Source organism: Tenrec ecaudatus, chromosome 16 (genome assembly GCF_050624435.1).
Source record: "Tenrec ecaudatus isolate mTenEca1 chromosome 16, mTenEca1.hap1, whole genome shotgun sequence".
Lineage (NCBI taxonomy): Eukaryota > Metazoa > Chordata > Mammalia > Afrosoricida > Tenrecidae > Tenrec > Tenrec ecaudatus.
The window spans coordinates 79,644,691-79,716,779 of record NC_134545.1 but is presented as its reverse complement, the minus strand read 5'-3'; the positions used below and the strand labels follow the sequence as shown (position 1 = coordinate 79,716,779).

Here is a 72,089-nt window from a genome sequence, read left to right as displayed (position 1 = left end):
ATCAGGGAAATTGTGTGAAGTGAGAATCCGATGTGGGGATTAGCAGATAAGCAGGAATAAGAATAGTATAATACTTTAAAGAGGACTAAGGGTCAAGAAGGAAGTAAAACTAAGACTTATGCTATTACTCTCAGATATTTACTGAAAAAACAGAGGGTAGCAATAAAGAATTAAAAGATGCAAGATTTTCTACAAGTGGTGAAAAGGTATAATCCATGCTTCCCAGAGGAAGGAACTTCAGATCTAGGAACGTGGGAGGAAGTAGGCACACACTTAAAGAAAGCACACAGAGATAGGGAGAATATCCCCGCGGAGACATGGTCTCCGTGGGCTCAAGTTAAGATGGTCTTAGAACCTTTGCAGGAGGAAGAGAAAGAAGATTGTCAGTCTTGTGTGAGCTTTCCAAATCTAGAAAAGCAAGTTAAAGTCTCTTTGAATGAGCATGAGCTAGGTGGTGGAACTTTAGGGGAAAAAAACTGAAGAAACGGGGATTGATTAGTTATCTGAGGCCTCCAATGCTAAGTGAAACCTCATGGCCAAAGCCTCTGTACCCTCGGGACTGCAGCCTCTGAAGGTCTAAAGGTGATAAAGCACTGGAGGAAGCAAATTCCAAGATCCAAAGCAAGGTCATGAAGCTCCCTTGCTTTCAAAGGTAGAGGAAGCAAAGAAACAAAACCAGCAGAGTAGTGAGCAACCTCTGAGATACCCAAACTTAGTCTGGTGAGAGGCAGGCAGAATGGGTATCAGGCCAATAAGGAGATTTTAGACAGAACTGAAAAAACTAAGCCTGAATCAGAAGGGGAAATGATATTAAACACATCTGCTCCCCTGCTGGAATTTGGTGTAGAAAAGACCAGAGATTGTAAAACAAGCAAGCAAGCCAGTGCTGGAGGGAGATTAACTCCAAAGAAATGCAAACGAAGAGAACTAGCACAGTAGATGAAGTGAGGAAAGTGGGGTTTCAAGCTATACCAGTGGAGAACACCAGCTCAGAAAATAGAAGCAAAGAGGCAAAGTCAAAACACAGCTGTGACCTGTGCCAGAACATGGGCCAGGACCACCAGTCCCGGTTTCAAAGAACTTGGACTTTGCCCCCGCTGCAGGAAAGGAACTCATTGGGATAGTCTATGTCGCTCAAGATTCATCAGTAAAGGATTGCCATTAGCAAAGGCTTCCTGGCAGGGAAATAGAGACAGGAGCTTGATCCAAGCCCCACACAACAGGGCGCAGAAGGCAAAGCCTGGCCTAGCAAAGAAAATCTTAGAACGCAATCGCAGGAGTCCCCAAGAAAAGGTTCAGAAAGCCCCACAGCAGCCTGTTGATAGCAAAAAGCAGGAGTAACTGCTTGAAAGAGTAATACAGTTTTTACCAGGAAGATTTAACCTAAGCACTCAAGGAATTCAAACTGATACTGCAGCTATTCAGAGGTGTGAAGAAAAGCCAAGAGCTGTGATTAAATTAGAAATTATTAAGAGCAGTCATTGGAGTCCACTACCTAAAAGAACTATGGGATATTTATTAGAAAGGTCTGATCTAAATTCTCAAAGTGTTCAGATTGTTACTGGAATTACTGATCAGGATTATAAAGAAGAAATTAAGGCAGTGATTAAAAACTGATAGGCCATGGTTTATAAAGAAGGAAAATCGCTTGAGCCAATTTTTGCTTCCTTGTGTTTCTAGAGTTACGATTTATACCTTTCAGGGAAGAGTATTTAAGAAGTCTGACCACCCCATATTAAATTAAATCGTTTGGAGTACTGTTGTAGAGAAACAACAGTGCCCTCACATGGAATTAGAAATTGGAGGAAAAAGGGTTTTCAAGTCTGGATATGGGTCGTTTCCTTAGGGCATTCACAGGGACCTAAGACCCACCCATTAACTTTCTCTAAATACAACTTGGAAGGAATGAGAGAAATGAACCAGATCAGAATACTTCAAGATTGTAAAATCCTAGTGTAAAAAACTTGGAGGGCAATACAGCCTAACTGAACCTGTAACCTTATTGGTAAACTTAGAGAAAAATGGCTGTTTAGTAAGTTAGTTCAAAAAGAGCTGGACAAATTTATTAAGGATTTTTTCAGGCTTTCAAATCCTCCTGAGTGTGTTAAGAAGCTCTCTGTAAATCCAATGAGCTCTCCTAATTCTCTGAGAGCTAGGATCCAAGGTTTGCGGGACAGTGGGGTCTGCCTAACTAGTAGTTTTACAGGTTCCAAACCAAGCAAGTTAACTGAGATTTCTAGCGATGCTTTAAAATCTACATTGTTAAAACAGAAGGGGGAGAAGAGTAATCTTATGTGTGACAAAGTTCATTTAGTCCTTTTAACTAAAAAAAATTATTTTTCTCCTTACTAAAATTTGTAACAAAGTTAGGGCAGGTAAATGCATTTTCACGTCTACAGAAAAAGCTGATCCCAAGGATTCCCAAGAAGATGGAAATCACGTTTGGGATCTAGGTCCATTTATCGCCAGGAGAAAGGGCTACACATTTATGTTTTTGCAGAATAAAGCTGTTGGACTCCCCTTCGAAGGACCCAACCACCTTTGGAGAAAGACGAAGGACACGGAGGAGATGAAGAAACCACCCAGTCTTAACCAAGATTCTGCTTCCAGGTTGCTGACACCCCAGGGGAGGGGCTATTTGTTTATGTTTTCACAGGCGAAGGAGATAAGGTGGAGTTCTCTTCAGCCAAAAAAGGAGGTAAGCTGATGCTATGACCTGATCCTGTCCTGTTACTGAAGTTATCCAAAACATCAAGAAGACCTCACAGATTGCTGAGAATGGCGGTCGCTGCCTGCTGGGATAGTTCTTCCATTGCCGAAGCTGTCAACCGGACACCTTGAGACTCGATCATAAATGAGCATTCTATACCATAATGACCAGACTATGACAACAGACTGTTCTTTTGCTGAAAGATCAAGATTTTGGACTTCTCAATTAATGCTAGAATGTGATTGGAATGTAACTGATTTCTGCGTAACCCCTTACCTATATAACATAACCTTATTAATTTAGATTTATTTAGAAAACACTTGCAAGGGCTTAAGGAAAACATTTCATTCGATGTTAATCAGCTAAAAAAGGATATTTTCTATACATTCAAAGACAGACTCAGGCATCCCCTGGCTCTGATATGATTAAATAATTGGTGGATAGCATGGAAGGATTGGACTCACATGCTTGGGTTCAAAGTATTTCTCATAGTCTCGGTTCCAGCCTAACAGTACTGCTCATAATCGCTATTTTTGTCCTGGCTATCTATCACATGTTGCTCTATAGAAAGCTAAGGCATGTGAAGGAAAATCATACGGCCTCCATGGCCCTTTTGAACCTTGTGCATAGAGAAAACTCTGTGGGGAGCAGAGAACGGGAAGAGAGTGTATAAGATGAGTCCTTTATTCTCATGCTAAGAAGCCTGGCAGGCTGGGTTTCTGGGGGTGGAGGGAAGCCTTCACCCTTGTGAGCAGGAGCTAAGTCCTAATCATATGCTCATAATATTGTTCCCCATTCTACCCTCCTATATAGTATTATCATAAAGTCATCTCTTACAAGCACATAGCTGATTGCTGTGGGGCCAACGGCTTTAACTATAGAAGCAAAACATTCCTATTTGCTCTATCTCTTCCCACTGTGACATCCGACTCCTCTCATACCTTCCCGCAATAGTACATGGGCATGGGAAGGCGTTATCCCCTGACCCTGGATTCAAAATGCTTGCCATAAGCCTGAGGTTTGGGGCTGGGCTACTTTGATATTGTCATCAACTTTGGCTTGACAGCTTTCAATGTATAGAAAATAACCGTGTAGCCACTGTAGCTCTTTGGGATTTAATACATAAAACAAAAGGAATTGTGGGAAACAGAAAGATTTCTCCCAAGCTTTCTCCCCCAAATATATGCCAAATCTAGCTGCTTGCTACACGTGGTAGATGACTATACACTGAACCTGTGATTAGTTGTGGGGGGTCATACAGTGCTTGGGGGTGGGGGCCATGACTTACTTAGCAAGGCCCAAGGGCTTAGGGCTATCAAAGAGGATTGTCTTTGGGCATGCCCTAGAAGAAGCTGTCCTGAAGAAAGAAATGCATCTTGAGTCCTTCCTATTGCTTCCACAGTGATCCGGATCTTGTGTGGTAACCTGTTACTTCCCTAATAAATCTCATAATCATGAAGGAGAAGCAAAAACAAAAACCTCACTGCCATCAAGTCAATCGGACACACAGTCACCCTCTAGAACAGGGGGGAAGTTCCCCTGTGTTTTTCTGAGACTTGAAAGCTTTCTGGGAACAGAGGCTTCGTCTTTTTCTCAAGAGGCAGCTGAAGGTTTTAAACTGTTGACCTTGGGATTAGTAGTGCAGTGTGTAATCTACTAGACCATAGAGCTCTTTGGGGGAAAAGGAGGTGGGTGGGGTTGGGGCATGTCGGGGAGAGTCTACTTGATGTGTTCAATTTTTTGTCTGATTATACTTCAATATAGTTTAATATTTCAGTTTTATAGTTTAATATTTTAAGACACTATAATGTGAATAGCATATAAACCAATTGGTTTTCTTGCTGTTAAAGTAACAAAATTTTCTTTGATTAGGTTGAAGATTTAATAGCATCTTCTATGTAATCAGCCTCAAAGGCAAGGGTAAACTAAACAAGCTACATGGCTTTTAAAAATAAAATTAAAATATCACTAACGTTTTCAGTCTATGAAAACTCCTGGTAGTTTAAAACTTCATGGAAAGCCACAGAAAATTTTGTCTGTTTTAAAAAAGGAAAATATTAAAAAGATTTAATTCAGGATGAGAAATGCCTTTATCTTTTGGATTAAAAATTTATGTTAGTGTTTCCTCATATTTTTTCCTGATATTAGATAGCAAATCCATATTTCATAACATTATTAATTCTATTTCTTAATAATTAACTACATCACAACTTTGTTTCTCTTGAGCCTAATATCATCAAAGTCAATGGTTTTACTGGAAATTTAATATTGTTTATCCTTGGATTTTCTTTGACTAACCACTCAGATGTTTAGAAACTTAATTTTGGTATATTCTTAATACCTATATCCAGACTATGTGATATTTTATCTCAAAATAATGACATGTTAAATCTGAAACTCTTTTAAAAATAAGTTAATCATAATATTTAGAGATATTTTGTCTAAAGAATTGATTTCACTTGGCTTTATATTAAATTAATGGTTACCACTGATAAAGATTTTTTTAATTTAAATTTTATCCTACTGGGGGCTCTTCCAACTCTTATTCCAATCCATACATATATCCATTGTGTCAAACACATCTGTACATATGCTGCCATCATCTGTTTCAAAACATTGCTTTCTATTTGAGCCCTTCGTATCAGCTCCTCATTTTTTTTCCTCCCTCTCCACCTCCATCCCCCATGAACCCTTGATAATTTATAAATTATTCTTGGGTTTTTTATGGTTTTTTTTTCATATCCTACACCAACCACTGTCTCCCTTCACTCACTTTTCTGTTGTCCTTCCCCATTGGAGGGGGGTCATATGTCAATTATTGTGAGCAGTTCTCCCTTATTCTACCCCCATTCCCTTACCCTCCTTGTATCACTACTCCCCTTTTTGGTCCTGAGGGGTTTATCTGTCCTAGATTCCCTGTGTTGCGAGCTCTTATCTGTACCAGTGTACATGTTCTGGTGTAGCTAGATTTGTAAGGTCGAATGTGGGGTCATGATAGTGAAGGTGGGGGGAGGAAGTATTAAAGAACTAGAGGAAAGTTGTGTGTTTCATCGGTGCAATACTGACAGGGGGGTGTCCAATTGACTGCTGATGGGATTTAGGCCTCCTCTCCACTCTCCCCCTTATTCACATCAATATGATTTTGTTTTGAGTCTTTGATGCCTGATTTCTGATCCATCAATATCTCATGATCACACAGGCTGGTGTGCTTCTTCCATGTGGGCTTTGTTGCTTCTCAGCTAGATAGCTACTTGTTTATCTTCAAGCTTTTAAGATCCCAGATGGTATATCTTTTGATAGCCGGACACCACCAGCTTTCTTCACCATATTTGCTTATGCACTGATTGTGTCTTCAGCAATTATGTCAGGGAAGGTGAGCATCACAGTGCTGTGTTAGTAGAACAAAGTGTTCTTGCATTGAGGGAGTACCTGAGTGAAGGCCCAATGTCCATCAGCTTCTGTAATACTTTATAAATAAATGTGTACATAGATCTATTCCCCTATCATTTTATATATAGATGTATTTACATATATATATGACTGTATTTAGATCTCTATAAATGTCCCAGGGTTTTTCTTACCTGTAAAAAAATGTGGCAAAGAAAGCTGATGGTGCCCAGCTATCGAAAGAGATAGTGTGTGGGGTCTTAAAGGCTTGAAGGTGAACAAGCGGCCATCTAGCTCAGAAGCAAAAAAGCCCACATGGAAGAAGCACACCAGCCTGTACGATCACGAGGTGCCAACGGGACCGGGTATAAGGCATCATGCAAATATATATATACAATAGTGAATGAAGGGGGAAGTGCAGAGTGGAGACCCAAGGCCCATTTGTCGGCCACTGGAGATCCCCTCATAGAGGTGTTTAGGAGAGGAGATGGGTCAGTCAGAGTGCAATGTAGTACCAATGAAGAACACAGCTTTCCCCCAGATCCTGGATGCTTCCTCCCCCCAACTACCATGATCCGAATTCTACCTTGCAGGACTGGATAGGGCAGAGGTTGTACACTGGTGCATATGGGAGCTGGAGGCACAGGGAATCCAGGGTGGATGATACCTTCAGGACCAGGGGTGTGAGGGGTGATGCTGGGAGAGTGTAGGGTGAGTGGGTTGGAAATGGGGAACTGATTACAAGGATCCACATGTGACCTCCTCCCTGGGAGATGGACGGCAGAGAAGGTGGGGAAGGGAGACTCCAGATAGAGAAAGATATGACAAAATAACAATCTATAAATTATCAAGGGCTCATGAGGGAGGGGGGAACAGGGAGGGAGGGGAAAAAAAGAGGACCTGATGCAAAGGGCTTAAGTGGAGAGCAAATGCTTTGAAAATGATTAGGGCAAAGAATGTACGGATGTGCTTTATACAATTGATGTATGTATATGTATGGATTGTGATAAGAGTTGTATGAGCCCCTAATAAAATGTAAAAAAAAGTTGCTAGCATAAATTAACTATGATCATATTAAATTTCTCATTTGTTACAATCTTTAGTATATGCTGACTTGTTGAAATACCTAACTGAACTACTCCAACAAAAAAATGGACTATATTGATTTATGAAAAAGATTGTGATATTTTTAAAAGTGGACACTGCTAGACTGAATTAAGAATTCCTGACCTTGGGGCCAGGGCGTGGTGCCCCAACAGACTGGACTGGAAATCGCTCCTAAGGGCCAGCAAACAATCCCTGAACTAACTACAAGCTTTTCTCTGTGAAAAAAAAAAAAAAAAAAAAAAAAGAATTCCTGACCTCTGTTTCACAGATTTATGGCTGTTCCAAAATCATGGGGAAAAAATAATTACTTTACGACTGAGAACACTAAAAGATTACTACGAATTTTATGTGAGGATATTGCTCTAGCTTTAATGTTTCATTTTCTGATTATGAGAAACTATTTGGGTTTATGGTTTTAGTTGAAATTTGGGGTTGTTTCTTGTTCTCGTTAAGCTAGCCCCATGTTTTATTTATGGTGTTGGTGAAGAATGTTGAAAGTACCATGGACTGCCAGAAGAACAGACCTATCTGTCTTGGAAGTACAGCCAGATTGCTTCTTAAAGGCAAGGACGGTAAGACTTTGGACATGTTTCCGAGCAAAACTAGTCCCTGGAGAAGGACATCCTGGTTGCTAAAATGGAAGGGCAGCTAAGAAAGAGGAAAGAGCTCTCAATAAGATGAACTAACACAATGGCTGCAGCCAAGCCTCAAATTGTGGCGATAGTGCAGGACTAGCCTATGTTTTGTTTTATTACGTGAGGGCGCTATGAGTGGGAAACATCTAGACAGCACACAGCATGTTTTCAATATATAATCAATTAACCGAAAGGAAAAGTAAGAAATAGGGGAGAAATGTAAACACAACAAGGAAACTTAAGACCATTAAGAAAAATAATTATGAGATGAGAAAATTCTTGCTATTAATTAATGAAATAGGTGGTTCTTGCTTTTAAAAAAAGAGTTGAACTTTAAATGGGTTCAGAGTATGTAAATCTCCAATGAGAAGTTTCTGTTGATAAACTTAGCAATGTTATAAATATTATAACTCTAAGAGTATGAACTTTGAACTATCCTTTTATCAAATTAAATATTAAATTCAAAAGTGCTTTGTTTTGGGTTTTTCCTTGTTTTACTTTTTACTATGAATCATGTGTGAATGTTTACAGAGAGTGTTTCATCAGTTTTACATTCAACAATCCATATACTATTGGTTTCAATTCATCCATTGCAATCCCTTCACTGAACCATCATTTATTCTACTTTCCCTTGTGTTTTCTGTTTTCATTCCTCATCTGAACTTTGTCCTTGGTAAATGCTGACTTTTTTTCTCTTTAACACTGACCTTTTGATCTTAAATGACTATTTGTTCTAACACTTGGCTGAGTTCAGTTACATGCAAAAGGTCATGAATACTTACATACAAAAGGCCATGAATACACAATCTGAGGTTTGTTGGCTTCAAAAAAAATGATAAATTTTGTTGTGAATTGGGTGAGAGATTGCACAGCAGATCATTAGTTTTACATTCAATAATTCATATACATTTTGCGTCGTTCATTGTGATCCTCTCAATGCAACACAATTCATCCCGCTATCTCCCCCTATTTCCTGGCTGATACCAGGCTGCCACTACCAACTCCTCCACATGAAAAAGTCCTGGACACCTTGCTCTCCTTCCAAATTCAGTGGAACGTGGATGATTGCAGATGCAGCTAGGTTAAAATTTAACACCTTATCATTAGATCTCCCTTTTGACCCATTTTAAAATTTGTTCTAGTTTTTTAATTTTTCTGCTTTCTTTTGGATTGAGGCTTTTCTGTTTTACTTTGTTATTGTTTTTATTTTTTCTTGTTCTTTAAAAAAGTTTTTCCATATATGAAATCCAGGATAGGTGAATCTACAGAGACAGCAACTGGATTAATAGCTCCTTGATGCTTTGGCAGGGTTTTTTGGGGGTGGGGGTAGGGGTGTGAAATGGGGAGCTAATAATGATCCGTACAAGAAAGAAGACAATGTTCTCAAATAGGTTGTTGTGATGATTGCACAACTCTTCTTTTAAAAATAATTTATTTATTTTTAATCATTTTATTGGGGGTTCATACAGCTCTTATCACAATCCATACATACATCCATTGTTTCAAGCACATTAGTATATATGTTGCCATCATCATTCTCAAAACATTTTCTTTCTACTTGAGCCCTTGGTATCAACTCGTCCTTTTTCCCTCCCTCCCCCACCCTTGATAATTTATACATTATTATTTTTTCATTCTTACACTGACCGAAGTCCCTCTTCACCCACTTTTCTGTTGTCTGTCCCCCTGGGAGGGGGTTACATGTAGATTATTGTCATCGGTTCCCCATTCTCCCTCCCACCTTCCCCTTACCCTCCTGGTATTGTTACTCTCATTACTGGTCCTGAGAAGGTTATCTGTCCTGGATTCCCTGTGTTTCCATCTCTGGTCTGTACCCGTGTACATGCTCTGGTGTAGCCGGATTTGTATGATAGAATTGGGTCATTGGTGGGAGGGGGCATTAAAGAGCTAGAGGAAAGTTGTATGCTTCATCAGTGCTGTACTGCACCCTGACTGGCTCATCTTTTCCTTGTGACCCTTCTGTAAGGGGATGTCCAATTGTCTACAGATGGGCTTTGGGTCTCCACTATGTGTACAACTCTTCTTAATATGCTTGAACAATTGAATTGTATTATTTGTGAATTATATGCCAGTAATGCTGGGAGAGGTTTTTTAACTAAAAAAAAAAAGAAGAAAGACCTGGTCAGAGTGTGAAGTATAAGAAAATAGTGGAGCAAAAGTATTCAAAATCATAAAAGAGAAGAGGTTGACTGGTTAAATAGAGACTGATGGAACCCCTGAGCCTTTTGCCCTAAGTCGTCCTGCAGGTTTAAAACTGAGCTCACGCCCATGGCTCAATTTCAATTCACACAGTAGAAAGGCCTATGCGGAGAAGAATAGCATGGTAAGGTATACACACCTTGAAATGATCAACCATTTGAGATCAACAGGACAGCATTTACTCCAGGAAAAAGTTCAGAAGCCTTATTAGTACGAAATGTTCCAGAATTTAACTGCTGCGAAGGCCCATGAAAGAAGCTCTTTATGTATAAACAAGCATCTTGTTTCAAAGAGCACATGAATAGAGGTAAAAGCTTGCACATTGTATACTAAACGTTAATAAGATAAAAATTTGAACATATCAAACGGGTAGAGCGTGGCATCCCCACCATGTCGACCAGGAGAGGCTGCCGCCGCGATGGACGTGTTCCTAATGATCCAGCACCACAAGACTGCCATCTTCACCGATGCCAAGGAGTCAAGCTGAAACGCACCGTCGAGGGCATCCTTAAGCAGCCACCAGACTAGCAGCAGCTGCATAAGGAAGAGGACAGCAAAGGGCGTGGACGCAGCTACAGTGGGGCTGGCCTTCCTGGCCGGCGGCACATTTGAGGCCCTCCACATCAAGCCACTCTCCAGCCTGCCTGAGCGCCCCGACATGATGAAACCACAGGATTCGGGGGGCAGTGCCAAGGAGCAAGCTGTGCAGTAAGGGCCACATGCCCCACCCCCACACGCTGCCCACTTCTCACAAATAAAGAGATTTGGGTTTCAAAAATATATATTTTAACATATAAAATTAATTCCCTTTAAACAACTTTTTTTTAACATTAAGTAGCCCTGGTGGTGTGGTGGGTACTTGTTGGGCTGTGATCCACATAGTCTGCAGTTCAAGACCACCAGCAGCTCCTCAGGAGAAAGACTGGGCTTTCTTCTCCGGTAAACAATTACAGTCTCGGAAACCCACCGGGGATCCCTATGAGTCAGCATGGACTGGATGGCAGAGAGCTTGGTGTTGTTTAAAAAACAAAAATCCTTATTTGTGTTGTGTCCCTCTAATAGCATAGCCTTTTAAACGGTAAAAATGAACATTCATTAGCTACTCACTCAGCACCATAAAAAATCCAACTCACAGTGACCCAAGGAATGTTGCAGAGAGCATCACAGAGACTGCTTGGTCAAAGCAACAGAGGTTTTATTGATGGCATAGAGACAGTCTGGACCCAGAAGACATCCTAATACACAGAGCGAATAAAGGGAGATATGACTTTGTAGTTACAGAATCATAACTGACTAAAAAACAACTAGCGACACAAAAATATTAATATTTAAAAATGAGGCTTTCGCGAGGACAGGTGAATACCACCTAAATGGGGCTACATGATTGGGTAAAGATTTATGCTTTCCAGTTTATTAAAAGATGGTCATCAAGACCTCCTCCATAGGGGACAGGTAGCAGAAAAGTGGGTGAAGGGAGATGTCGGACAGGGCAAGATATGACAAAATAATAATTTATAAATTATCAAGGGCCCATGATGGAGGCGGGAGCGGGGAAGGAGGGGAAAAATGAGGACCTGATGCCGGGGGCTTAAATGGAGAGCAAATGTTTGGCAAATGATGAGGGCAATGAATGTACAGATATGCTTTACACAATTGATGTATGTATAGATTGTAATAAGAGTTGTATGAGCCCCTAATAAAACAATAAAAGAAGTTGTATGAGTCCCTAATAAAACGATTAAAAAAAAGATGATCACCAAAGAGTATTAGAGTAGGTTTTTTCTCATAATATGCTAATATAATTGCTTTCTCAATCATGGCTATTATTGGAAATTCGTTGTAAAAGTGTACTGATAATTCTATGTATCAAGACCACTTGGTTATAAGCTACCACATTTGCATCTGTTTGCCTATAGTGGAAGACCCGTCTGGGACTCGATTATGATATCCTGTACATGCCCGACTTCAGAGAAAATGAATGTCTTCGTTAGGGCAAATGATTAGGTCATCATCAAGGTCAGAGAACTGTTATTTTTTTAAAGGCAGCCTCTAAAATTCAACATAGATTCTAGACTCACGTCAAAACGTTAGCGTTAAGACAGCGTTTGTTTTCAGGTCGCTCTATTACACACACCAGGTGCCTCTGGTTTTAAGCTCTCAGACATAAGCCAGGGGAAAACCTCAGCAGAAGGAAGGAGCAATAGAATAAAGAAACACATCTCTCAAGGATTAAATTACTACCCTAAAGAGATCCACGGAGTTTATTTTACCCAAATAAGGTTCTTGTTGTTAGGTACTAGCTAGTTGGTTTTGATTCATAGTAACACTACATAGAACAGAAACATTCCCTGGTGCTCCGCATCCTAACAGCGATTGTTGTATTTGTTGCAGACACCGTGTGCACCCATCTCATAGAGGATCTTCCTCTGTTTCTCAGCCATGATGTCCATTTCCAGGGACTCTGCCCTCCAGATAACATATACAAAATATGTGAGATGAATTCTCACCATTTTTGTTTCTAAAGGATATTCGGAGTATGCTTTTTCCAAGACAGATTTCATTTTTCTTCTGATAGGCAGTGGCACTGTCAGGATTCTGAAGCAGCACCATAATTCAATTGCATCAGTTTGTCATTTAAATAAGAGTATTAACTGGACTTCTTTGTATATATATATATATATATATATATATATATCAGCATTGTAATCCATCTTTTTAAAAACAGTTTTATTAATATATAATTCACTTGCATACTATTCAATGGTTTAAATATCTTTAAAATAATTTTATAATCATGACTACAATCAATTTTAGAACATTTTCTTTATTCTTGTACTCATTAATATTGGTTCCTGTAGACTCAAGAAAAAATTAATAGACACTCATATATATATAATTAAGAGCTTTATATACAAGAGCAATTGAATATTGAGAAAACATCCCAGCCCAATCCAGATCAAGTCCTTAATCCAATATTAGCTCATATGTCCAGTACCCATCTGTAAATTCCTCTTCAGACTCAGACAACACATGCAATGACACTGAGTGCAGGAAGATCACAGGCCAGTGGGTGGAAAGTCTTGTGGATCTAGTGGCAGTGGAAGCATCTCAGCACTGACAGGGGTCTCCACGTGGCTCCTTCAGCTCGATGTCAGCAGCTAAAACCAGACTAGGGATAACTGTAGACCAGACCACCAGTTGCTCATATGTACGTTCAGCTTGAAGTTGGAGAAAATGAAAACATGTCCAAGAGAGTCAAATTAAGACCGTTAGTCTACCCCACCTAAAATTTTAGAACATCTCAAAAACAGATTTGCTGCATCGAACAATAATGACAGGCCTGATGGGATGACATTAAGTATTTCATTCATGAAGAAAGCAAGAGATAATTAAAAAGAAAGAAAAGATCAAATTAGATGTCAGAAGAGACGCTGAAAGTTGCTGTTAATTGTAGAACAGCTAAGGCAAATGGAAGAAATGATGAAGTTAAATGGCTGAACCAAAAATTTCAAAGGGCAGCTAAAGAAGACAAAGCAAATTTTATCATGAAATATGCAAGACCTAGAGTTAGAAAGCCAAAAAGGAAGAATATTCTCAGCATATCTTAAACTGATAGAACTCCAGAAAAAATTCAAGCCTCAAGTTGAAAAGATTCTATAGGCAAAATATTGAATGAAGCAGAAAGCCGCAAAAGAACACAGAAAAGATCCATTTTAACTGTTGGAGGTACTTCTAAGATGATGGCTCCCAGCTACATAACCTGCTGTTTCCCCCCAAACTCACCAGCTTAGGAGTCCATCAGATAAAGCCACTTGATTCCAAAAAGATCCACTGACTCCCCCAAGGTCTCCATCATCTCTTCCCAAAGTTGTAGCCAATTTGATTTCTGTGTGTTCCATCTAGATAAGTCCAGGTCCATAGACACCATTTGTGTTGTTGGGGTAGGGGGGGCAGTATTTTCTCTAAACAAGTCATTAATCTTGCAAAATTCTGTTATGGGATCTCCAGCTTCATTTCTATCCCCAAGACTATAGTTTCCCATTACTCTTCCTGCCTCTTTGTTCATTAATTGCTTATTAATTGCTGATTAATTGATGTTTGCAGCTGTTTCTTCTCATTTTTAAGTCATACCCTATGAGCAAATTAAGTTCCTGAAGGCTTCACTCCGTCCATGTCATTATGGCAGCAGCTTTTTTGAAAAGGCGGCAATTCCTCAATCAGATTTTCAATGCCGTCCAACCTGAGAGGCTCATCTTGTGGCGCTGTATCTGACAATTTGCTACTCACGAGGTTTTCAGTATCTGACAATGTTTCCATGCTATCCTTAAGGTTTTCAATGGTTAATTGCTCTGAGCTGAACAGCCTATTCTTTGTCCATGGTCTATTCTTAGCTGGAAGCTCTGCTGAAAATTGTTCACTTTGGATGAACCTGCTGGTAATTGAAATACCAGTGACATGGCTTCCAGCATCAGATCAACACCCAAGCTACCATAGTAAGACAAGCTGACAGACAAGTGATGGATTCAGTCTTTAGAGTCTGTTCTTAGTCTAGAAGCTCTGGTGAGACCTGTACTCCATGGATGATGCTACTGGTACTTGAAATGCCTCCAGATTCACAGTAACAAGCAAGCCATCACAGTTGTTCAAACTAACCAATGAGTGGTAACATATAAGGTCATATGGTGCTTTCCGCGTCCAGAGACATGTGAACTTAACAACTAATCTTTCTCCTAGATAAAAGACCAGGAATCAGTCAGGCTTAAAGGTTGCAAAATCAACCTTTCCTGACCTCTCATTTCAGTTAACAGAGGCTGCAAATACAGACTCAAATATTGCTTAATTTGGAAGTCAATGATTAGAATGAGGCATTTAATCTTGTATCATAGTAAATATTCAGTATGTGTTGTTGTGGATGGCCTGCTTGATCTGAATATTTTGCTTGGAGAGAGGCACATGAGAGATAGGAAAGTGGACTCTAGCCTAAGTCTGCCATCTAAACTTAGTATATCATTGGCCAACGTATTGCAGAGCATTTTAATACACAAAACATAGAGTCCACTGACTCCCTCAGAGACATAAACCCCTAATTGGTCATTAGTTGTGAATTCAGAATGATGTGTAATATTTTTTATCAACTCGCCTACTTCAATACTTTTGGATCATTTCTGCACTTTGCACTTACCAGGAATGATTTGTTCAAAAGAATATGTTAAGTGAAATGAATCATTTGAAATGGCAGGTATTGTATTATCTCACTTATATAAACAGATAATATAAAGCAGATGTTTACAGACCAAGGTTTATTAACGGTTACCAGGGGCAGCAGGGAACGAGTGCAGAGCAGCGAATCAGTTGACACAGCCCTTCTAGTTTTTGTCACTGCACCAAAAACAACTAAACACGGTGCTATCGAGTCAACTGCAACACATCACTCACTGCCTTCCAGTCGATTCTAACTACCTCGATCCTATAGGATGGCTAGAACTGCTCTTGTGGGTTTCTGAGACTGTAACTCTTTAGGAGAGTAGGAAACACCATCTTTCCCACACAGGGTGACTAGCAGTTGCAAACTTCTGACCTTGTTGTTGGCGGCACAATGCATTTCCAAGGCTGTCAATCATTATGAGGGCAGGTAGCCATATCTTTCTCCCCCAGAGAAGTTGGTGAGGTTGAACCTCAGACCTTACAGTTAGCAGTGCAATGCTTACCCAAAAGCACCGCACCCACCTGATGACGGGATGGAACTACACAAATGTGAGGTAATGATTGGCCAGCAAGGGTATTAGACAGCTTACTAATAATACAAATAAGGTGCATGACACATTTTGGGGGTGCTGGAACCAGGTACATATGCTGTATGAAACCCTAAGGAGGAGATTCATCAGTTTTTCCACCCCACTAGGTTTAAAATGAGTCATCCCAGAGGCAGGAAGGGGGTGTGTATTGACCACCAAGGAAGGAGAATGAGTGGTAGAGCACATCCTCTGGCCCGGATCCCTTCACTGAGAGCCTCATCAACCCAGGAGTCAGAGACAGAGCACTAACACCTTACTTAGACAGTAAGGAATAACAGCAAAGACACTTCTGGCAAGATGATACCCAAGTAAGCAGCCTGCATCAAGAGTTCCATGGTAATCAGTAAATTCACCAATTAAGAGACTAAGTTGGGGATTCAGGTAAGTGAATTAATTCCTGTAAAAATCCAGACTACTCCCTAGGCCAGAGAGATGACCTCACCCTTAAGCTAGCCAGGCTCAGGAGCCCTTAGACTCTGCCCAAAGTTCATCCAAGACACTCACTGCCGTGAGCAGCCCCCTTCTCCCCACATGGACCCCACCACCACACCTGGTACTCTCCCGCCATCAGTCCAAGGCCCCAAGAGCCAAGGTTAGATCCCATCCGCAGACTGCCCAAGGCAAGTTGCACAGCAAGTGGCCCACAAACACTGCCAACCTGTGGCTGTACCCCTTGCAGTTGGAACCCACTCCCACCCCTGTCACCCACAAGTAGCCCAGGAACCTGTACCCAGGTTTCACTTACCTACCAACTACATGGCCTATCCCACTATGGCCTGAGCCCACCAGCTATCCATGCGGGGCTCCAACAACAGCGAACAGAACACTATAATAATTACGTGGAGTCCAACCATGTCCCTTTAGCCTGCAGTCAGATCCCTCTGCAGGGAGTGACCATGGCTCTTAAAGCCACTGTCAGAACACACCTACCATCATCTGTAGATTGCCCCACAGGACTGACCTGGACACAGTGGCCCTCTGGTGAGGGTGAGCTTGTCCCAGACTAGGGACTTCTCTGACAAGCCACCTCCAGCCCTGATGTTTTCCCAAGCACCAGCTGGGCCATGCAGCTTCTCAGCCATGTCACTTCTGCCCCGGAGTGCCTACACGTCGTAATACCGTGACTGATCAGCTTCTCTGCCAGCCCACCCCCAACACCAAGTCTTTCCTACGGCACCACTGGGGTTCTGCAGACTCTCCACCAGGCAGTGACCCACCCCAGGGATTACCCACAGGATCTCTGTGAACCCACAGATTCTGTCCCAGATTCGAGTTATCCCAGGCATCTGAGGCCCACCCTGGTCTGGTCCAGAATCATACCCACAGGCACTAGTCACAGGCCATCTTCTGAGCACTCCAGCTGCCACCAGCCATCAAATTGCCACTACACCTACCTTATGTTGTAGGCTGATACCCAAACACAGTAGGTCACAGGAAAGCCCCACCATCACTCTTACCAGCCCCACAGAGAGAAAGCTCAGGGCCTTCATGTCTTTCGGGAACATGGTCCCAAGTGCCACCAAAACAACACGCAAACAGCAACCTACCTCAACACCCTTGACAAGAAAACAAGAGAAACAAGATGTAACATTAGATGTAGTCCTAAATCTAACAACACTCATAAAAGAAGCAGACGTAGTGATAAGAGTTGTATGAGCCCCTAATAAATTGTTTTTTAAAAAAGAAGCAGACGTTGATCTGCCACAAAAAGAAATCCTTAGAAGCTTTTTTGGAGTTGTAAAGGATATGAAGGAAGCAATAAGGATACAACAATTGAGGAAATAAATGATGGGGTGAAGTCCAAGCACCAATGGGAAATACAAGCGTTAAGGGGAGAGGTAACAAAAGCAAAAATCAAGATAACAGACCTCACCAACAGACTAGAAGAGGCAGAGAATTGTACCAGTGATCTGGAGGACAACCAGGTAAATGTCAACGAAGGGGGAAGACAGTCAAACAAGACAATCAAAGAGGTGGAGGGAAAAAGCCTGAAATCAATAGCAGATGCTATAAAGAGGAACAATATTCAAATAATAGAAATGCTGGAACAACGCACAATGAAGAAGTCAACAGCTAAAGTAGTGAGGGGATTCCTGGAAGAAAATTTCCCCAACTTAATGAATAATCAGACAATTATACAGGAAGCAGAGAGGACACCAATTAGACTAAACCCCAGGAAGTAATCACCAAGACACATAATAGTTAAGTTATCCAACTTTGAGGAAAAGGAAAAATTCATAAGAGCAGCTAAAGAAAAAAAGTCACATACAATGATACTTGAGTGACAATATGTTCAGACCTATCAGCAGATGCCATGAGGAGGAGAGAGTGGAGTAACATCTTCTGAAAGTTGAAAGAGTACAATGCCAATCCAAGAATCCTCTAGTGTGCCAAACTGTCTATTAGGATAAATGGAGAGATGAGTCTTCCTGGACAAGAAAAAACTCAAAGAATACATTATAAGGCACCCAACCTTGCAAAACAATCCTTGCCAACTCACTATGGTCAGAAGATCAACATTTACCAAGTATAAAAAGGAGACCACCACAAAGCGCAACCCCACCTGTAAGTCAATATGTGGAAAACAACTAGCAAGGTAACTTTGCCTCAATGGCAAAAAATAAGGCAAGAATGAAGCACACACACATATACACAGCACGACATTATGTGGGGAGATAGGAAAACACCCAACACAGAAGGTACAGGATGACAACAATGAATTCACAGTTGGTGGTAATAACTGAATGTCAACGGTCTGAATTCATCTATTAAAAGACAAAGGCTTGCAGACTGACTCAGAAAACAATCCAACAATCTGTGACCTGAAAGAGAACTTCAGCTTGCAGACAAATATAAGTTAAGAATAAAAGGTTGGCGAAAATATAACAAGCAAACAGCAATCAAACAAAAGCAAGGGTTGCAATCCTAATCTCACACAAAATTGATCTCAAGGAGAAAACAAAAGATAAGGATGGTCACTACATAGTGCTAAAAGGATCAGTAGATCAAGAACCAGTGGGCATAATAAATATATACATGCCTAACAAGAGACCTGTAAAATTTGTCAAACAAATTCTTCAAAAACTGAAAACAGAAATCACAGACTCAACATAGTAATGACGTTAACACCACTATCAGAGAAAGATAGGTCACCAGGAAAAAATCTCAACAAGGAAACTACAAAGTTAAACTTCACAAGTAGACAACTCAACCGGATGGACATTTATAGAGCTCTATACCCAAGTGCAAAAAATTTCACCTTCCTTTCAAGTGCACATGGCTCTTATTCAAAAATAGATGACATGCAGTGGCACAAGTTCAGCCTAAGTAAATTCAAACACATAGAGATTACTCAGACATTCCTCTCAGGCCACCACACCATACAGCTGGTGATAAACAAAAGAACAATTAAAAAAAACAAGGACAAACGATTGGAAAATAAATAACAATCTTCTGAGGAATGAGTGGGTATGAGTCCAAATTAGAGAGGAAAGTAGGAAGCTTTTAGAAACTAACAAGAATAAGAGTAAGGTACAAAAAGAAAGAAAATGTTTTGAAACCGACTGTGGTAGCAAGTGTACAATACTGTTTTATGTAATTGATGGAATGTTATGATATATGTAAGAGCTCCCAATAAAACATATTTTTTTTAAAAAAGAATAAGAGTAAGATGTACCAAAACCTATGGGACACAGCAAAAACAGTTATCAGAGGTTGTTTGATAGCAATAATGCACATATGAAAAAGGAAGAGAGATTCGTGACTATACACTATCAAGAAATCTTCAGCAACTACAGCAGAGAAAAAGAACAATCCTCCAATAGCAAAAGAAATAAAATAATAAACATCAGGGTGGAGATAAAGGAGTGGGAAGACAAGAGAACAGTGCAAAAAAAAATCAGGGCAGCAAAAAAGCTGGGTCTTTGAAAGGATTAACAGAATTGATAAAGAGCTGACAAAGCTAACTATGTAGAGGAAGGAGCAAACATCAATAACCAGGATGAGGGATGAATCAGGGGAACTCACAACACACCCTAATGAGATTAAAAGGATAATTACAAACTACTATAAAAATCTGTATGTCGATGAATTCAACAACCTGGAAAATGTGGACAAATACTTGGAAAACAACCCCTCCCTAGATTATCTCAGATAGAAGTCAAGAACCTCAATAGACCCATAGCAATAGAAGAAATAGGTTGTCAGTGAAAAAATTTCGAGGCCAGATGGCTTCACAGGAAAATTCTACTAAGCACTCAGGGAACAGCTGACACCAATCTTATAAAACTAATCCAGAACACAGAAAAAGACAGTAAACTCCACACTCATTATATAAAACTAGTATAACACAGATACCCAAATCTGGCAAGGATCCCACAAGAATAACGAACAACAGACCAGTATCTCTAATGAACATTAATACAAAAATCCTTAACAAAATATTGGCCAATAGAATACAGAAGTATATTAAACAAATCATCCACCATGACCAGGTGGGATTCATTCCAGGGATGCAAGCATAGACCAATATCTGAAAGTCCATCAACATCATCCATCACATTGAGAAGAAAACAGATAAAAACAACATAATACTATCAATAAACTCAGTAAGAGCATTCGACAACATCCAATATCCATTCCTAATTAAGACACTCAAGATGATCAGAATGGAAGAGAAATTCCTCAAGTTACTACACGCTATCTATGACAAAACAACACCCAATTTCATAGTCAATGGAGAAAAGACAAAAACAATTCCGCTGAAAAAGGGGACCAGATAAGGATGCCCCTTGTCCCCAATTCTATTCATCGTACTGGCGGTCCTAGCTAACACCATAAGGCAATGAAAGGACATTAGAGGCATTTGTCTCAGGGGAAGAAGAGGTGAAACTATCGTTATTTGCAGACATCATGATTATGTACATTGAAAACCCCAAAAGCTCCACAAGAGGGGTGCTGGCAGCAGTAGAGGAATGTGAAAGAGTAGCTGAATACAAGATCAACAAACAGAAGTCTATTAGATTGCTATATATATCAGACAAGGCCATGGAAGAGGAGATCAAGAAGGCAGTGTCCTTCACAATAGCCAAACACAAATTGAAATATCTAGGGATATACCTAATCAAAAAAAGCAAAAGATTTGTATGAGGAAAACTAAAGAACTCTACTACAAGAAACCATATGTGACCTCCACAAATGGAAGAATACCCCATACTCATGGATTGGAAAACTCAATATAGTAAAGATGTCAATCCTACCCAAAGCACTATTAAGTTTAACGTTATACTAATACAAATACCAACAATCTTATTCAAAGAAATAGAAAAATTGACTACCAACTTAATGGAGAGAGAAGCCCAGAATTAACAGAGAACTACCCAAGAAGAAAAAATCGGAGGATTTGCTTTACCTGACTTTAAAACATACTACACAGTCACAGTGATCAAAACAGCATGGTACTGGTATAACGACATGTACTCAGACCAATGGAAAAGAAAAGAAAACCCAGAAATAAATCCAGCAGCATATAGACAACTGATCTCCAATAAGGGCCCAAAAAACATCACATGGGAAGTGGATGCCTTCAACAAGTGGATATCTGCATGCAGAAAAATGAGGCAAGATCTTACCTCACCCCATGCACAAAAACAAACTCAAGGTGGATCACAGACCTTGAAGTAAAACCCCAGACTATTAGGGCCATCATGGAAGGAATAGGAACAAACGAGAGAACCTTGGCACAGGGAATACATAGGCTAACTGAAACAGGGAAGGACACACACATAGAGGAAACTGAAACTGACAAATGTGATACACTAAGGATAAAACACCTGTGTGCATGGAAAGACATCACCAAGAGAGTAACAAAATAACTCACAGGCTGGGAGAAGATCTTTAGCAATGACACATCACACAAAGGACTTATTACTAAAATATGCAATACCCTGATAGCCTACAACAAGAAAAAAGCAGCCAGCCCAATGAAGAGGTGGCAAAGGACCTGAACAGAAGTTTCACCAGGGAGGAAACTTAAATGTTTTGTCCCAAGGACAAAACAATGGGACTGATAGTTCAGGGGAGGTGGGGCAGGGGAGAGGAAGCCATGGGGGAAAGGGAGGGGAGAGCCAACAAACTTAGGGACAAGGAAACAATAGATCAGTAAACATATGAGAAAATATTCACGATTGTTAGCCATTAGAGAAATGAAAATTAAAACAACTATGAGATACCACCTAACATCCCTGAAGATAGCTCAGTTAAAAAAATCAGAAACCAACAAATATTGGAGGTGACGTGGTGAGATAGGAACTCTCATCCACTGCTGGTGGCCTTGTAGATAAGTACAGCCACTGTGGAAAGGAATCTAGTGATATCTAAAGCAAATGGAAATTGAGTTACCTTACGACCAGTCATCTGTGCGCCGATATTTAATGCGGCACAATTCACAATGGCATAGATCTGGAAACAACCTGAATTTCCATCGACAGACTACTGGATTAGAAAACTCTGGCACATACACACAATGGAGTACTACACAACCCTATAGAAAGTAGTGATGAAATATGAAGCACATTGTCTCATGGGAAGAGTTGGAGGAAATTATGTTAAGTGAAGTTAGCCAAACACAAAAGGACAAGTACAGGATGAGTCCAGTGAGGTAGGTCCAATCAACACAGTGGGATCAGAAGAAAAACTAATACATAATTTACAGGTTGTGAGACAGGCACACAGGCAGGGACAGACCAAGCCCAATGATGCATACAGCATATCAACAAATAAGGGGAAGAGAGGGACTGGAGAGACAAGGAAAAGTGGGAGATGAACACATTGGGGGAACAGGGCAATAATCTACCATGCGGAGGGTATTGCTTATATCTCCCCAGGAAAGGGAGAGAGGGACCAGACCTCAGCCTGGTGCATTAACCCTTGAGGGCAACATACTAGCATGAAGCAGTGAACTAACAGAGAGGTCTGGGAGGCCAGGCCAGCCCCTATCCCAGCTACGTTAACCCATCTCCCCAGGAGAATGCACCACAGAGGACAGCACTGTAGATACAGCCCAGAGAGAGTGGCAGGTCTTCCCAGACCACACAGGAGCTAACAAAGAGGGAAATAGAGGAGAGAGAGAGAGAACAGCCTCCTGGCCCACCAAGCTTCGACCAACATTCCCAATCAGAGCACACAATGCACAGAGAGTATCGTAGGGTCGGCCCCACCACAAGACATGGCATCCCCTTACTGAGACACAGCATTATGGGATCAGCACCTGAGACACAGTGTGAGAATTGTGCCCAGTCTGACCACCCCCACCCCAACCACACATACATCAGGGCATAACACAAAGGGTGCATAACAGAGCAGCAAGGAGAGCAAAGCAACAAAGTCCCTGAGGAATTCTGAAAATAGCCTTCAGACTTGGGGGGCAGGGCTTGGCACTGCATCAGACCCAATCAGAAAAAAATTCATAAGGCTCAGCAGACAGACCTGGAACTAATCATAGGCCTTTCTTCATTTCTTTCTCTCTTTCTCTTTCTCTCTCTCTCTCTCTCTCTCTCTCTCTCTCTCTCTCTCTCTCTCTTTCTTTCTTTTTCAAATCTATCCACATAAGATAGGCAGGATAAACAATCCTGAGGACAAAACAATGGCACTGACAGTTCAGGAGGACAGGGGAGAGGAAGTGATGAAGGAAAGGGGCAGGAGAGCCAACAAACCCAAGGACAAGGGAACAAGAGATCTAAAATCGATAGTGAGGAGAGCATAGAATGCTTGGTGAAGTTTGTTCAAGTGCATTGTAGCTGAGAGGAAGTACAGAGAGCCGAATGAAGTTCAAACATGATAGTGGGACAAGAGGAAAGTAAAAGGAAATAGAGGAAAGAACTAGGAGGCAAAAGACATTTATAGAGGTATAAACATAGGCATTTACATATGTAAATATATTAATATATAATGATAGGAATATAGGTCTATGTACATATATTTATAGGTTAAGTATTAAGGTTAAGCAGAGAGATATTGGGCCTCTATTCAAATCCTCCCTCAGTTCAAGAACACTTTGCTTCTAATAACCTGGAATTCTGTGATGGTCACCTTTCTGACACAATTGCTGAAGACAAAATGGGGGCATAAGCAAATGTGGTGAAGAAAGCTTATGGTGCCTGGCTATTACAAGATATTGCATCTGGAGTCTTAAACGCTTGAAGCTAAAAAAGTGGCCATCTAGCATGGAAGCAACAAAACCCAAATGGAAGAAGCACATCAACCCCTGTGATCACGAGGTGTAAATGGTATCAGGTATCAGGCATCAGAAGACCCAAAACAAACAACCATTTTGATGCAAACAAGGGAGTTGGAATGGAGACCAAAAGTCCATTTGTAGACAATTGGACATCCTCTCACAGAAGGGTCACAAGGAAGGGATGAGCTAGTGAGGGTGCAGTATAGCACCAAGGAAACCCACAACATTCCTCTGGTTCTTTAAAGCTTCCTCCTCCCACCCACCCCTATCATGATCCCAGTACTATCTTACAAATCCAGCTAAATCAGAGCATATGCATGTTACAGATAAGAGCTCTCAACACACAGAATCCAGGACGGATCAACCCCTCAGTACCAATCATGAGAACAGCAATACCATGAGTGTAGGGGGGAGCTGGGGGAAGAAAGGGGAACCAAGTGCAATGATCAATGTACAACACCCCACCCTGCTCCAGCCCCAGGGGAGCGAATGACAGAAATGTGAGTGAAGGGAGACAGCGGACAGGGTATAATATAAATTATCAAGGGTTCAGGAGGGAGGGAAAGTGAGGGAGGGAGGGGGAAAGTAGAGCTGATACCAAGGGCTCAAGTAGAAAGAAAATGTTTTGGAAATGATGATATGGCCACATAGGTACAAATGTGCTTGGTACAATTGTTGTATGGATTATTATAAGAGCTATAAGAGCCCCCATTAAAATGATTTATTCATTAAAAAAAGAGAGAAATAACAGCAAAGAAACAGAAGTGGCAGAGCCAAGAGGCTGGGCATGGTAGCCAAGGCATGGCAAACCTCTGGACCCACTGAGCACGAAAGCTGAGTGCCTGCCAGGCAGAAGCTTGTTGGCAGGGGTGGGCACTTGCTGAAGCTGTTTTTCAACTCCGGGAACTAGAACGGAGCTCCTTCCAGCGGAGCTTACTGGCAGCGTAGGGTGCCTCTGGGCACTTAGTGAGGTAACAAAGCTTTGTAACATTTTCCCACGCAGGACAGAGGCCAGGAAGTGTGGGACCAAGATGCCAAGGGCCATAGAGAAGTGTGCCCACTGGCACTGCTGGAAAAAAGGCTGTTCTGGTGGAAGAACTGTACCTGAATGGTTTCTGACCTGTCATTTCTGACTTCGCTTAAAAAAAACCAAAACAACTCCACAAATTGTGAGGAATATCTGTGAATTCTGTGTGGCCATTGCAATGAAATATGGAACCCAACAGGGACGCAGAGTGCCATGGGAACAATAGTTGCAACTGGTAAAAAAAAAAATGTAGAGGGTGGAGCCATCTCTGACCTCTGCTCATAGAAATCAGCCTTGGGATGTTGGTCTTGATTATCCTTCCCACTTGTGAAGTTAGAGGAGGCCAGACCCCTCAGCCACGCCATTTGAACACCAAGAGGCAGGAAGAGTGATGATGATGATGGGAGATTGTACTTGATTAAGGGTAGAGTTGGGCAGCTAGTTATTTCAATTGCTGTCAATGTGATCCACATGTGTAAAAAGTCAAACTGGTAAAAGTTGTATGACAGATTCCTTACGTCAATGGCAAGCCCCCAAAAGTAGCAGGTGGACTGCTTAAATACAAACAAAAGCTTCCTAGAGTTTGGTTCCCTCATTTGAAGCTTTAGGATGGTGATTTCATGGGGCATCCCTAACTGAACTAGGAAAATCTGTAGTGTTTCTATACTACCCCTTCTTCCCTTGCAGTGCCTGGACTCGCACCAGCGGGTTTCTGTAAGTGGACGCTTGGAGAGACATACGGACTGACTGGTGGAAGAGGGAGAGTGGGAGTATACCATGAATATACATAAGTTTGACAGAGGATATTTGCATATACATATTTGCTTTTGCTGCATTCATATCCGTGAATTAGTTGAGCATACAGGGGACAAAGTTATTAAAAGGTCTTCCACATAACCAAACACCTTGAGGATCACTGGGGATGGGGATCAAGAGTCCATCTTCTGGAACACCAATCTCAATTGGCGTAGTATCATTCACAGAGACAATATTCAATATCCGACTTTGGAAAGTAAAGACTGGAGGCTTAAAATCTCATAAGCAGCCACCTAAGGTGCAGCTCTTGGTACCTCCTCTCCCCGAGGAAAGAAGCGTGACAAGAAACGAAAGACTTGTGGAACAGTCTGTGCCATGGACTCATGAACTGTGGAAACATCAGTCTCCACCGGCGTTGGACTCCACAGCTGCCCAGCTGCCACTGCCAACCACTCTGAAAAGAATCATCTTAGCCCTAATAAATTGTTTAAAAAAAAAAAAGAATCATCTTAGAAGGTCCTGGAAAGAGGGCAAGAAAATGTGAGGGGGGAAACTCAAAATCATAAAAGTGTTCAGGTGACCATTTCAATAAAGACTTGTAGGGTCCTTAAGACTTTGGTTCTTCAGATTAGAACTGAACTCACCTCTGCATTGCAGTAGTTAATCATTTAAAATCAAAAGGACATTTACCCCATGACAAAGTTCAGAAGGTTAGGAAAGAAGGTGTAATGGAAACAGGAGATATGAGGAGATGGCATATGTGATGATGCATTGAGGGAACTACAATCGATGAGTTGAGTCAAAATGTGTATGCGTGGTTGAATGTAAAATGGTGATCTGCTCTGTATACCTACACCGAATTCACAATCCACATTTTTTAGAAAACTTGCACGTGGCCATCAAGGCACAACAATAGAGTCTATCAACAGAGAAAGGAGAGCTAGCAAGAGAAGAATATGGAGGGTGGGGTGACTGCCTCCGTGCACAGCCATCTCCTTTCCGTGAGAACAGAGGAACAACAGTGGTGCCCAGCTACCATACGAAATATTTTTATCAAAAATTCTATAGAAGAATCCTGATCACAAGAGGGCAAATGGAAACCAGAATTTCCGTTTTTAATGGATGCCAGGTTTTTGGAGCCTCAAGGAACCCCTAAAACTATTTCCATGAGATCATCTTTCAACCTTAAACCAAATTTATCTCCTGAATTCATCTTGAAACCAAACAACAGTTTAGGTCAAGTATAAAGAATGTCTATCTTGTATATTACCCTATTTTAATACCTCCTGGGAGGGGATCAATTAGTAACAACAGTAATTTGAAAAATTACAAGAACCTTTAGGGAATCGTGCCCTCACACTCCACGCAGCCGTAAACCACTGTCCAGGATGAGAGCGGCACACCTAGGTGGCCGCTATGCCAGAGCACTACTGAAGATGGACGTGAAGTTGGATGCCGGGTTGCATGCACAAACTGGAAATTAATATGGAAGACTGAAGGATTGATGCGTTTGAATGATGGTATTGGCGAAGAATATGGACCGTGGGCTGCAGAAGAACAAACAAATTTGTTTTGAAAAGAAGTTGAGTCAGAGCGCCACTTCACTTTATGTACTTTGAACATGCTGCCCGGAGGAAAGAAGATGTTTAAGGAGATGAAGGGACACAATGCTGCAACAATAACCCACTGCCACTAAGTTGATTCCAACTTCTATTTACCCTCCATAGGCTTTTTAAAGCGGTAAATCCACAGGCTTTTTAAAGCTGTAAATCTTTACAGCATAGATCGTTTCATCTTTGTCCTGCAGAGAGACTTGAACCAGCCACCTAATGGTAAACAGTCCAGTGCCTGCCCGACCGCACCATCAAGGATACAACAACGGGCTCAAATATAACAGTAGTGAGGAGGATGGTGAAGGTCTGGTCAGTGGTTCACTCTGTTCTGCATAGAAAAGTTATGAATCAGAATTGACAGATGGCACTTAACACATGTTGAATGGAGAGATGGATATTGCTTTTGCTTGTTCCTTATCTTTTCCCTAGATTTTCATTGTCATATTTAGTTACAAAGGGCCCATAAAGTGGAGGGGGGGGGAGGGAGAGAGGGAGGGGTGGAAAGGGGGAACCGATTACAAGCATCTACGTAGAACTTCCTCCCTGGGGGCGGACACCAGAAAAGTAGGTGAAGGTAGACGTCGGACAGTATAAGACATAATAATAATAATCTATAAATTATCAAGGGTTCATGAGGGAGGGGGAACAGGGAGGGAGGGGAAAAATGAGGAGCTGATACCAAGGGCTCAAGTAGAAAGCAAATGTTTGAGAATGATGATGGCAACAATTGTACAAATGTGCTTGACACAATGAATGAATGGATGGATTGTGATAATAGTTGTACGAGCCCCCAATAAACTGATTTTTTTAAAGTCCCATAAGAAAACTCCCAGATCAAGCGACCATCTAGCTAAGAAACAACAAAGCCCATATGGAAGAAGCACACCAGCCTGTGTGATCATGAGGTGTCGATGGGATCAGGTATCAAGCATCAAAGACCCAGAACAAAATATTATATATGTGAATGACGGGGAGGGTGGAGTGGAGACTGAAAACCCACCTGTAAACAATTGGACATCCCCTCACAGAAGGATCACAGGTAAGAGATGAGCCAGTCAGGGTGCAGTATAGAACTGATGAAATGTACAACTTTCCTCTAGTTCTTTAATGCTTCCTCCTCCCCCAACCCCAGTTCTACTGAACAAATCCGGCTAGACCAGAGCATGTACATTGGTACAGATAGAAGCTCACAATCCAGGAATCCAGGACAGGTAAACCCCTCAGTACCAATTATGAGAGTAGCGATACCAGGAGGGTAAGAGGAAGATGGGAGAAGGGGAAAATTGATCACAATGACTGACATTTAACCCCCTCCCAAGGGGATGAACAATAGAAAAGTGGGTGGAGGGAGACAGCAGTCAGTGTAAGACGTGAAAAAAAAATCATTTATAAATAATCAAGGGTTCATGGTGGGGAGGGGGAATGAGCAGATACCAAGGGCTCAGGTAGAAAGAAAATGTGTTGAAAATGATGATGGCAACATATGTTCAAATATGTTTGATGCAATTGATGTATGGAATGTGATACAAGCTCTAAGAGCCCCCAATAAAATGTTTAAAAAGAGAAAAAAGGAAAAAAAAAACTCCCAGATCAAGAGCCCTTTCCTGAGTAGAAAGAATTATTTTCCTTTGTTGAAGAACTATTAGCTAAAAGATCCATGGTCTTTTCTGGAAGGCAGGTGGTAGTGAAATTTAACATCTGTTGCCCATCTCACCTTACCCTTTGCCCTGACTTTACTAAAACTTCCTCTGGCCTTGACCACGGTCTTCCATCTGGTCTCATTAGTGTCCCTTTGGGCTCCTTCGGCTCCACTCACCACTACAGCGAGAGGGGTCTTTTCCAAACCATGGTTCAACCATGCCCGACGAAAACTATAAAATTCTCCTCAGAGTTCTCCACGTGTCTTTGAGGTCTCCCAGCTCTCCCGTTGGCTCTTAATGCAGTTGTAATGGTTGCGCTGCAAAGGCCGCAAAAGTATTCTGTCGCTTGTTTCTCCATGAGTAAACTTACAGGGGTTTTTAATTAAATCAATCAATCTCTCTCGCGCGCTGTGTGTGTGTGTGTGTGTGTGTGTGTGTGTGTGTGTGTGTATCAGGGATAGAAGGAGCTGTGGTGGCACAGTGGCTTATGCATGGGGCTGCTAACCACAAGATCAATAGTTCAAATCCACCAGTTGCTTCATGGGAGAAAGATAAGGCTATAAAGATGTATCGCCTCCAGAATCTACAGTGGTAGTTCTACTCTGTTGTATAGGGTGACTATTGATCAGATGACTGGATGGCCTTGAGTTTGGGGTTTTGTTTGTTTGTTTTTTGTGGCACAGTGATTAAAGTGCTTAGCTGCTAACCAAAAAAATCAGTGAATCAAACCCACCAGCCATTCTACAGGAAAAACATTTGGCAGTCGCTGCCAGAAAGATTTATAGTTTTGGGAACCCTGTGGGGCAGTATTTTGACATGCTGTGCCCTGGGGCACTCTCAGGTAAGTGTTGGGCTCCTAACAGCAAGATCAGTGGGTCAAACCCACCAGCCACTCCACAGGAGAAAGATGGCTCTATTTACTCCCATAAAATAAACCGCCTCAGACACCCTCTATAGGTCACCGAGTCAGAATCAACTTGACGGCAGTGCGCGCATATTGTTTGTGCTATTGCAACCCCTTAGCTCTTCCACCGGCCACCTCCCGGCCCGGAGTGTTCTTTGGGGCTGTCTCCCAGCAGAGAGGATACCTTGGTACTCCAGGCATGGAAGACTGCATGTTCGTGCCACGCTCCCAGCCGTTCTGCGCGCTGTGCTTGAGCCAGGCTACTGTCCGTTGCTGTGGGCCTTGGTGAGACTTTCTGCCAAGCTTCCTAGAAGGGTTGTTGTGTGTTAATGGGAATGGGACTTCTTGTTCCCACCTGGAAACATGATGTACCAATCCTATGGAGCTGCCCTCTGGCCTCTTAGGGTACTTTTTTGTGTAGAGAACTGATACCTGTTGTTTACATGTTTTGCTGAAGTTGCATCTCCTGTGTGCTGCCTTCTTACTAACATTAAATACTGTGCTCATTGGCAAACAGCCCATTAAATAAAGGTTACTCTAACTCCACTAAAAAATTTTTTAAAAATTCTCCTCAGTTTTGAAGATAAAATCTAAACTCTACCAGGAGATAGGAGTTGGCCTTTGCCAACCTCACATCTAAAAGTTCTAGCAGTTAAAGAAAATGAAGGGGAAATACATGTAGATGAAGCATCCGGTGAAGCCCCTCTGAACCCAGCCCCGGGATGTGAATAAACCACTGTCTAGGATACAGAATGCATTGGAAAGTGGAACATGATAGATGTAGCTATGTTAAAATCTAACACCTTATCATTCGATCTCTCTTTTGACCCATTTTAAAGTTGTTCTAGTTTTTATTATTTTCTGTCTTCTTCCCAGCTGGGGTTTTTCTCTATCTTATTTTCTTGTTGTGGTTAGCTTTTTTGACTCTTGTTATGTAGTTTTGTATGTTTCTCGGTATATGAAATCCAGTAGAGATGAATCTACAGACCCAGGAACTAGATTTAGGGTTCCTTGTGGGCACATCAGGAAAGATTGGAGGGAAATGAAAAGCCTATAACAAAGAATATACTGAACATATCAAGAACATACACACCACAAATTGATTATGGTAACAATTGTACAACACTTCTTGATATCATTAAACTATTGAATTGTATTATATTTGGATTATGTCCCAATAAAATTGCTTATAAACATTTTTTGGAAGTGAAAAAAAAAGAAATTTAGGGGACAGTGAGTTTATGCTAATGTGGGAGGAACCACTGAGAAGAGGAGGATGCGAAGTTTCACAACTCAAAAAAGTGTCACTGAATTGTGCATCTAGAAAACACTGAATTGGCGTGTGTTTTTCGGTGTATAGCATCAGCAACAATAATATATAATTCTTTTAATTTTTAAAAAGAAAAATATTTACCTATACCTGTACCCAACCCTACACCAATCAAACCAAAATCTCCAGATTAGGGAGAGAAAAAAATAAAATTACCTTTGAATCGATTGCAAAATGCTTGTGCCTCCCAGGTTACTGAAACATGGTTACATAACTCTTAATCTCTGAGCCAAAGTCCAAGCAGAAGAAATTACAGCAAATTTACATGATTGGTAACCTTAGCCCCCAGGCTTAAAAAAAATTAATAGTGGAGATCACTATAAAATGTTAAGCCTGGAAGACAATCAGTTGCCCGAGTAAGACGAGAAGACATCCATGGATCTAGTCGTGGCCCTAGTTCTCTGTGTTTCCTGCTTGCTCCTTTTTTCACTCTGGAATCAAAGCAATGGGAAAGGGAAGCTCCCACCTGGCCCTACTCCTCTTCCAATTATTGGAAATATCCTGCAGTTGAGTGTTAAGGACATCACCAAATCTTTAACCAATGTAAGTACACCTTATGCTCGTCCAGTGACAGGCAACAGGTAAGTAAATCAGTCCCAACTTTTAAATCAAATGTATCCCTTGCAGTAAACTATTAATATAGATCACTGTAAAGCAAAATACTTCCTGCGAATTTTTCTGTTTCTGTTGCTTTTTTAATCCATCATTGTCTGAAAGAGAAAAATGAACTAGTGTTTATTTTGTGGGGAAGATAAATATTAAGGTCATTGTGCGGTAGAAGCAAATTGTTGCTGTTGTTGTTGTTGTTGTGTGTCACTGGGTAGGTTCCGACTCTTAGCGACCCTGTGCACAACGTAAGGAACCACTGCCCTGTACTGTGCCATATTCAAAATGCCTGCCGTGCCTGAAGCCATTGTTACTGCCTCTATATCAGGCCATCACCCTGAGGGTCTCCTTCTATTTCTCTGCCCTTCTACTTTAGCAAACATGTCCTTTTTTCCAGGACTGGTCTCTCCTGACAGTATGCCCAAAGTACATAAGATGAAATCTTGCCATCCTTGCCTTAGGTCTTCCAAGACAGATTGGTTTGTCCTTTTAGCAGTTCCTGGTACTTTCAGTATTCTTTTCCACTAAAGCCACCATTCAAATGCATCAATTCTTCCGCGGTCTTCCTTATTCGATGTCCACATCCACTTTCTATGCATATGAGGCAATTAAAAATACCATCGCTTGGGTCAGCTGCATCTTACTCTTTTTTTTTCTTTTTTGTGTTACATCTTAGTCTTTAAAATAACCCCCTTGCTTTTCAAAACACACTCTAGAGTTTCTTGTGTAGCAGATGAACCTAACACCATGTTTCTTTTCATCTCTTGACTGCTTCCATAAGCACTGGACCCAAACAAGACAAAATCCTTGACAATTTCAACCTTTTCTCCACTCATCTTATGACCTATTGGTGCAGTTGTGGGCATTTTGGTCTTTTTCACATTGAGACATACTCCATACTGAAGTCTGTGATCCTTGATCTTCATCAACAAGTGCTTCAAGTCCTCCTCACTTTCAGCACGTCACATGTATATCCCAAATTGTTAATAAGCCTTCCTCCAATCCTGGTGGCACAAGCCAGCTTCTCTGATTATTTACCCTCCTTACCGACTGAATAGGTCTGGTGATAGGACACAACCCGATGAATGCCTATCCTGATTTTAAACCATGCATGCAGTATGCCCTTGATCTGGTTGCAAAACTGCTTCTTAATCCATGTACCAGCTCCTCATGAGCACAATGAAATGTTCTGGAATTCCCATTCTTCCCAAAGTTATGTTTGTTATGATCCACACAGTCAAATTCCTGGTCAAAGTCAGTAAAACAGAAGTAAACATCCTTCAGGTGTTCTCTGACAGCCTTGTTCTGCATCTTCTGAATATAGCCTGAACCTCTGGCAATGTACTGCTGCAACCACATGTTTTGTCCAAATTATCCAGGAATATTAAACTTCTCCATAGAAGCGGATTACTGCTGATGTCAAGGGCACAGTGATGGACTAAGGACCAGCATGGATGAGTAAAGAACATTAGTAATGAGGGAGGTCTGGGTGGTGACAGAATCCTTCGGAGTCTGCACAGAGACCGCTGTGCTCTGGGAATGCCACAGAATGTACAAAACGATTCTTCCATCACATATTGCTTGCCCGCTGCTTCTGTGGTGCCCACTCTCATTTTTAGTTCGTACTCTCTAACTGGAGTGATTTTTAGAACCATAGGTTTCTAGTAGTCATCGGTGATGCTAAATAGAACCTCAAGGGAAGAAGTTTGCAGGTGATCCCAAATCAATCTGTTGGATAATTGGTCCAAAGGTCGATACCAGGGACTAATAAATTGCTAAGGCATGTGTCAGAGGTCAGCCCAGGGGCTTTGGAGATGTACTAGTGGATGTGAGCTACACATGAGCTGCTAACCTCAGGGTCAGCAGATTGAAACCACCAGCCATCCTGGGAGAGAAAGATGAGGTCGTCTCCTCCCGTAAAGATTTAAAGTCTTAAAAAAAAAAAAAGATTTAAAATCCTGAAAGCCCAAAGGAGCAGCTCTACTCTGTCCTACAGAGTTGCTCTGAGTCAGAATGGACTTGATGGAAGTGAGTTTGTTGGTTGGTGGGTTGGTTGACCCTGAGAATTCAATTCAAATTCTCTGAAACTTAGCCCCTTTCTCTTTAAATGATGATCACAAATATTCTCAAGGTGTTGAGGTGGTGATTAGTTTTAGTAAGAAGAAGGCCAAGTTCCTGGGGTGCATCAGAGCACCTGCTTAAAAGGCAGCCTGCACAGTCACAGTTAGACGTACAAATAAAATTCATAAACATTAAAGCTTTATGCAGCAAAATAAGACATTAACAATACAAGGATATCAGTATGAACCATGCACTGTACATAGAATCCACAGTGTCCTCTGTTACTAATACTGGCATCTCCTTTCCATTTCTCAGTTCGCAAAAACCTATGGGCCTGTGTTCACGCTGTACGTTGGCATGCGGCCCACCGTGGTGCTGCATGGCTATGAGGTCGTAAAGGAAGCCCTGATTGACCACGGAGAGGCGTTCTCTGGAAGAGGCTATTTCCCACTGGCTGAACGGACTAATAAAGGGCGTGGTAGGTGTGCCTGCATGAGCCTTGGGCAGTGATAATGGCTGGCAGGTGGGCTGAACTGAGAAAGAATTGTTTAGGTCAGTGGACTCACTACCTCTCCTAAGAATATCCATTCTACTTGCATTCTGATAGGAATCGTTTTCAGCAATGGACAGACATGGAAGGATATGCGACGCTTCTCCCTCATGACCCTCCGGAATTTCGGGATGGGCAAGAGGAGCATTGAGGACCGCGTTCAAGAGGAAGCCAGCTCCCTCGTGGAGGAGTTTAGAAAAACCAAGGGTGGGTGATTCCTCACTGTGAAGCTCTGACCTTAATAGGCCTCCCTTTCTCTCTTCTAATGGGGTCCTGGGATACATTCCGGGGATGGCCCAGTCTTCCCTTGTACATAGGAAGTTCAGGTAGAGGAGAGAAGGTTTGAAGCATAGAACTAGGGAAAATCCGTTTACCTTCATGCCATAGGTGTGGTGCTTGGTTACGTGCACATATTACATTATTAAAAACAACAACACTGCCATCCAATGGATCCCAATTTCTAGTGACCCTATCTAGAGTCTACGGGACTGTACATGTTTGGGGGGAGCTGACACCCTCATCCTTCTCCAACAGAGTGTCTGGGAGATTTGAAAACCCAACCTTGCTGTCATTGCAACTTATCCACAAAGGCTCTTTGTTCTTCTCAGGCTTTCTTCCTTTGTTTTAAATTAGAAAAGTCATGATGATCAAAGAGTTTAATTCTTGTGGTCTCCGAGTTAAAGACTAGAGTGGTGTACTATGCATAGGATCGCAGGACAGCTCAGAGGAGAGTGTTTGTTAAGTGGACAATGTGGGGAAGGACTTCGTTTGACTCTCTGAGGAGCTTCAAAAACTCCATGGAATTTATTTTCATTCTGTTTTGGGACAACTTTTGAAGCCCCCTCACCTGTATCTGGTCCAGCTCAGTGACATGGGGCAGGCCAAGGCCTGCATTCTGACAAAGAAGGATGTTTGTCTATGGTTTTCTTGTCAGGGTATCTCCTGGTACAATTCACATCAGTTGTGATTCTCTGTAAACAGAGGGCGACTATTTTAAAACTGTCAACCTGAATTATTTATTTGCACTCACTACTATCGATTTATATATTTAGGAAAATATAGGCTAACGAAAGTACATGCTAAGTAGATACATATCTGCAAAACACATATAGTCAGTGTGTAAAATAATTTACTTTAGTAGATTTCTGCTCACATAAGTAACTCCTTACCCTGCCTTCTCTAACTGGGTTGACCCTTTTTTCAGATTTGTGCATTCAGGGAGTTATATAATTTCTCTTCATTGTTTACTTCACATTTTCAGTTTTACTGACCTGTAAGGTACTTCTAACACTGAGTCTGATATTCTATTTGAATCCCAAATATCCCTGGCTTTTCATTTCTTTCAAATGGAGGGAAGAGAAAGATACAAATTAAGACTGTAGATTTGAATCACCCACTAAGAAATCTCCAACACTTCTGAAAATTCCCCAATCTACTAGTTAAAAAAAAAATTTTTTTTTCTGAAGGCTTAGAGGCCTAGAGTGTCTGTTGTCAGCTGAAGTGAGACATGAGTGAAGGGCGACTAAATCCAACCACTCGACAAATGATCATTTCTACCTAGACTCCTACTACTCAATGCCCTATCGTTGCTTCACAACAGTTTTAAGCTATCCTCAATTACATCTTCAAAAGTGCTCCAGAAAGTTTATGAAAAAGATAAAATTAAAGAACAATAGATTTTGTCCATGAACTTTTAAAACCACCTTGTATAAGTGTAAACATATGGACTTTTGATATATAATGTTAACAATCACTCAGTGATTCCCCACAAAAAGGAAGCATTTTCTCTGCCTTCATGGCTTAATATGGAAAATGATAGAGCTCACCTAAATAAGTCACTTTATAAAAAAAAGATTTCATACCATTTGAGTCAGGGGTCAACTTGAAGACAACTAACAATACATTCTTTTTTTTAATTTAATAAATCTTTTTATTGGGGCTCATACAACTCTTATCACAATCCATACATACATCAATTGAGTAAAGCACCCTTATACATTCGTAACAATATATTCTTAAAATGGCTATAAGTAAATTAAATTTGAAGATTGTTTCAGAATGAAATACTACTTCCTAGAGCAGTAAAATTTTTCCCCAATAGCAAATAAAGAAATAATAGTGCTCCACTTAGGGAAGGGGGTGTAGAAAGGGAGAACCGATCTTGGATATCTATGTGTAACCTCCTCTCTGGGAGATGGGCAATGGGAAGGTGGGTGAGGGGAGATGCCGGGCAGTGTAAGATAAGATATAATAATTATTTATAAACTATTAAGGGACCAGGGGGAAGGGGGGAGCGGGGAGGGAGGGAAAGGGGGGAAAAAAGGGAAACCGAGCTGATTCCAGGAACCCAAGTGGAAGGTGAATTTTGAGAATAACGAGGGCAACGAATGTATAAGGGTGCTTTGCTCAATTGATGCATGTACAGATTGTGATAAGAGTTGTATGAGCCCCAATAAAAAGATTTATTAATAATAAATAATAAAATAGTGCTCCACTTATCCTATTAACATTTTTGGCTTCCCTGCCTGTGATTTAAACTTGAAAGAAAACATTTTATCTTATGTTTATTTTAGACAAATTTATCCTCTTATGTTTTTCTCTTTTTTGTTGTTAGTTTATTAGGTTGGTTTTTTTTTCACTCATACAATATGGATGGTTTTTACTTTTATATCTATTTCCTTCAGCTACCAGATCCATACATAATCTTTCTCTCTCTCGTTTTCCGCTCCGCTGGGGAGACACGCAGTTCTTTCAACTATAAAAGAAAGAAAGAAGACACTTTTCAAGTTAACTATTCTTTCCTTTCCTGTGTTACAGCATATGTGTCTATCTGCTTTGCACTGATGCTTTGGTTGATTATACATCTGTATACTCACTGCCATAGAATCAATTCAGACTCATAGCAACCCGACAGGACAAGGTAGAACCAACCTGTGGGCTTCCAAGACTGTAACTCTTTATGGAAGGAGACAGCCTCCTCTTTCTCCCACAGAGTGGCAGGTGGTTCCAAACTGCTGACCTTTCAGTTAGCAGCCCAACCTCTAACCACTACACCACCAGGGCTCCTTAGATATTTTCAAACGGAGCTTGGACAACTGATGTTAGTAGTATTGGTAGAAAACAAAATGCTTGCAAAATGATCTGTGTTAGGTTTAAAAAGACAAAAGATCACCTGTTAGATTACATTTCCCTAAAAAAAAAAAAAGACACCTCACCTTGGATAAATAAAGGCAGGGGATGTGAATGGCTTATTTGAAAAACTTTTATTAAATAGTTAAAATAGAATGGCCAATTCACATGTAAGGGAAAAGTTGTATGTGCTTTATGAAGGCTGTGTTTGTTTTCTGGGGGTGGGGGGATTTTGCTAGAAAGAAAAATTCTAGATAGAAATACCAGTCATCATAGATTGAATTATGTACCCCTCCCCCTGCCAAAGACATGTCAACTTAGATAGGCCAAGATTCTTAGTGGTTTGGTAGTTATTTAAGATGTATTCATCCCCCATGATGTGATAAGTCACTCAGTTGAAAGGCAATCAGTGTGTGATGCAATGCCCTTACTAAGGGCATAACTTTGATCCAGTACACGGGTAGTTTTCCTGTGGTCTGCATCACTTTTCTTAATAAATCATTTCATTGGGGGCTCTTATAGCTCTTATAATAATCTATACAATTGTATCAAGCACATTTGTACATATGTTGCCATCATAATTTTCAAAACATTTTCTTTCTGTTTGAGCCCTTGGTATCAGCTCTCTTTTTCTCTCCTCCCTCACCACCACCCCATTTTTATTTTCATATTTTACACCATCTGCTGTCTGCCTTCACTCACCTTCATCCTTCTGTTGTTCATCCCCCGGGAGTGGGGGGAAGGGCTTTATGTCAATCATTGCGATCGGTTTGTCCTTTCTCCCTCTTCTCCCCGCAGCTTCCCCCTACCCTCATGGTATCCCTACTCTCATTATTGGTCCTGAGGGGTTTATCTGTCCTGGATTCTGTGTGTCGAGAGCTCTTATCTGTACCAGTGTACATGCTCTGGTCTAGCCAAATTTGTAAGGTAACTGGGGTCATGATAGTGGGGTAGAGGGGAAGCATTAAAGAATTAGAGAAATGTGTGCTTCATCAGTGCTATACTGCACCCTGACTAGCTTGTCCCTTCCTGTGACTCTTCTGTGAGGGATGCCCAGGTGTGTAGAGATGGGCTTTGGGTCTCCATTCCGACCTCCCTCATTCACATTGAAATGGTTGTTTGCTTGGGGTCTTCTGATACTGATCCCATCGACGCCTCATTATCACACAGGCGGGTGTGCTTCTTCCATGTGGGCTTTGTTGCTTTGCTGCTAGATGGCCGCTTGTTTAACTGCAAGCCTTTAAGACCCCAGACGCTATATTATGTAATAGCTGGGCACCATCAGCTTTCTTCACATTTTCTTATATACTCATTTGTCTTCAGCGATCATGTCGGGAAGGTGAGCATGACTGAATGCCAGGTTAGTAGAACAAAGTGTTTTTGAGTTGAGGGAGGACTTGAGCAGAGGCCCAATATCTATCTGCTAACTTAATACTTAACCTATAAATATATGTATATAGACCTATATTCCTATCATTATATGTTAATATATTTATGTATGCATGTGCCTATGTTTATACCTCTATAAATGTCTTTTGCCTCCTAGTTCTTTCCTCTATTTCCTTTTATTTTCTTCCTGTCCCATGATCATATTTGACCTTCATTCAGTTCTCTATACTTCCTCTTGGCTGCATTGCACTTGATCAAACCCCACCAGGCATCCTATGCCCTCCTCACCATCTATTTTAGATCTCTTGTTGTTCCCTTGTTCCTGGATTTGTTGACTCTCCCCTCCCTTTCCCCCACCACCCCATCTCTCATGGCAGAACCATCACTCCTGTTGTTTTCTCCGAATTGTTTATCCTGACTATATTATATGGCTAGACATGAAGGGGGGGGAAGAAAACAAAAATAACCTGTCTGCTGACCCTTATGAATGTTTTCCGATCAGGTCTGTGCATCATCTTTTGTCTTGAGAGAGATAAAAGGAGAAAGAACCCACCAGAGGAGAGACCAGTTACCATCAAGAAAGAAATGCCCAGTGCAGAGAACATCCATGGGAGGCAGGGACTCTGCACTGAGAACCTACTAGACAGATGACAAGACACATGGAAGTCGCCAAGGGAGGCTAGATCCACAGATTAGAAAGGAGGCAAAGCCACTCTCCAGAGCTGTCACAAAGAGAAAGTCTTCCCCTAGAATGGCACCCAGAATGTGGGGGTACAGCACACTAAACTGTTAAAGGAAGCACTTCTGTCTCTTAAAGCAATCTCTTTGTGGCACTTCGGTGATAGCAGCGCTAGATAAACTAGGACACCTCTTCTGAAACACAATGAATATTTATATGTGTATTTTAAAGTGTTGGGTTCTTTGTTTATTTGTTGTATGTTTCAATTCCTCAGGTGCACCCTGTGATCCCACTTTCATCCTGGGCTGTGCTCCCTGCAATGTGATCTGCTCCATTATTTTCCAGAAACGTTTTGATTATACAGACAAGGAACTTCTTAAGTTTATGGAAATGCTCAATGATAATATCAGGATTCTGAGCAGCCCATGGATCCAGGTGAGGCCAAGATCCTTTCCTCTGGAGAAATCATTTATGTTTCTTTCTCTGGTGAGAGAAAAATTCTACATGGACCACGCTGTATATTAAACACAAACTTCCTCCTGAGGGTCTATTATTAATTGAATTTTGTCTTCCAAAAGTGTGTGTTGTGAATTCTAGCCCCTGTACCAATTGGAAACACCCTAATGGTGTGATGAATTATGTGCTGGCTGCTAACTGCAAGGTCAGTAAACTCCAGACCACTAACTGTTCCTGGGGAGAATGAGGAGACTGTCTACTCCCATAAATGGTAGACATAATTTTTCCCTTTTTATTTATTATTACTTGGAAGTTAATATATATCTCACATCATTCCATAGTCCAATCACATCAAGCAGAATAGTACAATACTTCTGAGAGCTGGGTCCTCGATACCATTTGGAAATGGGTTTTCTTTGTTATGCTAGTGAGATAATATTAGTGTACATAGCAATCCCACGGACAACAAAACAAAATGCTAGCTGGTCCTGTGCCATCTTCACAATTGCATTTTATTTATTAGCACAGACACTGTTGATCCGTCCCATCAAAGATCTTTTTCTTGACCTTTTTGCTTTAGCAAGCAAGAACTCCTCTTCCAGGACTGCTCCCTCCCGGAACAAGTTGTGAGACCAAGTCTCACCATCCTTGCTTCAAAGAAACATCTAGCCGTATCTTTTTCAGACCCATTTGTTTATTTTTCTGGCAGCACATGGTACTTTCAATAATCTTCACTGCCACCATAATTGAAAGCATAGATTTTTCCTTGGTCTTTCTTATTCAATTTCCACCTCCCACATGCATATGAGATTGAAAACGCTTTGGTTTGAGGTGATTAAAAGCACCTTATCCTCAGCATGACATCCTTGCTCTTCAATGCTTTAAAGAGCTCGTGTGCAGCGGACTTACCTAATGCGTGCATTGTTTGACTTCTTTACTGCTGCTTCCATAAGCACTGATTGTGGATCCAAGCCAGATTAAATCCTTGACAACTTTAAACTTGTCTCCGTTTATCATGTTACCTCTTGGTACAGTTGGGAGGATTTTGGTTTTCTTTACATTGAGTTCTTTACATTCATACTGAAAGCTGCGATTCTTGATCTTCATCTACAATGCTTCAAGTCCTCCTCCCCTGCAGTGAGCAAGACTAGCTCACCTGCTCTCAGAGGGTTTTTGTACGCTTCCTTCTGATACTGATGCTGCATTCTTCTGGACGGAGCCCCGATTCCTGGATTACTGACTCAACCTACAGCTTGAGTAATTATTGTAGAAAGATACAACCCTGATGCACACCTATATTGATTTTAACCACTCAGTATTCCCATGTGCTCTTCAAATGACTGCCTTTGGTCCATGTACTGATTCCACATGAGCACAATGAAATGTTCTGAATCCCCATTCTTTTCTAGGCTAGCCATGGTTTCTTATGATCCAGTCAAATGTCTTTGCATAGTCGATAAAACACAAATAAACCTTTGTCTGGTGTTCTCTGCTTTTAGTCAACATCTATCTAAAGTCAGCAAGGTCATCCCATGCCATGTTCTTCTCTGACTCTGGCTTGAATAACTGTCGAATCTCCGTCAATGTACAGCTGCAGTTAGTGTGGAATGAGCCTCAGGAAAATTTTGAGATTGTACTGCTATTCTCCACATTTTATTGGGTCATCTTATTGGGTATGGACACAATTATGGATCTTTTTCCCATCTGTTGACCAGGTTCCTGTCTTCCAAGTTTCTTGCATAGATGACTGAGTGCTTCCAGTGCTTCATCAGCTTGTTGCAAACTTCTAGTTGATGTTCTCCTCCCCCCCCCCCACCTTCGACCACCCCACCACCACTCCCGCCCCTGATAATGCCTTCAGAGTAGTTTGGACATCTTCTTTTAGCACCATTAGTTCTTGATTTTATGTTGCGTCTTGAAATCGTGGGATGTTAACCAATTCTTTTCGGCACTGTGACTGTTTATTCTTTCCATCTTCTTTTGATACTTCCTGCGCTGTTTTGACCATAGACTCTTTTAATATTACATCTTGTGGCTTGAACTTTTTCTTCAGTTCTTTCCCTTTGAGATATGTTGAATGTGTCCTTCCCTTTTGGTTTTCTAACTACAGGTGTTGTACATTTCCTCATAATACTTTCCTTTGTCTTCTTGGGCTGTCCTTTGAAATTTTCTGTCCAACTCTTCTACTTCTTCATTTCTTCCATTTGCTTTAACTACTTGGAAATTAAGAACAAGTTTCACAGTCTTTGGGGCATCCACTGTAGTCCTTTGTATTTTTCCAGGCTTTTAAAAAGCCGTTTGCTTTACTCGTGTGTGATGTTCATGATATCTCTCACAGCTCATCAAGTCTTCTGTCATTAGTGTTCAGAGAGTCAAATCTGTTCTGGAGATTTGTTCGCATGGGTAATACTCTAAGTTACATCTTCACTCCCATGGTCTCGTTTTAAATGTCTTCAGCTTCAACCTGAACTTATATATGTGCAATTGATAGTCTGTTCCACAGTCAACATCTGGACGTCTCAGTGTGATGACTGAGATTAAGTTTCTCCATCATCTCTTCCCGCAGAGGTAGTCAATTTGATTCTTGTGTATCCCATCTGGAGAAGCCCATGTATATACTCACTACTTATAGTATTGAAAATGTATTTCCAATGAAGAAATCGTTGGTCTCGCAAAGTTCTGTCATGTAATATCAAGCTTCATTTCTGTCACCAAGGCCATATTTTCTAACTAGGGATCCTTCCTCTTTGTTTCCAACTTTTACATTCCAATTGCCAATAATAATCAATGTATCTTCAATGGACATTTGATCTACTTCATATAGAAAAAGTTGGTAGAATTCTTTTATTTCTTTATCACTATTAGTGGTTAATATGTACATTAGACTAATTTCTGTATTCACTGGGTTTCTTCATGTATAGCTATTATCCTATCACAGACAATTTTATATATCAATACAGATATTTTGAAATGTTCTTTTTAATAAGGAATGGGACATTTCTCATGAATTTTTCATTTGCAGCACAATAAATCACATGATTATCGGATTCAAAATGATCAATACCAATCTACTAATGCCTAGAATATTGATCATTATATATTCCATTTCACTTTGAACAATTTCTAGTTTTCCACTTCCTGCATTCTGTTATGACTATTAATATGTTTGCTTACATTTATTCTCATTTTGATTCATGCTCCATCTGCAAATGAAGGTCCAGAAAGCTTGACTTCATGCAAGTCACTATGATTAACTCCACTTAAAGAGGGCAGCTTTTCCTCAGTCATATTTTAAAAGCCTCCTGACCTGAGGGACTCCTCTTCTGGCACTCTATCTGGCAGTGTTCCGCTGGTATTAAACTTTTCTGTTGCTAATTCCTCAGAATTGGACAGCTATTCCTTTTCGGTCTGTCGTTAGGCTGAAAGCTCTGCTGAAACCTAATCGCCTTGGTCTTTGAACCCAGTGGCACAGCTCCCAGCATCAGTCACAGCAACACATAAGCCATCACAGCACAGCAAGCTGACAGACATGTGGTGGTTTGAATCATCCAGTTAAGGAGGAGTTATTGAGCTCTGGACTACATGAATCATAAACAAACATCACACTTTTGTCTTGTCCACATCTCGCACTTTGCCTAAGTGATAACTGCATGATCTTTGAGAAGTCAATTAAATGCTCTTCTTCATAGTTTTCCAGGACATGCTGTTAGGTGTCATGGTGATTTCAAGCTCCTCCAGTTCTGAAATATTGATACTATTTCTGAGACTTGGTGCTCCACATCCGGTTGTCCAACGTCCTTATGGTATCAATAAAATGTGAATCCCACTGAATTATGCCATCTCTATTTCACACTTGGGAGGGAAATTAATGTTAAAAACCTAGAGGATTGATCTAAAGATGACTTTATACTGTAAAAATAATGTGTACATATGTTGTTGTTGTTGTTGTTAAGTGCCATCGAGTGGGTTCTGACCCTTAGTGACTCTGCACAACAGAGCAAACACTGCCCAATCCTGCGCCACTCTCACAATCACTGCTATGTCCAAGCCTGTTGGTGCAGCCACTGGGTCAGTCCATCTCCTTGACTAGGCACGATGCCCTCCTCCAAAGACTGGTCTCTCCTGACAGCACGTCCGAAGTACAGAAGGCAATGTTTCGACATCCTTGGCACTGAGGAACACTCTGGCCATACGTCTTTCAAGACAAATGTGTTTATCTTTTCAGCAGCCCATGATATTTTCAATATTCTTCACCAGCACCATAATTCAAATTAATTGATTCTTCTTCAGTCTTCCTTATTCAGTGTCCAATTTTCATATGCTTATGTAGCCATTGAAACATCATGGCTTGGGTCAGGCGAACCTTAGTCCTCAAATCAACATCCTTGCTTTTCAATACTCTGAAGAGGTCTTGTGTAGAAAATTTACCCAGTCCAACAAGTCTTTTGATTCTTGATTGTTGTATTTATACATATGGAATATTGTTATTATCATCCCTGATCCTTTGATCAACTTTTTCTTTCCAAACTTTCAATAAACATAAAAAATTACTTTATATAGACAGTGAAAGCAACCCTTCAACTTGAAGACTATATTTACTAACGGTTATAGGAAAAATTTCTAACAAGAGTTTATGATAAAACATGTATGTCTTCATGAGATATTATTTATTTCATAAATATTTTTCTTTCTTTTAGATCTACAACATTTTACCTGGGTTCTTTAACTACTTCCCAGGGGGCCATAAAAAAATACTTGATAATGTTGCATTTTTTGACAATTATACTTTGAAGAAAATAAAAGAACACCAAAATTCCTTGGACGTTAACAACCCTCGGGACTTCATTGATTGTTTCCTGATCCAGATGGAACAGGTAAACTATTACTGACAGATCAGTCATTTGTTAACATGTGTATTTTGTGGTTCACCAAATAGTTCTGTATTTGATAGGCATATTTAATTGATCATGCAAGCAATGTTTGACAAGTATTTTAGATACTTTTGGTATGCATGATATGCACTAACCATCATAAAATAATTTTAAATTAAATGGTTAACTTATCAGATTATACAGATGTGTTTCTTTAGGTATTATTATTCAGCCAGAAGGGAAACAAAAAGCATACCTAAATTGAAATGGAAGCAATTACAAGAATTCAGAAAACACAATGGATGTGTGGATTGTTATAAGAGCTCTACAAGTCCCCAATGATTTTTTTTTAAAAAAGAAGTGAGAAATACAAAATACTGTGACGTCAAATGAAGATGAAAATGATCATTTTATACCGTGCTTGCAAGTGTGAGAAAATCCTTTTCTGAAGGCAGTTCAAATGGATTGCGTAGCATATGCAGAGGCTCAGGAGTGTGTGGTATCAAAGAAATTAGGTGGATGGAAGAGAGAAGCCTAAATTGAATGTAATCAAAAGTGAATTTGGACAGGTATGGATTTGGATTTGGGGGTCTATCAAGTTATATGTAAACAGAAACGTTGGCACGGGAAGTTTTGTTTCAGCAAGAAGGTGTATAAGTCAGCTCTGGACTAAAAATTCCACTTATCTTTAGACAAATAGTCCTGGAAGGTATGCGTAGAATGGCCTATATAATGAAATGGAGATGAACACCAGCTAGGAGATTGTTCATTTATTTAGACATGGTCTCAGTGACAGTGTGGACCATGGAAATGTAGGGTCTTAAATAAACGTAAGCTGGGTTATCTTAACATTTACTCAGAAATCTAAGAAGATAATCAGTTAGGGAGTGCCATGGAAATTTTTTTAAAGCAATATTGTTTTTAAATATAAATACAGATTTTTTTAAAAGAGGAAATATTCTATACTTGGGAAGGCTTTTAAATTTTGTTGTTAGCAAGTAAACTCTGACACATAGTGACTATAGATGACAGGGTAGATCTGCCCCCATAGGATTTCTAAAGCTTAATTTTTTACAAGAGCCAATTACCAAGACTTTTCCCCTGTGGACTGGTTTGTGGGTTCCAATTACTGCCATTTCCTTCAACAGACAAGGGCCTGGGTTAGCAGGCCATCATGTGACCGCTACTCAATCAGGGCTCCGTATAGGAGGCCTATGGAGAATGTCACAACGTAAGGAAGTCTGTGGAAATTGCAGTGTGAGAGCACGTGTCCTATTTGTAAAATTTAACCCACACCAAAAATATCCAGATGGTGACCGCTTCGGAGCACTGGGCAGAAATAAGACATCAGTCGGTGGATCAGAATGGGGATTGAAGTGGACCGTGCACAGCATGTGTTGCAGAGGGAATGCTGTAAAGGAGAGGGCATGGTATGAAGAGAGTGGAGACAGAAGCAACATCATTTCCACAGCCTGCCTCCTCTGCTGCCGCGGCACTGAATGATGCTCTCCTTTGGACTGAAGGTGTAGACGCCCTTTTCCAGAAGATGCACCCACCTGAGCCCCTGGTGTTTTGTTCTCATTTCGACCAGAGTCCTGATATTTTGAGGCTTCTCCAGTTATCCCAAGCCATAGAGGGCCCAAGTTCTTGCCAGTATTTTAACTAGATAGTTCCTAAACATTACTTTTAATAATAGATTGTGTTCTCTACACATGAGAAGAAACCCAATTAGCAGTAGCTTAAGTAGGCAATCGGCTTCTTAATCACAGACACACTAGTCTCATGTTTGGCCAGGCAAAGACTAGTAGAATTCCCTGAAGCATCAACAGTTTGAGTACTTGCCATTTTTCATCTTCATAGGTAGATGTCAGTCTTCAGCTTCGAACTTACACCCTCGTTACTGAAAAAGTAATCTGCTGCAACAGCATGTTCACATTTGCATTTTGAGTAAGGATAAAGGTAAAGAAGCATCATCAACAGACTTCTGTTTATTCCTCGTGGGCAAGAGCCATGTTACACAGCCCACCCATCTAGCTGCCAAAGGTTGTCAAGCAAAAATGGAAAAGCGGGTCGGAAATGAAGATTGAGACATCTGATCTTCACTGTCTACCACACAAGAGTTTCCCCTCCCTGCCACCGAAAAAGGCAATTTAATTTCCAAGACTGCTTAAATTTATAACAATCTGTGTTATTTAGGACTCATTGTAATGAAATGCTTGCAAACAAATTTGCCAAACTATTGCATACTATTCCTAGGAAAAGTACAATAAATTGTGGACTATTGATAACCTGGTAACCACCGTAAATGACCTGTTTGGAGCTGGGACGGAGACGACAAGCACCACCCTGAGATATGGACTCCTGCTTCTGATGAAGCACCCAGAGGTCGCAGGTAATGGCCACAGGTGATTGGCAGGGTGAAATTCAGAAAGCAAACAAGATACTGCTACTCTTTCCCATCTTGTTTCATTGATTCAATTTCGATGGCCCCAGGTATAAGTTCTCCACGTTTAATGGAGAAATAAAAATAATAAGGCAATTAGAAACAAAGGATTTGAGACATTTACCTGAGCACTTGGAAATCATCTGAAAATTTTGGAATTGTAAGGGATAGTTTGAAATCCAAAAATATACCAAAATTGAAACAACTTATCAGGAAACAATATTTAGTTTAGCCATATATAAATAATAACAATTGATAGCACCAAGATGTGTGATAGGGTTAAAAGAAAAACTCACTGCCATTAAGCTGATGCGAACACATAGCGACCGTAGAGGACAGGCTGGAATGACCCCGCTAGTTTCCGAGCCTGTAAGTCTTTGTAGAAGTAGAAAGCCAAACCTGTGGCCACAGGAGCGGCTAGCAGTTTCCAACTGCTTACACAGACTGGGAGCCAGAGCGCGGTTACTCTGCATCGCTGTGTCCCAGAGTGTGCATCTGCCTCTGTGAATATGTTTTGTAAAGTATTGATAATTCAAATGGAAATGATCATCATCTTAATTAGGGTGTCATAGGACAATCTCTGAAAAATGGATCCATCAAGAAATAGAGTCATTATTTAGAAATATGAACACAACTTTTGGGTGAACTCACTTGAGCGATTCAAAGCAGACACATTGAAGAATGGGGGACATTGCCCACAAACACAGACATTCCTAAGTAAAAATATAATAGTTGATTATAATTTTTGAAAGTGTGCCTATTATTTTATTATTTCATTTATATTTCATCCCCCTTTTCTAAAACAATAGTAATACCAGGAACCAATTATGTGTGATTTATATTTTGATGCATTTAATCATTTCCTTTTGTATTAGTTATCCTGTAAATAAACATAAAGGTGAGTACAGATTTAAATTAATGCCCAGCTTGTAGGAAAGTTCAGGTACTTGTGTTATAGTAATTCCGTTGTTCCATCTAGGTAGACTTCTGTCATTTACAAGGGATAGTCATAACAATTGTGGTTAAGCATCTTCGGATGCTTCTCCACATAATACTGAATTGCTATGCTAAATGTCCCCCTTCTTTTTTCTTTTTCGCTGGTTCCCACTTCTGTCTTATCAGCTAAAGTCCAGGAAGAGATTGACAATGTGGTTGGCCGAGACCGGAGCCCCTCCATGCAGGACAAGAGTAATATGCCCTACACAGATGCCATGGTGCATGAGATCCAGAGATACATTTCCCTCCTCCCGACGAGCCTGCCACATGCAGTGATCCAGGACATTAAATTCAGAAATTACCTCATCCCCAAGGTAAGAGTTGTTTCTTTTCCACTGCATCTCGGTGCTCTCAAAGTTCTGTCTTCTCCCCATGATTCCAGTTCTTACCAACACAAGCTGAAAGCAAAAAAAAAGACCAAAAGTGTACAACTTGATGAGTTTTATCTTCTTTCCAATTTGGAACTCTAAAAGTTTCTGTTAGCTCTTAATAGCTGGCTTTATAAATCCTCCCATTTTGTTAAGCTTGTTTATAGTCATCTTAGACCACCTTAGCTATATACATTTCCAAGTATATTCTAGTATTGCATTGGTCATAAAAAATTAAAAGTGCCCAGTGCACTGTGAATAGAGGAGAATTTGGAAAACCGCAAGCGTACTTGCGACGTGATGCAGTCACAAGTACCTGGGGAGACCCTGTGAGTTCCCCTTGGGCTGCTCTCTAGGCTCACGGCAAGCTTGGCGGAGTGCAGAGTGGGATACCAGCACCAAGCCCTATGGTTATTGTTTTTCATTTGTGTTTCCCCTTAGACCAAGAAAAGCTCATTCCAAACCCTATCTGAACCCAACTGAAAAACAGAAATGTCCACACAAATATCCAGGAAGATGGTACTAGCAAAATCATCCAAAGAAGTCACTAAATAAGCAGACAAGCAAAGCCTTAAACAATCTAAAGAAAAGCACACACACACACACGAACTGTAAAGTTACTCATTTTCTTTGTCTGTTTATTCCAGGGCACGACCATAATAACATCACTGACATCTGTGCTTCACAGCAACAAAGAATTCTCCCACCCAGAGAAGTTTGACCCCGGCCACTTTCTGGACAAGAATGGCAACTTCAAGAAGAGCGACTACTTCATGGCTTTCTCTGCAGGTAACAGACCTGCACACACCTCTGTGATTCCAGGAGCAGGCTACATTTATGAGCACAGTGTGGACTTGGGTTCTGTCTGCCCTTGGGCTGGTAGAACTGTGCCCTGTTCATGATCAGCAGGACCACTCCTGATGCCCAAGGGCTTTCCCATCCATTACACAGCCTCATTACGGGACCTGAGCAATGGGTCCCTGTGGAGGTGACCCATTCTTCAAAAGGGAGGCAGCAAGCCTGTCCAGATTCTTCACTGACATACACAATGATAAAGCTTCTTTTAGGACGTGAAACTCAGTACGACAGTCTTCAACTACTGTACAATTGATATCTCAGTGGAACTTTGTTGAGTGCCTTGTGCACTCTCCTGCAACGCCATCTCCACCCAGGCTGCACTCTGGGCACTGATATATGCACAGGCACACATTAGGTTAACAGGGGTTCGCAACCCAGGTAGGGAAGCAGAATAAATGGGTTTTTCCAATCCAATACTCCCATGCTGTTAGAGAAAGAAGTATAAGCTCCTCTGGAGCCAAGAAAATGATCCTCCTCTTACCCTCTTATGCCCCACAGCGAGGAATAAAACACGATAAGCAGTATTTTCATAGAGATGCTCAACAAGAAACCTAGGAAAGAAAATAGAGCATTTTTAAGAGGTAATAGATCACAGAGACAAAAGTAAGACATTTGTTATAGACTGGGCTTATTAGAACCCCCTCCCAATTAGCAGTGAGGCCCAGAAAACAAGGGGAATGAGACACAATTCCGTACAATGATTTCAGAGCATCCTGCTTGACCCCCAGTCATTGTCCTCCTCTTGGGTCTTAGTGTCTCCTCACTTGCAGTGTGTGAGCGGAACTTCAGTCCAGGGTATCCCTTTCACTTGTTTCATGATCTTTGATGCTTGCCTGCATCTGGCGTTGCAGATATTCAGATAAAAAGGCCTGGTTCTCCACTTCTAGAAACTCACCTCTCATCAGAGTAGACATATAGAGTTACGATTCATTGGCAGTATGCCTAACGGAAACCTGGCTACCCTGCTGAGGAAACCCAGAGACAGATGGTAGTGCTGGGCGAGAACTGCTAAGATTATAAAGAGGAAATGGCATTCGATTGAAACACTGAAGAAAGCATAAAAGAGGTGCATCTTAGTCAAAGAGAAAGGCATGAACTTCCACTTGAACTGCATGTTGTGATTGAGGTCGGTGGAGATGAGCCCAGCTGGAGCCGAGAGTGAAAGTGTGAGGAGTGAAGGAGAAAGGGAAATGTCAGACTGGAGCCAAGAGTGATGGTCTCGGTCAATAATGCATCCAACAGAGGGCTTTCGCCTCTACAGAGGCACGGGGGCCCGCTGAGCGTTTTAACGTGTGGGAGGGGCATGTTTCCACTTGCACTTTTCAAGTAGGTAAGGAAGATATTAAAGCGTCCGCTGAATGTCTGCCACAAGTAGAAAATAAAACAGCGTTATATAAACCCTCTCCTCTCGGTCCATCTCTCCTTAATTCCCTTTGGTAAAGAAGTGAGGTGGAGGTGTTTCTAAGGGGGGAAAAAAGATGGAACCTTGCAATATAAAAATTGCCATCAAGAGCCCTTGTGACACTGTGGGATAAGTATCAGACTGCTAACCACAAGGTCAGGGGTTCAAACCTACCAGTCATTCTTTGAAATAAAAAACAAAATATATAGATACGAGGTTGTCTTCTCCCATAAAAATTGCCATCCAAAGGTGGGAAGACTTCATCAAGTGTTTGGGATAAAGACAGTTACTTTTGTGATTTGCATGGAGAGAGCTCCAACGGTGACCTCATGTACAAAATGTTACCTGGTTTATTTTATTATGTTTCATTGACGTATAATTCACATATCACACAATTCAATAGCTCAATCCTATTCAAGGGAATTGTGCAATCATTACCACCATGAATTCTAGAATGTTCTCTTCTTTCTTGTACTCATGGTTACCTCCCCATTTCCTCCCAACCACTCCTCCTGACATACCCTAGGAAGCTATTAATCCGGTTCTTGTCCCTACAGACTTACTTATCCTGGATTCCATCTAAAGCAAAACATGCCCCCAAATAATAGCAATGACAAAATAAAACAAAGGAACCCCTCAAGCAGAAAGAAGGCAGAAAATATTAAAAACTGAAAAAACTTTTAAATGGGTCTAAAGGGAGATCAAATAATAAGTAAGGTGTTTAACCTAACTACATCTGTAATAATCCTCTTTCCAATATACTCCTTGTGGTAGGGAGGTGGTTCGCATCCACGGTCTGTGGTCAGAGGAGATTCACTAGGGGTTTAATCGACATGGGACTATGAATGGCTGCTGGGCTTCCACTGGCATCCGTGGCCTTCTGCAAACGGGGTGTTCAGAGCCCGGAGACCATTGCCAATGGCTCAGTCTGACACAGTGACGTCAGTGCGTCTTACTGAGGACTTTCCTCATCTTCACTGACTCCCTACAGAAAACACACAATTGATCCTGGTTGGACGAGTAGTGCTCATTCCGATAGGACATTAGGTGAATAGAAAGCAAGTCCATTCTCTATCCATCTTTGTCCACCCATGCTTCCAGCCATCCTACCTTCAAGCTACCCATCTATTCAACCATCCCGCTAATAGTTTGTGTGTGCCAGTCCAGACATGTGGTGTTCAAGGACCATCTAATCTCTCTGTTTGTTATTTTCAGGAAAGCGTTCTTGTGTGGGCGAGGGCCTGGCCCGCATGGAGCTGTTTATATTCCTGACCACCATTTTACAGAAATTTAACCTGCAGCCTCTGGTTGATCCCAAGGATATTGACATCACTCCAGTTGCCAATGGGTTTGCATCTGTGCCACCCCCGTTCAAGCTCCGCTTCATGCCTGTCTGAAAAGGGATGGAGGTTCAGACTTACTCTGTGCTGTCGTCTGTAGAGCTCCTCCGCCGTGGGGTTCTTCACTTCCATCCACCCCACCCGCGGTCTCCCCTGAACTCTGCTCTCCACATCTGCCATCCCTTCCAGATCCAGCAAAAATCCACGCATTAAGGAGTTTTCTCTGTTTCATGGCATAAACTTAAATCCTATTTTTCACACTGTTATAGGTTTATTGGCCACCATAAACCTTAACATTTATTTAATTATTACTATACTATCACTATGAAACAGAGCAAAAGTGCTCGGTGTTTGCCAATTCAAATCCATTTCTCGTGTGTGTGTGTGTGTGTGTGTTACAGAAGAAATTACAGTGTTTGCTGGATCACTTTTTAAGGTTTCTTTCTTTTGACAAATTCAAGTAAAAGATGACCAAAAACTCTATAGTTCACAGTCCTCATGATAGTCCCGATAACAATAAAAACAGAGAAGAGAACAGAAAAGTGCTCTTGACTGAGTGTCATTTGGAGTTACTCAAGGTTTAGACGTGAAAAAATGTATGGGCAGTTCTAACCTGGAGAAGAGTCTCCAAAGGTCAGCAACGGGGAAGACTGAACATTACGTTTCAGAATTAATGCCTCCCCTTGGTTGTCAGCATGGTCACTAAATGTCGGTGTGAAGTGTTTCCATTTCTTCTTATATCCACCTGGGGTTCAGACATCCATAAATGAATAAAAGTCAGAAAGTAAAATGGCCTTAACTTGAGTCGATAGTTTTGGGGCATATAATCCATCTAGATCTATGTACAGCTGAAGCCACGCTTCCTTCTCTCTAATCTGTGTCAGTCTGGGCACTTGATAGAAACCAATCCACAGAAACTCGTGTATAAGAGTTTTATAAAGAGGTTAAGTGCGCATCAAGAAAATACCCCAACCCAGTGCTGCCCAAGCCCGCAAGTCCAACATTAACCAATTAACCCATATGTCCAACACCAATCCACAAAGTCTTCCTCCATCTCACGAAACACACACAATGATGCCGACTGCAGGAGGAAAGCCGAGTCAGTGAGTGTGGATGCATCTCAGCGCTGACAGGGGTCTCCACATGGCTGCTCCAGCACCCAGGGCTGCATCGGCGTAGGTTCATGTGGCTTCTCCTCAGGGATGTCTTGCAGGAAATGAGCCTTGCCAGCTGAAGCAGGGAACTGGCTAAGGCAGCTGCACCCTGGTCCAGCCATCAGAAAACAAGAGACCAAGAGATCTGAGAACTAGAAAGGCCAGGCTCAATGAGCCATTTATCACCCTGCCCTTCAATTAACCCCACATTTTTTAATCAGCCAGGTTGACACAATAAACTAACTCAAACACTTCCCCACAAAATTCTGTGCCCTTGAGTGTACACACTAAAATGGCAGTTTGGGCATCCTCAAGGAACTCAGATTGGGTCCACTTTCAATGTTATTTGCATTGGGGGCACAAAAAGAAACCTGAAGGGAAAAAATCAAGACTTTAGGATGTTTCCAGATACAATTCTCAAAGGACAGCCGCCTGTCACCCTCAGAGAACGAAGAGATGTATTGTCATAAGGGAAAAAATTCCTACGCCCAAACTGCCTGGACTGTTTCTCACCAATACAGTTTTCAGCTGTCTTAAAACTTGTTCATAAAAAACCCACCAAGAAAATCTATCAAGATTACTACTTCTCTCATCAATAAGGAAAAGGGGGAAAACGTTAAGGTCCTATTGTAGGGCGTAGACCTGCTATCAAATATAATGAAGAAAGAACGCATGATAGAAGATAAACTACATGAGTGGGACCCACTAAAAATAAGACACTTGTGTGCATCAAAATAGTTCATCAAACGAGTGAAATGGGAATCCGTGAACTGGGGGAAATCTGGCAGACTCCATGGAGGTTGAGGTAGACTACTGAAGGCTGGAGAGGAAGAGGAGAGTGTTGCAAATGACTTGAACTGAAAATGCAGAGGGGATGTTCTGAGGTGTCAATTTACCATCAAATCCACAGTTTCAGAAATCATGATTAACAAAATTTTTTTTTAAGATTACTCCTTTGGAATCCTGGGAAACAGTTACCACTATCTTCTGAGTCTAGAATTTAACTCGTCCTCAGAAGCCTCTGTTTCATTGGTACTGGGCTTAGGTGCCATCAAGCGGTTCTGACTCCTAGCTGTCCTAGGACAACAGAACTGAACACTACCCCGTCGTGGCCATCCTCACAATTACTGTCATGTGTGAGCCCATTGTTATAGTCCCTGTATCAACCAACCCCATCAAGGGCCTCCCTTTCCCAGGGACCAATGTCTCCTAATTACCTCTCCAAAGTCCATGAGACAAAGTCTTACCATCCTCACTCTTCAGGAGCATTCCGAATGGACTTCTTCTGAGACAGGTTCGATTGTACTTCTGGCCTTTCATGATACTTTCAATGTTCTCACCAGCACCAGAATCCAAAAATATCAATTCTTCTGTGGTCTTCCTTACTCTGTGTCCGACTTTCAGATGCATATGAGGTGATTAAAAATACCATGGCTTGGATGAAAGGATACACTCTTAAAGCACACCTTTCCTGACTGTAAGCCACTCAATATCCCCATGTTCTATTCAAACAACTGACTCCCGGTCCATGCACAGGTTCCATAAGAGCACAATAAGATACTTGAGATAGGTTTCCTTGACACCGTAGCATTAAAACAATGTATGATTTTGAGGTAGGCTCTTGGAAGGGCTGAATATCTATTTCTGAAAAATCAATCATTAAAATCTTTGTAGAGAGCAGGTCTATTCGAACACGCAGGGGGCTGTCATGAGTCAGAATCACCTCTGTGATGGCTAGAAAAATAATAATGCTTTGTTCTATTTCAGAATGATAGCATACGATTATAACTCAAATAAAAAAGAACGAACGCATGGGGCGCCAAATACCTATGTGCCAATGTACGGAGAAAAGGAGATAGGTTCATGCTGGTAAACTCTGCTTAATGGAGGTTAGGTTTGCACCAGATCTTGAAGGAACAAAGATATGTGGAGACAAGTCAGAGAAGGCCTCCTGAGATCTTTCCACATGATAGCTGTTTGGGTATTTCAGTTTCGTCAATGTGTTCCTGGGAACACACTCATGACTTTCCTGAGGGCATTAAAGGCAGATAGACTGATAGGTAGAAGCCCATATATCTGTGTTTCCCTCCCTATTTCTGTTATAAATTTTAGGCAATATTTTTTCCATCAAGGACTTGAGAAGCATATTTGTCCTCTGTGATAAGGCTTAAATTGTTGACCCAGATCTTCAATTCTTTTCCCAATATGGCATTTCATTTCTCTCCTTCCACACGTTTTACCCTGTGCACTCAGCCCTCACCATACCCACTCTTTGTCAATCTTCAGCACAATAAGCAGTTTCAAGCAGTATTTCATGCTTTTCCTTTTGGCAATAAAATGTACTGCTCTTATGCTTCTTTCGCGATTCACTCAGGCAGTAAAATCTCACCCTGGATTTCCTAGGCAGCAAACCCATGCTGTCATTAAGGGCAGATCCCCTTGAATCCTAGTTCTCAACACTTTCTAACCCAACGAAATGTGAGTTCCTAAAAGTGAGGACCCAGCCTTGCCGTCTTGGTGTCTGCAGTGACAGCAGTTATGAAAGTGACACCTTGACCAGCGCAGCACACGCTCCAGACGAGGAGCACAAACACCCGAGGAGGGGATCGCGATGGGAGGAAGAACAAGGTGCTCATATTAGCTGCGTATCCTGCTTCATTCGTCGGTTTATTTGACCTTGCATGTACTTTCCACGATGTTTGACATCCCTAATATTATGTGTTGTGGTGCGTGTGGTTGGCAGTTTGAAACCTGTAGCTCCACAGGAGAAAGACTAGGTTTTCTACTCCCATAAAGCAAACAGTAAATTTGTTCTTATTCTCAAGACGCTTTACCTCTGTAAAAATATCCCTTGTTCTCTTCTTGCTCCCTGTACCTTTTGAGGCAGCAAAATATCATTTATTGCATTAAAATACTTAACCCATTTTATGCTTCACTGAGAGGTATGAGAGCAGAAAGCAGGCAGCTGCACTCTCCTGGCCCCTCCAGCATTCTGTGCTTGCAGATTTATGTAGATTTTAGTAATAAGCCCTTGGTCTGAAATGTCATTGCTAAACTTTTCCCAGTCGGTGGGCTCCTTTATTAGTCTCCTGGTGAAGTTATTTTGATGTACACAGTGTTTTATCGTGTCCCACTCATCTATTTTAACTTCCTTGGAGTGTGCATCCTTCCTTATTTCTGATAGTCCTTAGTTCTTAACTTTGGCCCAATTCTCACAGGGGTCCTCAAACTACGGCCCGCGGGCCACACGCAGCCCGCCGAGGACATTTATCTGGCCCGTCATGTGATTTTGCCGCATTTGTTTTTTAACTTCAAAATAAGATATGTGCAGTGTGCATAGGAATTTGTTCATAGTTTTTTAAAAAAACTATAGTCCGGCCCTCCAACGGGTCTGAGGGACAGTGAACTGGGCCCCTGTTTAAAAAGTTTGAGGACCCCTTGGGTTTTACCTGGAGGTCTGTGGTCCACTTTGAATTTGGTCTTGTATATGGAGTGAGATAAGGGTCTTGCTTCATTTTTCAGCAGGTAGATATCCAGTTTTCCAGCACCATTTGTTAAAATGGGCACCCACTTCCCATTAGATGTTTTTGTGGGCCTTAATTGAAAATCAGTTGTCTGTCTGTTGCTGATTTTATTTCTGGATTTTTTCTGTTCCTATCCATTGGGCCCTGTATCTATCATTATACAAGTACCATACTGTTTTTACAACTGTGGCTATGTAACTTTTAAAGTCAGTTAATGCAAGCCCGCCTGCTTCATTGCTCTTCTTGGGCAGTTTTTGCCAATTCTGGGCATCTTCTCTTTCCATATGAAATTGGTAGTTAGTTTTTCCATTTTTTTGAAAAAAAATATGCTGGTATTTGTATAGGAATTGTATTGAACTTATATAGTGCCTTGGGTAGGATTGACATCTTTACAATATTGAGTCTTCCAATCCACAAGCAGGGGATATTCTCCCATTTGTGAAGGTCCCTTTTGGTTTCTTGTAATAATGTTTTGTAGTTTTCCTCATACAGATCTTTCCCTGCCCCCTCTTGGTTAGGTATGTCCCCACATATTTCTATTTATGCTTAGCTATTGTTAAGGGTACTACCTTCGTGATCTTTTTCTGTAATCTCATCAGTTGTATATAGCAATCTGATTGACCTCTACTTGTTGATCCAGTATCCTGCAACTCTCCCATATTCCTTTATCACTCCTATTTTGGAGCTTTTATGATTCTGAATGTATGGAATCTTATCATCTGCAAATAACAAGTTTCACTTCTTTCCCCAAACAAATATTTTCGAGGTCCTTCCATTACCTTATATTAGGTGGGACCTCCAGAATGATGTAGAATAAAAGTGGGGACAAAGGGCATCCTTGTCTGATCTCCTTTTTCAGTGGAATTGCTTTCTGCATTGATTGTAAAGCTAGCTGTTTTTCATATATAGTTTGTATTATATTGAGGTAATTTTCTTACAATCCTATCTTCTTGAGGGTCTTATTTAGGAGTGGGTGTTGAATGTTGTCAAGTACCTTTTCTGCATTTATTGATATTATCATGTGGTGGTCATTTTTCTTGTCAATGTTATGAATAATGTTGATGGATTTTAGATGTTGAACCATCCCTGCATCCCTGGAATAAATTCCACTTGGTCAGGATGAATTATTCGCTTTGTATACCATTGTATATATTTTTGCCAATAGGCAAACATTTTGCTAAGGATTTTTGCATCAATGTTCATTAGTGTCTGTAGTTCTCTACTGTTGTGGGATCCTTACCCGGTTTGGGTATCAGTGTTATACTAGCTTCATAGACTGTGTTTGGGAGTTCACCAGCCTTTTCTGTTTTGAAAGAGCTTGTGTTGACTTGGTGTCAGCTCTTCCCTGAATACTTGGTAGAATGCTTCTGTGAAGCCATCTGAGCGGGACTTTTTTTGGTTGGTAGTCCCTTGATAACATTATTTATTTCTTCTTTTGCTATCGATCTGTTCAGGTTCTTAATATCTATCATGGAAAATCTGGGGAGTGATTGTTTTTCCACGTATTTGTCCATGCCTTCCAACTGGTTGTATTCATTGGAATATAGACCTTTGTAGTACTGTGTAATTAATCCTTTAATTTCATTAGGGTCTGTTGTAATTTCCCGTTTCATCCCTCATCCTGGATATTGATGTCTGTTCCTTCCTTTCTTTGGTTAGATTTTCCAAGTTTGTCAATTTTGTTAATCCTTTTGAAGAACCAGCTATTTACTGTGTTGATTTTTTGGGCATCGTTTTCTTGTGTTGCCACTCAATCTCCATTCTGATTCTTATTTCTTTTCTGTTGCTATTAAAGGGATTATTCTTTTGACTCTGTTCCAACTTCTAGAGGTTTTGTGAGAGAGTATTGACCATAAGTCTGTGTTTTCCCTTCTTAATAGGTACACATCACTATCAACCACCCTCTGATAATGGCTTTTCTGTATCCCACAGGTTAGTATATGTTGTATTCTCATTCTCATCAGTTTCTGTAATTCAGTACTTTAATCGCTGTATTTATCCCACACAACTGGACCAATAGGTAACTTCATGATAGACAGGAAAAGTTTTGACATTGCCAAGGATTTCATCTTCCTTGAATCCACAAGCAATATCCATGGAACCAGGAGTCAAGAGATCACAAGACACATTGCATTGGGTAAATCTGCTGCACAAGACCTCTTGAAAGTTTTGAAAATCAAGGATGTTGTTGAAGCTGACTTGACATAAGGAACATCATTTCAAGATTTTAAAAAACTCCTCTTGACACTTCCCCTGCCTATATTCTCCTAATGTACTATGTGGTCAGAATGTCCTTCGCAATTGTTAGTCTGGGTTGACTAGAGAAACAAATCCAGAGACACTCATATGTGTGTAAGAGAATGTTATATCGAAGAGCAATTGTACATTAAGAAAACATCCCAGCCCAATCCAGATCAAGTCCATAAGTCCAATATTACCCCATATGTCAATACTAGCCCATAAGTTCTTCTTTAGACTCACACAGTCATGCAATGATGCTGAATGCAGGAAGACACAAGTCAGTGGTTAGAAAGTCTTGTGGATCCAGTGGTGGTGGAAGCATCTCAGCTGGCATGGGTCACCACGTGGCTCCTGTAGCTCCAGAGCTCTGGCTGCATCCGTGTAGCTCCATGTGACTTGTCAGCAGGAAGACTAAGCAGTGTCTCCTGCCTCCAGGGAAGAATACAGGAGTTCCCAGAATCCATGGGAAAGGCCATGCCCACACGGAGGCCTCATTGGTTATAGCCTGATTGACAGGCTAGACTCCACCCATTCACAATCTCGCCTGTTCCCAGAATGTGCCCCACTCACTTTCTGTAAACTAACTCTTTTGCTTGAGCTTCTGTAACTCGTTTGCACAGCTGTATAGAAAAACAACAACAGACCTATCACTTAGTCATCCAGGCTGTGGTTTTTCCCTTTAAAAGCCGACCTCTTTCGGCAGTGAGGAGCTGCTGGGGTTTGAGACATTTGGTTCTCCCACAGTTACCTGACTAATAAAACTCTAAACTGGAACTTTGAGGGTTATAGTGGTCATTCAACCTATTTAGCTGAAAACAGAAGTGACTTTGAGGATTAAGGTATGCCTGTTCCAAGACATATTTTCAATGGCCTCACGCAAGTGAAAGTTGGACACTGAATAAGGAACCCTGAGGAAGAATCCGTTCATCTGAACTGTGGTATCCGAGAGCAATGCTGAAGCACAACGCTGCCATTGTTGTTAGGGCCATCCCGGCTGCTCAGAGGCACAGCAACCCCGGGAACAACAGAATGAGATACTGCCTGGTCCTGTGCCAGTCCCACAACTTTTCTGATATCTGAGCCCATCAATGCAGCCACTGTGTCAGTTGATCTTGTTGAAGGTCCCCTCTTTGTCACTTCCGATTCTTTACCAAGCATGATAACCTTCTGGAAGGACTGGTCTCTCCTGACAACATGCTCAAAGTCTGTAAGACCAAAATTCTCACCACCTCTCTTCTAAACAGCATTCTGGCTGTAGGTCTTCCAATACATTTGTTTGTTCTTTGGGAAGTCCGTGGTACTTAGTCCTTCATTTTCTAAGTAACTTCCTTGCTTTTCAACAAAGCAATGTGCCTTTTGATCTCTTGACTACTGCTTCCATGAGGATTGATTGTGGATCCAAGCAAGAGGAGATCCTGGAGTTGAATAATTTCTCCGTTGATCATATTACCTACTGGTGCAGTGTGAAGCTCTTTAGGGGTTTTGTTGTTGTTGCTGCTGCTATTGTTTATATTCAGTTGTAATCCATACTGAAGGCTGAAATCCTTTATTTTCATCAACAAGTGCTCAAGTCCTTCTCATTTTTAGCAAGCAAGGATGAGTGATCTGCATATCTTGGGTTAATAAACCCTTCTTCCAATCCTAATGCTGAATTCTTCAGTAATCCAGTTTCTCAGATTATTTGCTCAGCATACAGATTGAATAAGTAACCCTGATGCACAGTTTTCCTGCTTTTAAATCATGCAATATGCCCCTGTTCTGTTCAAACAACTGCCTTTTGATCCATGTACAGGCTCTCTGTGAGCCCAAAACAGTGTTCTGGGAGTCCCATTCTTCTCAAGGCTCTCCATAGTTTGTTATGGTCCACACAGTTGAATGCCTTAGCATAGTAAATAAAACACAAGTAAACATCTTTCTGGTATTCTCTAAAAGTATTATGGACTGCCAAAAGAACAAACAAATCTGTCTTGGAAGAAGTACAGCCAGATCCTCCTTAGAAGCAAACATGGCGAAACTTTGGACACCCCTGGAAAACTAATCGTGCCTGGTAACGTAGAGGGATAGTGAAGAAGACCCTCAACAAGATGGACTGACACTGGCTGCAGCAGGAGAAGCCATTGTGAGGATGACACAGACCAGTCAGTGTTTCGTTCTGTTGTACAAAGGGTCACTGTGAGTCAGAACAGACAAGACAGGTACCCAATGGCAATATCTATCCCTTTATTATCAACTCTTCCAGCTGAATTGCTTATATATACATTCTAAAATTTCCAGGTCATTTTTAATGGAAAAAATCTGAAAACTAAGTGACAGATTAAAAAGGAACCGTACAACTGTCATATCCGGAAACAACTCTTCTAAGTAACCACCTTTTTGTCACGTAGGCGACTGTGCACAAGACTTGAGAAAGCTCTTTTTGAAGGAATATCAAGTTCAAGTGTTGGCTTCCTAGGATTGCACTAACCTGACAGTTCTGCTCTGGACATTTGGCACTCATGTAGTGGCCCTCCTCCCTGGTGTCTTTATGGTTGTGTGCTGCATACCACTGAGTGCTCCTGAGCTTCCTTACCTGCTGCTACAGAATGTCCCTTTACACCCCCACGGCTACCTGCCTAGGCTATAAGAGAGAAAACCTGTATTTGTATGCAACACTAACCCCTTGACTGCTAATGTATGTTTCTACTTGCTGTGCCTTACGGAGATCTTGTTTGAGACATTATCTGCTCAGACATTCCTCTAGACGCAGCAAGGTCACTCATGTCACTTGCCCATATCAACATGTCACTTCTCTCTTCTTTTTGAATTGATCATCCCAACCTAGTTAGTTTAATTATGCCTTCCCAATACCCTATTCACATACTCTCGCTTTACGAACACCATCCTCAATCTGAGATGCCTATTAGAGTGTATGGGCAAGAAAAAACTTTAAATTCACTTTTTAAAGTATCCACTATTGCAAATAACTAGGGAAGAAAGGCATCTGTCTGCAAAACCTGCAGACAGTAAAGCATTTGCACAGAGCAAAAAGGGAATGCTTAGGGGCAAGGAACCTTTTCATATAATAATGAATTGTTGAAGGAACATGCTGATCAGAGAGGGAGAGTAATGAGAGAAATTATGAGCAAATGCAGACATGTAAATGAACAAATATAAAAATGTAAGCATTTCCAGCTGAAATGAGTAAGAAAACTTATGCCAGTGAATCAAATTTATAAAAAGAAAAAAATGCTTACCTAAAATAAAAGAATAAAGGTAAATTGACACATCTTTACTTCAAACTTGTTGTAGGCAGAGGAAACAATGGATGTCAAATTTAGAAATGTAGAGGCATTGGGGGGGTGTTATTTGTTCATTCCTATTAAAAATAATTTCCCCATGTGGACAGTAGGGCCCTGGTCTAGGGCACAATAAGCCACAAACTGAATATATTTGAGCAAAGCTCTCCCTCTTGTGGAGTTGAGAGATATTGCTCTATACAACAATAGATTGAATACAGTAATGATTGATGTAAAATGGTAACTCAAGTGCTATATCAAATGTTGAAGGGTCAAGTGCCCCCTAGAGGCACCTTGGAAGAAATGTCTAGTGATCTGCTTCCAAAAAACCATCTATTGAATCCCTTCAGGATATAATAGTTCTACTCTGGCACACATGGGGTTCCCAAGATCAGAGTCAATTCTATGGCTACTAAAATAATCATTTTCACATTGTGACCATCATTTAGGTCATGTTCATCATCTTATAGATCAAGGGGTGAGTACGGGTGCCGCAGTCAGTGTAAGTGGGGCTGCTAACCACGGGTGTCACCAGTTACGACCCATCAGCCGTTTCCAGTAAGACTTACCGTTCTGGAAACCCACAGGACAGTTCCCCCTGTCCCATGGCGAGGCAGACGAGCAAAAGAAACTCCAGTTTTGTAGCTGCTGAATGACCTGCCTCCTTCCCCTCCCATCTCGGAAAGTACCACTAGTGATTGCTTTTAGAATACACTCTCGTGTTCCCAGGCTCAGGACACTAAAACAGTTTTGACTATTCCTCAATGTATCATTGGTTGTGGTTCAATATTGTTCCCTTTGATGTAATCTGAATGGTGTCATTAATCTTGTTGTGGTAACCAGAATATTGTAGTCAGTTTGGGAATTGTTTCTTTTATGATAAGGAATGCACCTTGTAATGCATGCTTGCTCTTCTGGAAGCTACCAGAATGTTGTCATCGGTGCTGTGCCCTGCAGTGCTCCCTAAGCCTAAAGAAAAGCAGCATTGATTTTGTTTTCTGCTCTCTTCTCGCTTGCTTAAGTCTCAGACAAAGGATAAATGAGGTTGTTTGCCTTGAAAGATGGACTGAAATGTTTACTCGGGGCTGCAAAGAATCAATCTTAGACTCTAGCAGTCTGGTTATAACCGAATAAAGACTCTTCTAAAGTACCAAGACATTATAGAGGCTGTCATTTATTTGAACCCGTAACAATACAGTCACTATGAGTCACTATTGACTCGATGGCAGTGGCTGTACATAAAGAAATTAAAGCAGAGGAAAGGGTTTGTTAAATTAGATTTCTGTACATTGAAACTATTGCAATCAAATGATCAATATATCTTGTATGTGAAAACTCACATCTACAGAAGGGTGAGTTGAATCCAAAGGATTGTGAAGAAATTATCAGGAACTGAAGACAAGGATGTTTGTGGAATTAACTGCTCCTGTGTCAGTCTCCTTTTCGATGGACAGAAAACTGTAAGGATTTAGGTTTTTTTTTTTTGGGGGGGGGGCGTAGTTTTATTCTAGCTATAGAGGGAGGTGATCTGAGATGTCTTTGAGGTCTTCTGTGTATGACTGACAGGTAAAATCTAATTTTCAATCTTTCTCATCACTTCCAAGACAGGAAGTTTTTAAAATACTGTAATCTGAAATCCAAGGCGAAAATCAGAGGCATGTGACAAGCACCTCAAGGTCAGAACTACCAGTGGACTATTAATAATAACCACAAAAGCCCTAGCCTAAAACATAAGACAGAAAGATTTGCCACAGTTGAATTTATAGTTAAGAAGCTTAAGGTGAAGGGTTATCAATGATAAGTGAAATATAGTCAAGGAAATAATTTTACAAACTGCTATTTTATAAAACCACAGCAACTGGCTTGATTATAACTCAGATACTCTGCAGAGGGTTCCAAAGGCTGTAAAGCTTCATGGGAGCAGACAGCCTCCCACTGACCTTGAGGTGAGCAGTCCCGTGCTGACCCAACGGTGCCACTAGCGTTCCCCCTTAGGCTGTAGCATAGAATTTCTTTGAATATACAAATCATTAAAGAAATAATGAATCTTTAATGACATGCTGATCGTTTTAAAGGGGTTCTATGTCTACATATGGCACTGGCAAAAAATACTGAAAGCACCACAAACTGCCAAAAGAACAAATCTGTCTTGGAAAAAATACAGCTGGAAAGTTCCTTAGAGACAAAGATGGTGAGACTTTGTCTCGTGTACTTTGGGCATGCGATCAGGTGAGAGCAATCAGTGGGAAAGGACATCATGCTTGGTAAAGTATAGGGACACTGAAAAGAAAATCCTCAACAAGATGGATTGGGACAGTGGCAGCCAACAATGGGCTCAAACATAAGGACAATTGTGAGGAAGGTACATGACCGGGCAATCGAGTGATACATAAGGTTGCACACTGGGTCGCTATGAGTCGGAACCAACTCAATGACACCTAAGAACATGTTTACAAAGAAATCTCAATAGATGAGAGCTATACCAAGAGATGCCCACACAACGGACATCATAGACAAGCATCATCTGAGGTCAGAAGTGCAGGCATGCATCTAAGGGAAGCATCAACTACGTCCACATGGAAGAAACACACTAGCCTGTGCGATCCAAGAACTGTGAATAATATAATCTAAATCTAAAAGAGGGAATAGAGATTCCTCCACCCACCCACCCACCCACTCACTCACCCACCCACTCACTCTCTCACTCACCCACCCACCCACTCACTCACTCACCCACTTACCCACTTACTCACTCTCTCACTTACCCACCCACCCACTCACTCACCCACTTACCCACTTACTCACTCTCTCACTCACCCACCCACCCACTCACTCACTCACCCACTTACCCACTTACTCACTCTCTCACTCACCCATCCACTCACCCACCCACCCACCCACTCACTCATGCATTAAAAAAAAAAAAAGAGGGAATAGAGGTTACACCTTGGGCTGCGATCTGCATTGCCAGCAGTTCGAAATCACAACAGTTCCACAGAAGACAGGGCTTTCTACTCCTGTAAACACAGTCTCCGAAACCCACAGGGAATCACTCTGAGTCAGCACGGACTTGGTGGCAATGAGAAAATATGGAATGGCAGCAGAGTTTAATTGTAAACAACTGATTGGCAGACTGCCGTGGATGGCATTAGAGACCCAGAATCTATCTGCAGGGTCCACACAAGGAGTGAGCTTCCCTAATTAAGGGATTTGAATACCCCGTTATCAGACAGAGAGCACTGTAAAGTCGGCGATGGCGAGCATAGTTAGGTTAAAATGTACTAGCTTATCATTCGATCTCCCTTTGCTGTTTCAGTTTGGGGTGTTTTTCTAAGTGAAGATGAAATACAAGTAGATTAAGCCTCTAGCGAATCCCTTCTGACCATGGACTAGGGATGTGCATAGCCTTGTTATTATGCACAATTCATTTAAGAGTAGACTGCTGCAGATGAAATTAGGTTAATAATTAGCACCATCTCATTGGATGTCCCTTCTGATTCATTTTAAATTTGTTATAGTTTTTAATACTTTTTGCTTTCTTTACTATTGAGGTTTTTTATCTTGGTTATTATTGTTAGCTTTTTGTTTGTTTTCTTTTAAAACAGTTTTATTGGTGCTTCATCTACATACAATTTAAGAGTTCAATCATACCAAGAAAAATTGTACAATTCTTACCAAAATCAATTTTATAACGTTTTTCTTCCTTGTACTCATTGTTGTTCATGTAATTTTTTTCAATTGTGGCAAAAAAATACACAAAACATTCTCATTCAACAACTTCTATGAGTATAATTCATTGCCATTGATTATACAATTCATGTACAACCGCTATTGATATCCCTCTTCAAATTGTTCCACCACCATTAAAATGAACTCAATGCCTCCTAAGCAAAATCTCTCCCTCCTTCACCCAAGATAACCATAGGTCGTTTGGTTTCTTTGTTTTTTTAGTTTTTTTTATATAATATTCAAATATCATACACTTTCAAAGTTAAATAGCTGTTTAAAAGAACTGTATATACATCATCACAATCAGTCCTAATGTCCCCATCCCCTCTGTGTTAGTCTGGGTACTTTAGAGAAACAAATCCACAGAAACTCATGTAGAAGAGATGGTTTTATATAAAGGATAAGTGCACTTCAAGAAAACATCCCAACCCAGTGCTGCCCAAGCCCACAACTCCCAACACTAACTCATGTGTCCAACACCAATCTACAAAGCCCTCCTCCATCTCACAAAATACTCACTATGACGCTGACTGCAGGAGAAAAGTCAAATCAGTGAGCGTGTAAGCATCTCAGCACTGACAGGGGTCTCCACATGGCTGCTCCAGCACCCAGGGCTGCACCGGGGTAGATCCATGTGGCTTCTCCTCAGGGATGTCTTGCAGGATGTGAACCTTGCCAGCTGAAGCAAAGAACTGGCTAAGGCAGCAGCACCCTGGCCCGACCATCACAAAGCAAGAGACCTGAGAACTAGAAATGCGAGGCTCACTGAGCCATTTCTCCCTGCGCCCTTCAATTAACCCCACCTGTGTTTTATCGGCCAGGTTGGCATGATAAACTAACTACCTCAATCCACTGCTTGCCAACTTTAGCCTCACAATTGCAACTAAGTAACACCTATACCTTAATCCTATAATCCTGTGAATATATTCCCCCACCTATGAAAGTTTGTAAGCCAACCACTTCATGCCTTTATCCCCCAATTTTGGGTATCCACTTTACCCTCCCATTCATTATTTCCCAATTCCCCTCACCTCCTCACCCAACCCTGTTCCTGATAAACCATTGCATCAGTTATTGTCCCTAGCATTGATTCTTTGTGCTTCATAAATGGGGAAAACTAACAGAAACAAACAAACAAAACAGGAAAAAATAATAGTAGGATAAAGATAAAAATAAAGAGTAAGAAATAGAAGACCACCAACAATATTAAAAGGCCAGAGAAGAGACTTCTTTCATGGAACAAGCAAGAAATACTTCAGTTTAGAACTAATTTAAGTTGGGATAAGAGGGAGGTCAACTGACCAATTATTGCATTATACCATAGTTTGATCCACCATAATTAAGTTGACAATAATCTCAAATACTAAAGTTATTCAAGTCCCTCCCCTGTGGCTAAAGGGAATCTGCCAGAGACATAATCTCACTAGATAGTCTGCAGATGGACTTTGGGTTCCCACTATCCTCCGTAGTCTTCTGTAAACAGGTGTTCACTATTTAAGCTCTGATACTTTTCCCTTCATCATATTTGCATTTTATCATCATCTTTGGATCCCACAGGCTGGTGTGTTTCTTTGATATGGACTTAGTTGATGGCTCACTTAGATGGCTGCTTGTTTGAATACAAGCCTTTAAGACGCCAGACAATATTCCAATTAATAACCAGGCACCATCTGCTTTCTTTACCACTTTGCTGTAACTGGCTTATCTTTTTTTTTTAAAAAAAAAAACATTTTATTAGGGGCTCATACAACTCTTATCACAATCCACACATATACATACATCAATTGTATAAAGCACATCCGTACATTCTTTGCCCTAATCACTCTCAAAGCATTTGCTCTCCACTTAAGCCCTCTGCATCAGGTCCTCTTTTTTTTTCCCCTCCCTCCCCACTCCCCCCTCCCTCATGAGCCCTTGATAATCCACAGATTATTATTTTGTCATATCTTGCCCTATCCGGAGTCTCCCTTCCTCCTTCTCTGCCGTCCCAAGGAGGAGGTCACATGTGGATCCTTGTAATCAGTTCCCCCTTTCCAACCCACTCACCCTCCACTCTGCCATCATCGCCCCTCACACCCCTGGTCCTGAAGGTATCGTCCACCCTGGATTCCCTGTGCCTCCAGCTCCCATATGCACCATAACTGGCTTATCTTATCCATGGGTTATAAACGACTCTGGTTTACTTGAGTGGTTGTATTATATAAAAAAAGCAAAATCCCCCAACAACAAAAAACAAAGGGCAGAAAAACAAAAAAACACAAAATAACATTGTCAACCATCCCCCTAGTGTATTTTCCCCTGACCCCTGGGGTATAAGGCACTAATAACATCAATAATTTATCCAATGACATAAAATGTAAGTACTTTTCATATGAGCAGTTTAGGTGAGAATAGTCCAACTGCGAGCTGCAATCCCTGAGCTGTTGCTTTGTACAGATTGATTTAATTGATTAAGCTCTGTTTACATTGAGCCTGCAGGTTAGGGTGAAGGGGAAATTTCTTGTATTTCTTACAAGGATACCCTACCTGTAATGTTAATGAAAGGTAAGTACTGAATTTACTAAATATATGGTGGTTCTGGGTTCTTTCATGGAACACCGATTAAGCCAGCGGTCCCACTCAAGGTCCAAGGACCACACTAGTTCCAGTCTTGAAGTGGCCATCCTTTGCTTTCTCTCCTATGTATTTCAATCCTAAATCCAAGGGTACAGGTAGCTTTGATAGGGCCCAGTTCATTCAGTAGAGCTTCCAAGCCTAGTCCTCCTGGTGTGGCCTTGGGGGTGCTGAGTTCCCTTTGGTCGGATTCTAATATCATCATTGCATCATAGTGCTTATCAATGGCTCGGTCCACTGAAGGTTGGGTAGAAACAAAGTCTGTCTACCAAGAAATAGAACTCGGTTTATTCTCCCTTGGGTTCCCTACAATTATTGCTTAACATTCCTTCCTAAAGGGAGGTTGCTCCTCCCTATTTTCCCACCATACCTATCAACAGAAATATCAGGGCCTCCTCTGCAAAGTAGATTCACCCTCCCCTGGTCTTGATTTTCCAGTAAGGCTCGTCTCTCTTTCCTGTGCAGGGCCTGTTGATTTGTCACAGCCTAGTCTCATTGGTTGGTTGTTCGTTAACATTTTATATATATGAAATCCAGGCTGGGTAAATCTATAGACAGGAACTGCATGAATGGTTCCTTGGGGATATGGCAGGGGAGGTTGAGTGGGGGGGATAACAATTACTACAATGAAGAAACGGTTTTAAAACTGATTGTGATGATGATTGAACAACTCTTCTTGATGTGACTGAATTATTAAATTGTATGTGAATTATGTGTCAATAAAAGTGTTGGAGGGGGGTAGGAAAGTGCATGCATGGCCCTTGGCAGGAACTCTCATGTCAGTGAGGCTTGCCATACACATAGTCCCCTTTAGTGAAAGCAAAGAAGACATAGTCCACAGGGGTATATGAGGTCATGTCCACGATGTCTCTTTAACAAGTGAGCTGTTCTGAAATATGTAATTCATGTTGAGAGGGGTCGGTATTTGCCTTTCAACGATGAGAAAATGAACCACAAAACCATCTAATGACCATCTCATTTGAAAACATGCAACAAACAAAGCCTGAGAATAGTATTAGAACTTTGGGAATAAACTCAATGGTAGTGAGTTTTTTATGCCCACACTGTATACACAATTATGCACGGACACACACAATAAAGATACATTAGCATTTCAAACCCTCCCTCCTCTACCAAGGGCTAACAGTCCCTACCCACAGGAAATACTTGGCCGTTCATGACGTGTCCATGGACAACATGAGAAGACATGGCCTGCTGGGTCATTGATAAAGAATATCCTTAGTTTTCCTCAAGGCCTCCACTAGGCTTCTTTCCATCCAAACATTCAACAGGGTCGTGAGGGTTCTCCCACCTCATTTTGTTGCTGATCATGTCTTCTACCAGGAATAAGAACAGAAACTAGAAGGGAGACCCTAGGCAAGAAACACTTTCACTTGCCAGCCATAGAATGGACCAAGATAATGTCATCCATCCCACACCTCATTTCCTGTGCCCAGAACATGCACACTATGATCTATTGTCTTCAATTAGCTTTTTCAACTACTGGGAGATAATTCTTCCAGAGTACTCCTCTCCTACGGCAACCTGGACCTTCCTATCCTGCTTAATATCCATGCAACACCACAGCAGATTTTATGCCAAAGAAGACTTGAAGCACATACTGAAGATCAAATCCTACAGCTTTTAACATGGTCATAAAAGTTATTGTGCCAACCTGACCAATAAACATGTGGGTTAATTGAAGGGCAGAGAGAGAAATGGCTTGGTGAGCCTCCCCTTTCTAGTTCTTGGGTCTCTTGCTTTCTGTTGGACCAGGGTGCAGCTGCCTTAGCCAGTTCCCTGCTTCAGCTGTCAAGACATCCCTGAGAAGCAACATGGACCTACCCCGATGCAACTCTGGGTGCTGGAGCACCTGTGTGGAGATCCCTGGCAGCAATGAGATGCTGACACACTGATTCGGCTTTCCTCCTGCAGTCGGCATCATTGCGTCTGTTTTGTGAGATGGAGGAGGACTTTGTGGATTGGTGTCGGACACTTGGGCTAATGTTGGACTTACGGGCTTAGGCAGCACTGGGTTGGGATGTTTTCTTGATGTGGACTATCTTTTATATAAAACTCTTACACATGAGTTCCTATGGATTTGTTTCTCTAATGTACCCAGACGAACACACATGGATTAAAAATCTGCTATTGAGTCCATTCTAACAACGACCCTGGAAGACTAGTACTACCCTTTAGGGCAGCGGTTCTTCACCTGGGGGTCGAATGACCCTTTCACAGGGGTCACCTGATTCATAACAGTAGCAATATTAGCTATGAGGTAGCAATGAAAATTTTATGCTTGGGGGGTGCTATAGTTTATTGTGCCAGCCTGGCCGAAAAACACAAGTAGGATTAACTGAAGGACAGAGGGATAAATGGCTCCATGAGCCTTGTAATCGACTATTGACCACATCTTTTTGGTGCTGTGGCTCTATGTGTTCCTTTCACCTTTAATACTGACCGAATCATTCACTATTTTACAGTTTGTGTGCGGTGGAGGTGATTGGTAACAGGTTTAATTTGAATGGTGAATTAAGAATCCAGGTCAGGATTGTCACTATTTCCACTTCCATCACCTACTTGCTCAGATGTAATAGATTTGAAAATTTTGGCTGGAACTTTAAAATTTTCAAACCTTACTGAACTAATTCTTGAAGTAAAAAAAGTCACAATGTAAGCAGTTTTTACAGCATAATGACCCACCTTTTGTGCTAGTATTTCTAATGTTGTTTTCAGTGTTTTCACTTCTAAAGCTTTAAGGTATATTATTCATTTTCCTATTCGCTTATTGAGAATTAAACGGCATAGATTTTCCTAAGTAACTGTTTATAAGTTCATTACTAGGGTTCCCAATATTATTTTCAAAGTATTATGCCAGTGTTTTGGGCAACTTCTTGGATCCAGAAAGTTCTGAATTTTCCAACATTGTTCAATCCACCTTAAATGTAATTGCTAAAAATCCTGAAATGAAATCACAGAAAACACTACCCATGACTCTAATACATTTAAATAAAGTTTGAGGATCAGTTTGTCCTAAATGGT

General features: G+C 41.2%; 1 protein-coding gene and 1 pseudogene across 2 annotated transcripts; both read left to right on the top strand.

Annotated features, from left to right (window-relative positions):
* Window positions 1–10,477: 10,477 nt before the first annotated feature.
* LOC142429898 (elongin-B pseudogene) lies at window positions 10,478–10,771 on the top strand (annotated as a pseudogene).
* A 20,964-nt stretch (window positions 10,772–31,735) lies between these two features.
* Window positions 31,736–52,565, top strand: LOC142429130 (cytochrome P450 2C19-like). Of its 2 annotated transcripts, XM_075534114.1 has the most exons (9): window positions 31,736–31,903; window positions 34,343–34,505; window positions 34,635–34,784; window positions 40,049–40,209; window positions 44,928–45,104; window positions 47,358–47,493; window positions 48,667–48,854; window positions 49,556–49,697; window positions 52,384–52,565. In XM_075534114.1, the coding sequence occupies exons 1-9, from the start codon at window positions 31,736–31,738 to the stop codon at window positions 52,563–52,565; spliced, it is 1,467 nt and encodes a 488-aa protein (XP_075390229.1). The 2 variants fall into 2 exon arrangements, with proteins under 2 accessions (XP_075390229.1, XP_075390230.1); XM_075534115.1 differs by lacking the exon at window positions 44,928–45,104.
* The last annotated feature ends 19,524 nt before the right edge of the window (window positions 52,566–72,089 follow it).

What these genes read in the sequence shown, in the direction of transcription:
- LOC142429130 (XM_075534114.1), top strand. Translation starts at nt 31,736, where the DNA reads ATGGATCTAGTCGTGGCCCTAGTTCTCTGTGTTTCCTGCTTGCTCCTT. An exon ending in ACGGACTAATAAAGGGCGTG is followed by an intron (nt 34,506 to 34,634) that starts GTAGGTGTGCCT and finishes GCATTCTGATAG; the next exon opens with GAATCGTTTTCAGCAATGGA. An exon ending in TGAGCAGCCCATGGATCCAG is followed by an intron (nt 40,210 to 44,927) that starts GTGAGGCCAAGA and finishes TCTTTCTTTTAG; the next exon opens with ATCTACAACATTTTACCTGG.